A 72,089-nucleotide genomic window follows, 5' to 3' on the forward strand; every position below is an offset into this window, starting at 1 on the left:
CTAAATATATTATTCTGAAAGTTTTATAAGGTTTGGAATGATGACTTGAGTTGGGTACTGCCAAAAGTGTCTGACAGTTCCATTAAAGGACTCAAGAGACATGATCAACTCCGATCTTATGTTGCATATAGTGAATTCTATGAATACATATGATTTGTACTGTACATACATTTTATCAGGTGTTCTGTCAACTGTAATTTGTTTATTTATTGATGATAAAAATCATTAGCTTTTCATTGAAATATTATCCTTAAACTGCTTCAGACATTAGACCTGTTTCTTGTTAGGGGTATTATACAAGTTCTGGTATTTAAAACACAGGATGACATGTAATAACTTAATGATTTGTTCTACAGTCCTCTCACCCTTCTATGGATGTCACAGAAGGAGCATTGCTTATGTGTGTGGCAAATGTGTGTTCTGAAGATTGTAAAAATGAGTTTAGCTGCATACTAGACTATGGAGGACGGATATCAAAGCTTGGAGAGAGAGAGAGATACCATCGGAGAAAGATAACAGACCAACCAATCAGCTTCTAATTGTCATGTTACTTGCTATGAAAAATGTCTGGAGCTGGTTGGTTCAAACATAGGGTTACATTTAATAGGTTGAAAGATTCAGAAAGTGAGAGATTTGGTAAGAAATCTCCAGGTTTTTTTTAAAGCGGCAATCATTTACACAGCAAAATCATACTTGTTCAGCCAAGCAGCCTCCGATCTGATTGGCTGAGAGAATACCAACGTCCGGCCAGTAATTTAAATATATTCAGCAGCCGCATCTTCCACCCCACCACCCGCCAAAATGCGCCTACAAGCTCCCAGCAGTTGCCACTGCTCAGACGGACCCCGCTGCCCACCACTACGAGCTGCCTGCCACCACCACCAGCTGGCCAGACCTCACTGCCCACCCCCACCGCAGCAGCTCCCTGGGAGTATCACATGTAATAAAGCGCATGCGATTCATTGCATGTAAAAATGGCACATCAAGTGCCAGATCGCATGTGAGCCTCCCGGGGGAGCTGCCAGGGGACTCTCTAAGTTTTAGGAAATTGCACCCCACACACTCTCAGTGATGGTACCACTCACTGCGGAAAGTACAGTATTACTTTTTCATAAATTTTTCAACAAGACCAAGTACAGGGGGAAATTGATGGATTTTAAAGTAGTGTCAGTTGGATTTTCCAAAATTCTTTCAGCAACTTTTTGGATTATTAAATGGCTGACATTGTAGTTCCTGCTTGTTCCTGTACTATTCCTTGTTTATTGCTTTGTAGAAAAGTCAGTACTGCCTTTTACCTCAAAATAGGACAGACATACATGTACATTCACATCTGCGCTTTATGAAAAAACTTCCATATGCAACTGTGAACAGAAATCAGTGGCACTCAGAATCAGCCCTAAATCGGGCCTCTTATCTTTTGTTTATTATTATTATTATGATTTGTAACAACAGTTTCTTATATACAGTAGCGCACTCAAAGAGAATATTTGAACATCCCTGCCCCAGTGGAGTCTATTTTCCCTACCACATATACATGCACACACATTTGCTCTTGAGTTATTTTTTTTTTGTTGGGAGTCAATTAACCTACCTGTATATTTTGGATTGTGGAAGGAAACCGGAGTACCCAGTGGAAACCCACGCAACCAGTGGCAGAACTCCTGAAAGCAATGGAGTCACCTGTCTGCAGCGGAGGGCCTGCCCCCCACAAACTATATTGTATGTAGTTTGTGGGGGGCAGACCCTCCGCTGCATACAATATTTGTGCCCCCCCAATATTGTATGCAGCGGAGGGCCTGCCCTCCCACAAACTACATACAATATTGGGTGGGCACCAACATTTATCATGCCTCCAGGCAACTGGCGCAAACTTAAGCCACTGCATGCAAGAATATACAAACTCTGCACAGTTAGGGCCATGGTGGGAATGGAGCCCATGACCTCAGTGCTGTGAGGCATTAATGCTAACTATTACACCATCCATACTGCCCCATACAGTACCTAATCAATAAAAAAACGTGGCAATTAATACCCAGATACATTTTTGCTGCTTCATTACACTAATTAGACATTTAAAGTAATTATATTCTAAAAACACTATCTTAAATACTTTACATAGTTTAGTTTAATGACAAATACAGTATATTTCTACTGTACAGTATTCACTTCTCCAGTGTTCAATTCACTGTTAAAGGTTACACTGCATTTGTGATTAAGCAAAAAATATATACAGAGGCTAAAGTACTTTAATTTCTGTTTTCCTTTAACGTTATGTATATGTCACATAGCTTAATTTATCATTTCTCCCTTAAATACAAGTCACTTTTTGTTGCATTAGCTGTGGCAAACCATTTGCTAGTAGAACAGCAGCAGTCTTCATCTAGGAAAACGTGAACAACGATGAACAAACCACATCCGAGTTAGAATCTGACTTTGAGTTGCAATGACATCACTGACATCCTGTTTGGCAAACAAAAATGTCTGTTATAATGGAATCAAGAATCTCTTGGGGAACTGATGTCAATGTTACCTGTTTCATGCTGGATAATGTAGCCATGGCAATAATATTTGTACTGCAATACAAAGTTTATTAAATGTGAACCAATGAATTCAAGCTAGTTTTATTATCCATTATTATCCAGTTATTCTTACAAGCATATTAGACATAGTTTCTCCTCTCCCAGCTCCAATCTCCCATGGTCCATTCTTTTCATCTCCTCTGCATTATGCTTTGTTAAAAGGAATATAAGACATTGTATATGTACTTATAGGTCCAAAGCAGGGTAAAAAATGTAAGAGATTCGGGATGTTTTTCAACTGTCATTCTTTGAGCCTATTTTTGGCCAGATGTATAAATCTTTTAAAAGTGATAAAATGGAGAATGATATATGACCAATTTTTTTCTATGGTGAGGGCACTTTTTTAATATTTTAAATTAAATTAGTCTTTGTAGCACAGAAAAAAATCATAGTGGTAAATGGTGACATCATCAAAAACACTGTTCTATGTACAATACCATTGGTCACACTCTTCAAACTTGCATCAGCCCTGTGGAAGGTGCAGTTTCCCTGTCTTACCATGGCCTTCTATGCTTGTGGATGTACATATGTGAAAACACCTGCTAGCATTGACACTCCCACAACGCTACCAATGAATGGAACATTTTTTTTGCACCAAGTTAACACCCAGCAACTCCCATCACTTTTTCACAACATTTTTTATACTGGCCATCTTAATTGCACTTTGTTTAATGCATACACTCTTCAAGAATATAAATATTTGTGTGCATGTTCAGTTTATGTTAATGTCTCTAATGTTTTGGGTTTTGGATCCTTAGCCTCACATGACATCTAATACACCAAATATGTACCAGTCCTGTAATAGCCCAACTGTAAAAAAAAAAATCTAATTTATTGAAAATAAAAGCCTTAAGACAACAAAGGAAATCAGAGAACAATGTATTACAGTTTTGACCTTTCAATTAAATTCACTCACATTTCTGTTCTACAGTATGAATGAATGTGGAATCTCCAGAATATGTGTGTGCTTCAAATAATAAACATATGCAGTTAAGTTTCAATTTAATTAACTTTAAAATTAACTGTTATATTTTTTCTCCTAAACCTCTGCATTATCCATAATTAAATTAATTATTTGAGTGAAAAAGGGATCATAATACATTTGTGTTAGAACTGGCTAATCAAAACTTGAGGTTAGTGACCTCCTCTGGACTGGCTTCCATGTAAGGTGGATCTTCAGAGCAATGACCCTTGAGCACCCTGGGTGCCGAACACCCCAGTGGGTCTTCGTGCCTATAACAGTCACTTTTTCCCTTAAGACTAGGTGCACCTACTGGTACTGGATGCCACCAGGATTTACGCTGCTGATGCAACACAACCCAAGTGACCTGAATCAATGCCGGTTGGAGAAAGGTTCCTACTAGGAGACTAAATAACTACTACAAGGTAGAACCTAGGAAGTGTATAGGGAGATTAACAACAGAGAGGAGGCAGTGGCTGAGAGGCTGGAGAGTGAGATAAAGAATAGCGACAGACAATAAAAGCTAGACACAGGCTGATGGAGATGGATAGAGCAGAGAACACAGGAGGCAAAAAAATAGAGCCACTGGGACTAGTACCAGAACTGGAGAGAGAAAGACAATAAGGAAACAGGCTGGTAATAATGGGAGAATATTAACTACAATACAGGAGAACAGACAAGGTAACTGACTGAAACACAATAGAAGGTAAGATCTGGAGAAATACTGAGGACTGGCAGGTAATGCTAGAACAATACAGAGGCTGCCTAGAAACAGAGCTAACTGGTACTAAAGCAGAGAGCTGAGTGTCAAGGGCTCACGCCACAACTGACCAGCACTGGAACAGAGGCAGATCAGGAAGATATAGGGAGCATGGACCAATCAGGATGGCTGCAAAAAAACACAAGCCTCCTAAACACAGATTAACTCCAGGTGAGTAGCAAAGCTGCAGTTACACAGACGTGCCAGAGGTGTCTATAACTGTTGCCTGGCAACAGCCAGGACAGAACCTTGACACAAGATGTTACAATTTGTTACTTTGTATTTGAATCATTTTGTGACATTGTTTGATGTATGCCTATATGCATCTTATTAAAAGTATGAGCAAGAAGCAAGTAGGAGAATTCCAGTCAAATTGTAGAATATTTTTAGGCTAGGCACCTGTAAACCAGCCATTGCATAACTAACATTTGTAATTCATGTAAAATCCTCATTATGTAATGTTTATCCTGACAAGATTTCCCTTTATTTATTAATAGATATTTTATATTGAGCTGTGCCAGTATATGCTTTTAATGCTGTGCAGTCATTGTTTGACCAGGAATCAAGAATAAATGGTTCCAGCCTCCCGGATAAATCATTAAAATACAAACTGAAGTACAGTATGCCAGATGTAAATGTAGACAAAAAGACTGTAGATACATATATTTTAAAACTGCAAAAAACATTTTCATTCTATGAAAAACACTGACTATTCTGGGACCTCGTTTAAGAAATACTGAATGCAGAAAGCAAATACCCTTTGGATTTTCATATGTTTTAAGCACATCAAGATGAATAATACTTTTCAGTGCCTCTACAGTACAAACAGAAAGTTACCCTTAGTTGGCAGGAAACAGGAAGTTAGAAGAATTTTATGAGATGCACTATGCAATGGTGTTAATGCCTCATTTTAGCCTGTGTCCTACCAGCATAATATACCTTATTGGGGGAAGGAGAGGGTGTGAGATTGATCCAGGGACTTATACAAACCTCCCAAGTTTGGGTGCCCCTGGATCGGGACCCGTGCGCGGCTGACAAAGGGGTATGGTCTATGAAAAGGGGGCGTGGCCTCACGGGATGATGCGACCTAAGGCTGCGCCCCTGGTTTTCACTGCTCTCAGTCGCTGAATAGATGCTATTCTCTTCATGCTGGAGGGGGGGGGCTGACTCCGAACTGCCCACCCACCGCGGGACAATGGCGGCCCTGGGAACGTCCTCAAATACTGGAACGTTCCCCCGGTAAGTGGGACAGTTGGGAGGTATGATAATAATAATAATAATTATTATTATTATTATTATGAATATTATTATTATTATTATCATTGTACGCTCCTTGTTCTCCTGGAGCACAAAACTGGTTCAGAATTCAAGTGTTTTTGAGCTCCCTCCAGGAGCCAGCTCTTTTTTGTTTGATAGGTCTACTGTCCTCCCTCTCTGATCCTCACTCAGCATAACAACCCTCACTCTACCCTCACATCACAACACCCCTCTTCCATCACAGCACCCCTTTCTCATCACTGCACCCACCTCCCATTATAGCACAAGTCTCCCACCACAGCATCCATTTCCCTTCACAGAACCAACTCTGATCACAGCACTGCACCCCATCCTACCACAGCCCACAGATTCCCTCACAGCACAGCACTCCTCACCCATTTCAGCACTGCTCCATACACTCCCCTTACAGTACAACACCCCTTTTTGCACTCCTCACAACATACCTCCAATCATCCATACCCCAAGAACACCAAACGGCACGTACCCTAACTGCACGGTACACCTCTGCGACAGTGGGGCGGGCTGTGGTCTTCTTTCTGCATTTGATTTGCACAATTAAATAGCCATCACAGCCCGCACAGAATCTACAGTGACGCCTGTCACTGGGGGTATCAGGGCCGCAGATCGGATCCACAACAGAGATAGGACCCGTTCCCCTCGCCGCCATGCAACATCCCATCCGGCCCGCATCCACGCCACCGAATAAAAAGAAACCCGAAATGGAAGGGATGTGCCGCAGATGGCAGTGGGCCCTAAGAAGTTCTTGGGCCCGGTACACCACATCATCTTCACCGATGGTAGTTCCTCCCCTGGTGGAGTGAGCTTTCTCATCCACATTTTTAGTATATGGTAGCGTAAAAGTACATAGAATTAATGACAATAAGATGGTAAGAGAAAAAAAGAGAGAACGAAAGTGGAGTGTCAATCCTTGAAGAAAAGGAAAATACAATATTAAGAGGGGAGAGGAGAAAATATATGTGTGTGCCTTCAAAACACACAGAAGTTAACAGAGCTCTTCACCAAAACCGGATCATTTATAACACCAGGAGAACAAACCTTGTTTTCGAACTAGCAGCTGACTGAGACCAAGGGAGTTATTCTGGTTGATTCGCAAGGCTGTGGTTCGCCCGCACAGGTTGCGAATGGATGTTTAGCATAAACATCCATTCATATGCTGTGGGTAACCTCCCACAACTTACGATGGTCACCGACCATCAAAAGATGTGGAAGGTACACGCATATAAAAGTGACTTTCAAGTCACTTCCATATGCGTATACGCTGGTATGGATATGGGTGGCCAGGTGACATCCAGTGAGCGTTCCTATATGGGCGTTCCTATATGGTAATAGGGCAGCCCAGCCCCCTGCCCTTCTCCGCCCCCCCCTCCCCGCATGCCATGTAGGGTGCACGCACCCTACACCTGCGCATAAATGTGCCTGCGGAGATGCCCAAATCAGTCCTCCATGCAAATGCACGGAGGACCGAATGAACAAGAATAACCCCCCAAGTACGTTAGTTCTTAGTGCGCAGGTTACCCATCAAAATATCCTGGTACTTGTGTATTTTGGCGGCGCCCATCGCATCGCATACCATAACGCATACGATGGTATGCGATCCGACGCGATATCGTACGATAGTGCACGATGGCATACAATTTTGAAATTGTATGCCATTGTACATGGCATACGATGCCATACGATGCGATGCGATTAAACATTGTATAAGCACCCTAATGGGTGCTTATACAATGTTAAGCACCCAAATGGGTGCTTACAATGTTAAATGCACCCCCACGCCACCCCCCCACTATAAACGTGAACCCGAAGCATGGCGAGCGCAGCGAGCCCGCGAGGGGTGGCGGTACGCGTCCTACGACCTTTTCATACCCCCACTATCCACGTCGGCGTGGAGTTGAGAATAGAATAGTGTGGCGAGCGCAGCGAGCCACCGAGCCCGAAGCGTGGCGAGAGCAGCGAGCCCCGCGAGGGGACGCGGATACCTGTGAAGCCCGCGAAGGGACGCGTTTACCTGTGAAGGTATCCGCGTCCCCTCGCGGGGCTCGCTGCGCTCGCCACGCTTCGGGCTCGGTGGCTCGCTGCGCTCGCCACACTATTCTATTTTCAACTCCACGCCGACGTGGATAGTGGGGGTATGAAAAGGTCGTAGGACGCGTACCGCCGCCCCTCGCGGGCTCGCTGCGCTCGCCGCGCTTCGGGTTCACGTTTATAGTGGGGGGGTGGCGTGGGGGTGCATTTAACATTGTAAGCACCCATGAGGGTGCTCAAAAGCACCCTTTAGGGTGCTTATACGATTTTTGATCGTATAGGGGGTCAAAATCGCGTCGCATCGCATCGCATGCCATCGGGTGCATGGCATGCGATGCGATCCGTTCATCGTACGACGGACATCGGGGGCGCCGCCAAAATACACAAGTACCAATATCCTCATCAAAATAAGTACTGTATGATTAGACATTTAATATCAATCAATAAAAGAGTTAAAATTACTGGACTGAAACATTAATAATAACCAAATTAATATTATATAGATGAGGAATTTAAACAACCATGGGGGAAATTTAATAGGATGAGATATTTGGTAAGAAATCTCCAGGTTTTTTCAAGCAGCAATCATTTACACTGCAACTCCAGTTTGATTTTGAAGTGTAAATGATTGCCGCTTTAAAAAACTGCCGGTAGGGAAATGTAATATGTGCAGAGAGAGTTAGAGTTGAGTGAGTTATTTTGTTTTGGTGCAGGCTAAATACCGGCCGCATTATATTTAAACTGCAATTTAGATTTGTTTGAACACATCCCAAATTTAACTCTCTCTGCCCGTTACATTTGCTCCAACCTGCAGTTGGTAGAGATTTATTTATAGTTTCTTATATAGCGCAGCATATTCCGTTGCGCTTTACAATTGGAGATGAATGAGCACAGGTGAGTTGAAATGTGGGTATAGATGGCAGGTAAGTAAGAGAGATGTAATTGAAATGCAAGAAGAGGGCTGTAAGAACAGGATGGAAGAGGGCTCTGCTCCAAGAGCTTACAGTCTAGAGAGAGGAGGAGACAATCAGGCAACATGAAGTACAGGCATTGAGGCCTGAAGGCAAAAAGTGAGCATGGCAGGGATGGGCAGGACATGAGACAGCACATAGAGAGTGAGGTCTCAGTACTAGGTTATGCAGGAGGGTAGGCTTTGAGGAACTAGGCCCAGTGTTTGAAGTGGAAATTTAAAAGTGGGGGTATGGAAAAGTGAAGAAATTAATTATGCGCGCGCCGAAGGCGCATGCGCTCCGGGAAAGTGGGCGTGGCCTAGTGGAAAGTGGGTGTGGTGTCACAAAGGAGCAGGTCATTATACACCGTAATGCCCATTGCACATTTTAGGGAACTTCATAATTTTGGATTACACATAAAGCCACATGCTGTAATGCCAATTACACATAAGGCCACATGTAATGCCCATTACATAAAACCGTAATGCCCATTACATAGTATATAACAAACTGTAATGCCCATTACACATTGTGTCACACACCATAATGCCACTTACACATATTACCACATACCATAATGCCCATTACATATAATACCATAATGCCCATTACATACACCACACCGTAATGCCTATTAGATATTATGCCATGTAAGTGCCATTTACCTACATTATAATTGATAGTGGTTTCATGCTTGATGCCAGGGCCTTCATACTCGATGCCTCTTGGGAGTGCAAATGCATGTTGCCAAGGGGGAGAATAAATGCCTATTGCCAAGGGGGAATGTAATCAATGCTTGTTGCCAAGGGGAGCTTAATTAATGCTCGTTGCCAAGGGGGGATATTATTAATGCTCATTGCCAAGGGGGGAATATTATTAATCCTCATTGCCAAGGGGGGAATATTATTAATGCTTGTTGCCAAGGGGGAGTTTAAGCAGGTGGAAGGCAGGTAACATAATTGTAGTCTAAAGGCCCCCATACACTATGCGATTTTCGGCCGATTTCACCCGATGTCGGCACTTTGGGCCGATAAATCGGGTGAAATCGGCCCAAAATCGCATGTGTTTGACATCTGATCTGATCTGATGCGCGGTCCCGTGCGCATCGGATCGGATCAGGGCGTCGGACCTGCTGAAGATAAGATATATCGGAATCTGGGCACATCTTGGGTGCTTTATAGCACCCACGATGTTTCAGATCCGATATATCTGCGGGTACCTCCTTCCGGCGCTGTGGACCTCCTCCAGCCCCCAGTGTACTAGGACCAGCAGCCGGAACTAATGTCACAGGAAGTGACAGGCACCACGGGAGAGAAGAGGGCAGAGGGCGGCAGTGTGAGACTCGTCCCTGCTTATAGATGACAGCTCAGCACGCAGCAGAGCCCGGACCCCCCCCCCCCCCCCTTCCTCTGCTGCTATTATATAGGACTGCACGGGCAGCAGAGCCCGGACCCCCCCTCCTCTGCTGCTATTATATAGGACTGCACGGGCAGCAGAGCCCGGACCCCCCTTCACCTCTGCTGCTGATTGTCAGCTCGATCAGCAGAGCATAGACCCCCCCTCACCTCTGCTTCTATATGACAGAACGGGCAGCCGAGTCCGGACCCCCCCTCTCCCCTCCTGCTGATTGTCAGCTCGATCAGCAGAGCACGGACCCCCACTCACCTCTGCTGCTATATAACAGAATGGGCAGCAGAGCCTGGACCCCCCCTCACCTCACTGCTATATGACAGAACGGCAGCAGAGCCCCCCCCCCCCCTGCTGTATATATATATACAGTGGTCGAAGTGGAAATTTTGAAGTGGGGGTATGGAAATTTTGAAGTGGGGGTATGGAAAAGTAAAGAGTGAATATAGTGCGCACCTTCGGACACCCCCCTGTCCATCAACGTCCCCTGCCAGACTGCCCCGTTGTACAGGGGTATTACAAAAGCACAATATGCGCTGCTGAGTGATCAGAGTTCATCCTGAGGGGGAAAAAAAGTTTTTTTTTTTTATCTTCAGATTAAAGTGGCGGTATGGCATACCCCCGTATACCGCCCCACTTCGACCACTGTATATATATATATATATATATATATATATATATAATTGATTATATCCACACACCCCCCCCCCCCCCCTTAAGAGAGGTGGTGATCAGGGCATCTCAGTGGTTAGATATCCTGACACCTTTGACACCTTTTGGTCTAAATGACCAACTGGGAGTGAGTTGTTTTTGAGCCCATGAAAGTGTTTGATTTTTGCGTAAACTGTCATAACTATTACAATATATTATGCTGCTGCTGTTGTACTTTTAATATATTTGATGTTTTTGATATTATGTATGTATTGACGATGGTAATTATTGCTAATAGCATCATGGTTCCCTGACAATGGGAGCCGTGTTATGATGTAATGTGAGCGCATTCCGGGCGGAAGGTTGGTCCCAAGTTTTTTTTTTATGTTTTTTGTAAGCCTGATGACAATTAAATAAAGATCATTGAAACGTTGTTGCTGAGCCAGCGTCTTCTATTTTCACGTTTAGCCCGTGAGTGCAGTCGGATAGCAAATGTATGGTCCATGGTGTATTTGTTTGCGTCTCCCGCTGCGGCACTATGCTTGGTGTCTTTTTGTATGAGTGCTGACACCCCATACATATACCACCATTCTCATTTTGTCAGAACAGTAATACCTGCAAGGTATATCACTGTTCAGGCTACTCCCTAGAGCCATCCCATCAGATCAATCTCATGCCGCATCCAATTTGCGTCAGATAAATCACATGTGATTTATCTGACGCAAATTGTATGTAAAAAATGGCACATCAAGTGTAAAATTGTATGTAGGCCTCCTGGGAAGCTGCCAGGGAAGTTCAGGGGAAATCAGATGCAATTTTACAGGTCAGATAAATCTCATAGTGTATGGGGGCCTTAACACAGCGCTTATCCGTGATGCTATAGTGTGTTGTGGCACTGCTACTGTATACTTAAAGGGTGTCCCAACCCCTTTTACATTGTTGATAATGAAAAAATAATTTACAGTGCTGCCAATGTGTGCTATGTGAGAGGAAGGGGGTCTGGCGTCCCAGTTGCCCAAATATAGGAGTAGGTACCTGTCACACTGTTTGCTGGGGCTGGACTTGGTCCATCGCCATATGATCTGTCTCCCGACGTATCTCCAGTGCCGAGCTGCCGGTGGGCGGTCCTGTACACCGGCTCCACAGACCGCCTGCTATGCGAGGCGCAACTTCCGGGCAGACGCTCCTGCGACAGAGCGCTACCCGGGAGCACTCTCACTTGCCGGCTATGTGTGCCCAATTCTTCAGGCAGGTGACAGCCCGCTGAGCCCGGCTATATCAGAGCGCCACCCGGGACCTGGCTGCTATTTCAAATCTTGCGCCATCTCGTGGTCCAGCAGCCAATCAGGAGCTACCACTCCTGATTGGCTGCTGAACCGCGAGATTTGAAATAGCCCACAAGCAGCCAGGTCTTCGCAGCACCACAGCTATCTCCCCTTGTCCCTACTCAGAGTCAGGCCCGCCACCCGGCGCATCTCCTGGCTCACAACTAGTCACTAGTGGCAGCAATCCATAGCAGCGTCCTGCAGAAGGACGCTGCACAACATTTTCAGGACTGTGGAAGAAGTGCCGATATGCCATACCGCCGCATACTGGCCCACTTTGACCACTGACTAGGCCCAATGTATTTTTCTAGTGTTTTGTAGTATTATACCAGAGCAATCACTATGAAAAATGAGGGGACAGCATACAGACACAAGTAGGGCTCTTGTTTGAAATTTAGCTCATGCTGTAAGGAAGCAATGATAACCTGTGTGCCATTATACTGCCATATGTATACGTTTGGTATAAATACATGTGGCATGATATGCAATCTGACATTTTGAGTGTTTTTTAATTTAAGGTTTTTGTGAGCTATCCCAATGCAGATAAAGTTTTTATTTTTTTATCACAAAAATATAGTTTTTCATTGAACATTTTATTACTGTAGTTTAAATGAAAAATTACTTTTGAAATCTCAATTTTTTTTAAGTTTGATATAAACACTAAACAGATGTTGCAAACTTTGAAGTGACATCTAAAATATTAATTTCCATTTAAATGAATGGTACTTAATATGTTAAATGTGAATTTGCAGGAGTCTCTGCTGGTATTATTATTATTATTATTATTATTATTATTATTATTATTATTTTGTGGGCATTTGATGGATATTTTATATCTTAATACTATTGTTAAAGGGAAATTTACTAGTAATGTCTGTTGTTGAAGTAATTTGAATACCAGTATATGTACATGTATTAAGATAATTTATTGTTATTTAAAGATAATCAATGTTTATATTTTTATAAGGTCCAGCTCCAGGCAGATTTATTGGCAATACACTACTGCTTTCAATAGTTTACCGTTCATCATTTATCATTGTCATAGTTCCATAGAAAGTTTGTGTTTGCAAATCTAGGAGTGAACAAATGGTCTTCCCTGTCTTCACCCCAAGAACTAATTGGGAGTTGTTAAAAAAATCTGTATTTACGATATAAATCTAATCTAAAGTAAACTATGAGAGTCCTATAACAGTTGTAGAAGCAGATTAATTGAATCCTATGTTCACGAGTGTATCTTTCTCTCTGCAAATTAAATAGTTGCTTTTTAATTGGATTGTGATATGTAATTTCCATCTTAAGTTTAAAAAATGAACTGGCTGAAGTTTTCCCTTTAATCTATGGCCAAATGGAAACTCAAAACTATGCACATATTACATTGTACTTGTAGATGTCATTTTTATTTCTAAATTTCTGCTCTGTAAGAGTGTATATGGCCAAATACAATAAACTATGACAAGTGAAAAATGTTGGGAAAATATGGCTGTCTGGACTGCAAATAAATCACATCCATATACAGACAAGCAAAAATTATCGAAACCAACAGACCACCAAACCGCTAAAGGCTATAGCATACACATCTCAGTGAAAGGACTCAACTAGGTTACTGTTTAAAGGTACAAGGTAACATAAAAAGGCATATTTTATTATAGTGTGAAATTAAAATTTTACCTACTGTATTTAAACGTGCATATAGCCAAAATCCACCAATTGCAAACCTTCAGTTATCTTTTTTATGGCCAGACAATTACATTACCTAATGTTTTTACCAATTAGCAAAATCATTTGTGGAAGAACAATTTCCTATTTATGAAAGCGCAAACATTTTTGGGAGAATGAGGTTCTCCACAGGCCGTTCATTCTTCTAACCTGCGAACATCATTGAGAGCAACGTGGACATGACTGGTTAAGGAATATAATGGTAGCAGTGAAAATAATTTCCGTTCACAGAATTCTTTAGTCATTGCATGCTTTTATTACATTATGCCCATGTCTTTTTAAGAAATGCCCAACATTTCTTTTTGAGGGATTATTCTCTTTTTTTTAAGGCAAATAATCCATCCTCATTTTTGATTTTCAATATTGTTTTCAATGACGTACAGCCATGAGAACTAACTTTATACCATAAAAGTTTGTTAAGAGAGATAGCAATACCTTTGATAATAATTCAGATTATTTTTGAATATTGTTTGATAGCTTTAGGTTATGTAAACAGCATAATATTAGAAATTTAAAATACAATTCTCGTATAAAAAAGGTGTATATTAGTTAACATTTTAAAAAATTTAGATATATGTGTTTACACTGTATTTCCACTTAAATACATTAATTTTGACTATAAAATATGACCGATTTTTTTCTAATTATCATAAAATCTAACAAAAATATATTGAATAATCATATTTTTTAATCATATTTTTGTAACATATATCAGGGATTTGAATCCTTGTTCCTGCAACAATTCATATGAAAATGACAATTTAGTAATGCATAGGAGGGCCACTAATAAATTAATTAATTTAACCAATCATATTAAAAGTTTAAGCTGAACTACATTCAACAGTCAGTTAAAAGTGGCTGCTGATGCTAAAAATAATAACATACAACTGCAGGAATTGCTGAACCAGAAAATAAGAAGTTTGTAGTATAAAGGGTTGACAGTAAAAAGGTCGACTATGTTAGTGTCGGCCAGAAATGGTCAACCTGAACAAGGTCAACACCTGAAAAGATCGGAGACCATAGCACTCTCTTATGGCTAGTAGAGCCATAAAAAAAACGTTATCAGCAAAGGCGTTAATACATAGACCTGAGACTTTGGGTTGTAGGCTTCAATGTTTTCAGCAACATATTGAATATTACATGATTTTATATTGCGTGATGAGTGTTGATAGTCGGCCTGACTAGTTCTAAAAAGGAAAATTGCTAATAATAAATGTTGTTTTACAATAAGAGGTATATTTTTACCTCTATTTCCCCCCAAAAAGCAACACAGGCTTTTATATAGTTGTTAAAAAAAAGTGAATCATTTTTTGCTAGATCGTTTGATGGCAAAATCATAAAATGTTGTCTGGTCAAGGTGGCACAAGTAATATATAAATTATTTAGTAGAATCCTATTACATTTATAATTCCCTTTCCTAAACAAAATCCTCTAACAAATTTGTCTAATGTTAACGTGCAAAGACAAATTATATATATATCTAAAATTGTAAAAAAAAGACAAACACACAGAGACAAATAAAAATGCAGTAAATTAAAATATACCCTCTCACAGTTGCACCAGAGTTCAGTCAATGTGATTGCAAATTGTCCCTCCATGAGCTTGGAGGGGTTGACTCTAGAGCCTCTATGGATTCAAATCTGTTTAAGTATTGTATTTATCCCCTGGCAATGAATCCAGCAGTGAGACCGATCTGCAGTCGTCTTTGTCTTGCAAACTACCCTTTAAGCCTAATGTAGTGATTCTCTGTCTATTCACATTGCTGTAAGTGAAAAGAGGTTAAGGTGAAATGTTGCAATATGACAGGCTGTTAGTATAACAGGACAAGAAGGTACATGCATGAGATGAATAACCAATGAATGGCAGGAATAGAAATGCAGATAAACAGACATACTGAGAAAAAGAAGTAGGCAGATAAATGGTACACGTGGAAAGCTGTTACAATTGTTCTTTTTTGGACAACTCATACATTTATTCTGATGGGGAAGTACTGAGCATTTAAACTTTACATGATGTTTTGTACATAAGACTTTAGAAAAGGGCAACATCTTTTTTTATTGTTGTTGTTGTTGAGATTTTATCATATCTGTCTAGAGATCTGAGAAGTTTTGCAAGTGAGTTTGGAGCGCTAAATCTCCCATTTCAACTTTGAGTGAGGCACTGGGGGCAGGGATACTGACAGGGTGGTATGGGGGCAGGGCAGGCAGCAGATGGTCAGTGTGGATTGATTCTAATTTTCTTTTGCAGCAGTAGAATTTGTATAAAGTAATAATTTAGAGAAGCATTTTTTTTAGAAAAATCACATAGCGTGACTTTTGCAGAGTCCAAGGTGTGCCAAATTGTGCCATACATGGCACAATAAAACCAAAATGTATGTGGACACAAGTGTACAGGGCCGCGAAGAGGTATGCCGGGCCCTGGTAAAATTCTGGGGGTGTGGCCTAATCATGGGATGCATGGTCACCTCCTGTGATTAAGCCACGCCCCAAAATGTTTAGGGGGGGGGGGTGAAAAACCACTATAAAGTTGAGGGGGGATTGTTATTGTTGTCCACCTGACCCCCTCCCCTCCTCATCAGCAGCACACACCTACAGCATGTGCTGTGCTGACAGCAAGCTCAGCATGAGCTCTCACGCTGTTAGTGAGACGCTCATGCTGAGCCTGCTTTCAGCACAGCTAATGCTGCAGGTGTGTGCTGCTGCCCAGGAGGAAGAGGGGGAAGGGGGTTGGACTAGGGCCCCCTCTGGGCCCCTCCAGCAAGCCCGGGCCTGGGTAATTAGTAACCGCTGCCCCCCCCCCCTTTTGGCAGCCCTGCATGTGTATGTGTATGTATGTCGGTGTACATGTGGTAGCGAATATAGACTGTAAGCTCCCCTGGGGCAGGGACCGATGTGAATGTTCAAATATTCTATGTAAAGTGCTGCAGAATATGTGTGCACTGTATAAATAACTGTTTATAATAATATATTAAGCCCGGAGAAGTGATAACGTGGAAGGTGATAACACAAGAACAGCCACTCAGCTCATAATTGTAATTTTTAAACCCCGTGTCAGACTCTGTGGATTTTGTTAGTCCGTCTGCAGATCTGGAGGTAGCGGGCTAGCTGGGTAACGGAAGGAGGCAGGCCGTATGTAAGTCTTTTGCATAGACGGCTAGGCAGAGGATCTGAGGTGATGAGGCTAGGCCAAGGGCAGTTCAATAAGTCCAATGATGCACTGGTGCTGCACTTGGGGAGAATAAGTTTGGGTGATTTTGATAAAGGAAGCCCAGACGCTGGCAGCACAGGTACCGGGAGCACAACCGGGAGCACAGAGTGGATATAGCAGGAACACAGGTGCCAGTAGCGTGGGATGGATGCAGCAGGTACACAGGTGCCAGAAGCACGGAATGGATGCAGCAGGTACACAGGTGCAGAGAGCTGAAGCACAGAGGTACTGGTGATTGGAGCACAGTGGTGCAGGTGCAAGTGGTTACAGGAGCAGGGAGCTGAAGCACACAGATACTGGTGACAGGAGCACAGCGGTGCAGGTGGTCACAGGGGCAGGGATTGGAACATGCAGGTAGCAGAAGTCTCTAAAGCACAGAGGTCACAGTAAGTGGCTAAGATACTCTGGGACTTCTTGAGCACAGGTCACAGGATCTTCCAGAGGGAATACTGTAGGTAGCGAAGCACTGGTGCCAGCCTGTTCCCAGGTGAGGGGTTTTATCCCCTGGCCTTGATCCTGATTGGAGGAGTGGCTAAATCTGATTCAGCCATTGGATGGCTACAAAAAGATGACGGGGACAGCAGGGGACAGGAACTACTCCTTTATGGTGGCCGGGGACACATGCCGGCTGCCGCCGGGCAGGAGCGTCCGACCACGGCAAGACAGACGGAGCAGCAGCACTCCCCCGGCCGGTACAAGTGCGGAGGAAGTGGAGCCCCTGCAGCCGGACCCAGACTGGTAAGCAGTGCTGCCACCTGGTGGTCGTGACAGCACCCCCCCTTTTGAAATGGACTCCAGACACTTCTTTAGTTTGCCTGGACACTCAAGATGAAATTTGCTAATGAGTGCTGGAGCGTCAATGCTGGAAGAGTCGACCCATGACCGTTCCTCCAGGCCGTATCCTCTCCAATCCACAAGATTTTGCAATTTGCCAAAGCGATTCCTTGAATCCATGGTCTTCTTGATCTCAAAGGCTACATCACCGTGAGACCGCACAAGAGATGTCTAGTGCACTGTATTCTGAAACCGATTCAACACTAAAGGTTTCAATAACGAGATGTCCAGAGAATTAGGAATCCTCAAGTATCGAGGCAACTGTAATCTGTAGGCCACTGGAGAAAATTACAGACGTAATGGAATATAGTCCAATATAACGGGTGCAAATGTCATGGAGGGAACTAGTAATCTGATATTCTTTGTGGCTAACCAAACTCTATCACCCACTTTTAAGATTGGAACGGCTCGTCCGCGGCGATCAGTAAATTTCTTATACCGCTGGGAAGCTATACAGAGAGAAGCATGCACGTTTTTCCAAATATTTGAGAAATAACCGAGAGAAGAATTCACTGCCGGTAACTTGAGAACGGGAAGACTCTGGAACTCTGGAATATGTGGATTTTGTTCATAGACAATAAAAAATGGAGTCTGTCCTGTAGAAGAATGGTATGAATTATTATGCGCAAACTCAGCCCAGGGTAACAGTTCCTTCCAGTTGTCTTGAGAAGAAGATAAATATAAACGGAAGAAGGACTCCAAGTCTTGATTAATTCTTTCCGTTTGGCCACTGGTTTGCAGATGATAGGCTGTGGAAAAGTATAGTTTGATCCATAAAGCACTACACAATTATCTCCAGAATCTGGCCACAAACTGCACCCATCTATCGGAAATATTTATTTTGGAAGTCCAAGTAAGCAAAAGATTTCAGAAATGAAGAGCTGGGCCAGTTTAGGTAATCCTTTTAAACGGTCGATGACCACCCAGATGGTGTATCCCTGAGAGGCTGGCAGATCAGTTATAAAGTCTATTGACAAATGGGACCAGGGACGTTTCACACTTTGAAGATATAGCAAGTTTTTGTGGTCTGTGAGGATAGATACCGGGAATTTGCCCCCCTCCAGAAGGTATCTCCATTCTTCAAATGCCAGTTTGATAGAAAGTAGTTCTTGCTTCCCAATAGGATAGTTCCTCTTGGCTAGAAGGAATCTTCTGGAAAAGAACCCGCAAGGATGCATACTCCCATCATCTGATCTTTGGGACAAGACTGCCCCCACTCATACTGAAGACGCATCAACTTCAGCCCTTCTTCCCCAGTAACTAACTTCCTCTGTCGTTGCCCCCCCGCCTTCTCAGTCACTTACTACTGTTACTGTCCCCATCACCCATGCCTCCCCAGTCACTTACTACCTCTGTCACTGTCCCCCTGACCCACTTCCTATCCAGTCACATCAGGAAGACTGTTGCTTTAAGTGGTTAATTTGTGTCTAACAAACTAATTTTATTTACTGATTTAAAATGTTGTGGTTTTTTTCACTCTTTCCACCTAACCACTGGTTTGTGTGTATAGTATACAGTAGAATAAAATGACAGTTTTCACAGTATACGGTACTGTTAGGGGACTTGAATGAACACATAACTGTCCAGTAAGCCCAATTGAAAACAGCGTCTATAAATACAGCTGGTTAACGCTGGCTGGTTAAACAACCACCACCCCCTTCCCTGGGAGACTGCTCTTTTCACAGAGAAGAAGGCCGGTGTGAACATAAATGAAGCGCTAGGGGAAGACATTATAGAGAAAGCACTATAACTGTACGATAGTGTTCAATACTACCGTATGCTGTGGATTGTGCGTATTGAGAAACTCAAAAAGTTAGTTATGGAAACAGGTTTTTTTGTGTGTGCATAGGTATATTATTGCTGGCAAAGCAAGGCTGCAGATTTACATACTATTGTAATATATAGCAGAATACAGCAGCTGAGCGGGTCAGCTGTCAGTTAGTGCAGTGGGGAGCCCGGAGCCAGTGGGAGATGCCTGCACTCTTGGCTCCCCTCTGCACTCTGCACAGTTGAGCTGCCAAAAAGCAGAACAGGGCAGCCGAGGGCGGCTCAGCTGTCCAATATTATGTAAAGCATAAGCCTACCACTCAATCACTGGCTGAGTGCATGGCCTCTGAGTATGTGTGGGCCCCTTATTTGTAGGGGCCCCAGGATGGTCACCCCTATCGACCCTCCCTTAATCCAGCCCTGGTCTATTTTTATCTGGATGCCTGGAGCTCTGCCCATTGATAATCTGGCCCTGCCATGGGTTCATACCTCCCAACAGTCCCGATTTTAGCGGGACAGTCCCGATTATCAGGGCCTGTCCCGCTGTCCCTCCCGCAGCCGGCAGTGTCCCGCGGTGAGGGGGGGGCTATTGGGAGTCCCCCCTGTCGGCTGCTAAGGGGGCTGGGGGCATGGCTAGAGGCTCACAGAGCCTCTGGGTCATGCCCCCATATCGTAAAAATGGGGGCGTGGCCTCACGGGGAGCCGCGCGTATAGGCCACGCCCCCGAAATTAGGCCACCCTCCCCGAAATTTTCGTCGCGTCTGCGGCGCGCAGCAACTTGTTCCGTTTTCGCCTCCTCCAAAGTTGGGAGGTATGTGGGTTCATTATATAAAACTTGAATAACAGACCCCTTAACCTTGATGAAAAGGCCATTTGAATACATAACACTCTTTGTATATCAATTAAGACTTCTTGTATGATTGTGAATCATTGCTTTGCACTGTGAACAAAATAATACATTAAAATAATACAGCTATTTTTTGTGCTACTGTATGTCTCAAAAGAAATAGACATCTATAGTGTGAATTTAAAAAAAATACCATGAAGTGTTCTCACTAGATCCTTTAAAAAAAAAAAAAAAACTGGAGTCTAATACAGCATATATAGCACTTGCTTTGTATAGCATTCTATTTTCAGGTAAACGAAGCATTGAGAACACAATTCATATAAATTGAGAGGTCCAGCAGAGGGAGCCACAGATCACATTGTCTCATACAGTATATTACATTGTATGGTTTCCCTCACTATAATTAAGAAAAACTCCAGCAAGCCAAAGCTTTGATTAATTCCATTGCACTGTCTCTCACACTCATTCCTACCCTCAGATTGGCAAACTCCGGAGTGCAACCTAGAATCTGCTATTAATGTGTAATTGCAGTACGTCTGTGTTTATTCTCATGAAACGGCAAACTACATTCTGATATAATCAGAGATGGTTTGCTGTTAGGAAACTAATGGTGCATTTATTGGGAACTGTATGAAGATGACTTGTACTAGTTCCCTACCTTTAGGGATTGGGCTGTAAGATATTTCTGTGTCTGGCTTTAGGTTCCACATTTTGTTTATATAATCAGATCAATACAGTAGTGATTCACCCTTTGGCATCAACCTGTGCTTGAAAAGTTCTTGCAGCTTTCTTAGACGAATTGCACAAAATGCATAAAGTAAGCCAATAATTATATTAAGACCAGAAGGACAAAGAAATCAACTTTTCACACATCTCAAATGTAGATTTAGGTCAGCTAGTGTTTTCTCATATTGTGTTGTATAGTTTTGGATGTATTAATGAAGCTGATTTATAAAGGAATTATGAGGCAGTGACAACCAATATCACATGTTTTTCCTTATATCCCACAGAGATGCACAGGACAATTTGGAATCTCAGGATGTCATAATGGGCCTGGTTCTGGTTGACTCGGTAAGCTTCAACGATCGCAGCTTACTGAGTCCCAGAGAGCCCTCCCCGCCACCCTGGTGAAAATCCGCGCTCCCCACCAGCGCAGTATCACCTCGCAACCATACGAGTAGATGTGTTACAAAAACACATCCCCTAGCATGTGCCTGCAGCAGGAGAAATCATTCCATAGAAGCCAACCAGTGGTGGTCACTTATATTTCCGGGTGCCGGGACGAAGACAGAGCGGGCGGCTGTCGTGCAATGTCGGCCGCCCCCGGCAGACTTCCCATGGCCCAGCACCACCACCATAGGTAACTATAAATGTGCACTAAAAATGTTTTCTTCATAGAAAACATTAAATTATATTTAATGGAAATAATGGCTATGCTGTTGATGGGAATGCAAATATTTTATTAAATGGAGCCAAAAACTGAGATGAAGAAAAAAGAATGAATGAGGATAAGAAAGAAATCAGCTGTGAGATGCCCAATTCCTTCTGCCTATATAAGCACAAATTGGATGCATACACTTATGGTCTTGAAAAATTTTCTTGTTACTATAGAAACAAAGCGCATGACGTCACTTCCGCCTCACGTCTGCACTCTCCGTGGATCCAGCCTTCTCACCATCAGCTGATCTGCCGCGTCTCTCGATACATGAGATGCCTCTGCCTCGCAGCAGCCGTGTACTCCAACTTAGCGTTAACGGTAACCGTCCGCCTGCCCACACCCCCCACAGGCGCACCCACCCTGGGCTACTTTCTACAATCTAGCAGTCTGAGAAGTCTCCTGCAGTACTGCAATTCTGCAGAGCCCAGTGGCGTAACTATGGAGGCAGTGGCGTAACTATAGCTCCGCAGCCTCTGCGGTGGCGGGGAGGCGCAGAGAAAGTTTGGGCGCTGGGGGTCTGCGGGGCTATAGTTATCCGCTGCTGTCTCTGCCGGTACCTGCTGTCCCTCTGTCTCTTGCCATCACTCTCCCTGTTTTTCTGTCCCTGCCATCCCTCACTCTCACTGTCTCCCTGCCGTCCCTCTCTCTCCCTGTCCCTGCCGTCCCTCTCTCTCCCCGTCCCTGCTATTTCTCATGCTCCCTGTCTCTCTCTCCATGTCATCCCCTCTCTCTTGCTGTCCCTGCCGTCCCTCTCTCTTCCTTTCCCTGCCGTCCCTCTCTCTCCGTGTCTTGCTCTGCCTGCCATCCCTCACTGTCTCTGCCGTCCCTCACTCTCCCTGTCTCTCTATCACTCTCTCCGTCTCTGTCTCTGTCCCTGCTGTCATGCTCCCTCATCTGTCACTCTCCCTCACTTTATCGATATGTCCCTGCTGTCACTCTCTGTCCCTGAATTTTGGCTCATACTGTGTGGCATAATTAGAATTTTGGTTAATTTTGTGGGAATTATGCATCATTACACTTATAGACACGCCCCTGTTTGCATGACCACGCCCCTCTTTGTGTGGCCACGTCCCCTTTCCTGGAGCGCGTGCGTGCAGAAAAACCTTTCATTTTCTCCATACCCCCAAATTTCCACTCCGACCACTGGTTTAAACCCCAGAAAAACACTTTATTTCATAAAGATGTTTGACACCAACATATTTCTAAATTACCATATATACTCGAGTATAAGCCTACTTTTTCAGAACATTTTTTATGCTGAAAAAGCCCCCCCTCGGCTTATACTCGAGTGAGGGTCCCACTTGAGTCAATGAGTTTTCCCAGTTTTTTTGTTAGATGACTCGGCTTATATTTGGGTCGACTTATACTCGAGTATATACGGTACTTTGACAGAAGTAAAAACAGCAGATAGCAGCAAAGATTGGTTATACAAATAAAATTATAACTAATCTGATCTAACTAATCTATAATGTTGCATATCTCCAGTGTTACAGATGTCCCAATTGGGACTAGTATGCAAGATGAAGCCTTACAGGTCCTGAAAAGGAGCATGACCTTGACAAACCGGGTTTGGCTTCAAGAGAATGATGTGATTGTGATCGATGCAAAATCAAACTGAAAAACCAGTTTGATTTTGCAGTATAAATAATTGCCGCTTTAAAAATCTGCAGATTTCTTACCAAATCTCTCACTTTCTGATTCTCTCACCCGATTACATTTCACCCTTTCGTTCTTATATAAGTAAAACATTCCAGGTCATTATGATGAATAAAAATGTTTGCTTGACAATTTTTTACACCTCTTTTGACAAATTTACTTGGCACTCAAAGGGTTAAAAAATCGCCACTACCATTACTGTGGCAAAAATCTCAGAAAATCTGCAATTTTGACAAATCACACTTCATTGACTAATAATGCTAGCAGGTAATATGTCTTTGGAAAGTTACGTCACAATATTACAACTACCGTAGAGATGATCAGGTTTGTTTCCTAGAGAAAAGAACTCACCTGAAATTACTAGATCATCTGAGGCAGCTCGGGGGCGGCTTGAGCCTTGGTGCCATTTTCCGGGTACAAATCAAGGTTGAACCTGCTGTTTGATTCTCGTGAGATTCGAACTATATATAAGTCCCAGTGTACGGTGCCATCTTCATTCCAAATGTGTATGTCTTGTCCCCGTTAGAAATAAGTCAGTCTAGACTGATGTCATGTGACTTCAACTACCCGCCCCCGGCAGGCAGCAGCCCGCCTGCGTTCCCAGTGGAATGCCCAGCGTCCTCTTGGGGATGCCTATAAAACACTGGGTGTTCCATTAATCTGGCCCGATATTTGCCAACACCTGTCCTTCCTCTGGAGCAAACAGCTCAGCGAGTATTAAACTCGCCAAAGTCGTTCACTCCCAGGGTCTGCACATTTTGTTGCATGCACATGCGCAGACCCCCCCCCCCCGCCGAACTGGGCCAAATTCGCTCCGTTCCAAATTCTAAAGAACCAGACCCGCCTGGAACTAGGCTTCATTTTTCTAATTTTTTGGGGAAAATTTACTAAAATGGGAATAAGACTTCACATGTGATGTTGCTATGGGCAACCAATCAGAATCTACTTCTTATTTATTTAGCACTCTCTAGAAGATAGTAGACAGGATCTGATTGGTTGCTTGTAGCAACATCACATGTGAAGTCTAATTCCCATCTTATTTCCCCCTCAGTTTTTTATTTTATAGCTAAAGATATTTATGAAGAAATAACTAATACAGTCATTTTAACAGACGATATGAGCATTATAGACGATATAGAACATTTTCCCGTAATACTGTACTTACTTTTTATGTAATTTATATGTGTTTCTTGATTATACACTGTTGTATATTTTCAATTTACATTTACTTTTTTGGATCAATTTTTTGTTTTAATTATAATAATGGGAAAATTGTTTGTATAACATTGATCTATTATCTATCTGATTGCTTCATTTTCTCATGCGCAGTCTAATGCCGGGCAGCGTCTGAGCAGGTGCTTCTCCCGACCCCCACTTACTGCAGCGTAATGAGGTCAGAGGTCATTCTACACAGGCCACACAGAAGCACAGCCTGCCACACAGAAGCACAGCCTGCCCCTGGGCACACTGTCCTCCTGTCTCCATCAGCCCCCCTCCACCCACCCTGGCTGCATCGCCCACCCGACTTCATCGCCTGCCCGGCTCCCTGGCTCCATCAACCACCTGCCCGACTTTACCACCAACCCTCCTGGCCGCACCACATAGCTCTCGGCCGCACCGCACATCTAAGTAAATATGCGGGCGGCTGGGTTGGTTTTTTTTTATTATTATTAGGGGAGCCAATCCCCGGGATCCCCTAATAAAATTCACCGGCATTGTGCATTTTTCAATCCTGAATTCCGGGATTGAAAAAATGCCCCGGATTGGTATCCCAAAAAAACACTATTTATTTCTGTTGCAACTGATTTCCTATGGAAAAAAACATAATTTCATCACAATGCTGACTTTTTAAAATTAATTTTGTTGTGAATGTGCCCAATAAAAATGGCTATACAATACTGTAGAGCCACACGCATACATCATGGTAAACTCACAAACAAACACAATTTACCATACTGTACATGCAAAGCCACAAGCATTACAAAGCTCTTCAAATCACAACAAACATCATTAACAGTATAGGAAGTTATGAAAGGTTCATGGTTATTAGAGTTATTTTCCATCCATAAACAGGGCTTTTGGGAGATGTATTATACTATTTACTGGAAAACCAGAAAATATAGTGGTTTGTTACTTGGCAATGGAAGAATACATAATATTCTTGTCTCAAGGATAACTTTAGCTCAAACATTTCTGTAAATACTTTTGTAATTTATTATTTTGTTTGTCTTACTATGTGGATATCATAAAATTTATATCTTATTTGTTCTAATACACGTACTGTACCAGTGGCAGAACTTGTGAGTGGTGGACCCAGTTTCAAGAAATATAATTTGGGCCCCCTCCTCCACCCCAACCCAAGTTCACAATATGCAACAATGCAGGGGGTGACAGTGCTGTACTGCTGTGCTCCAGTCACTAAATGAATATCTGCGCATGTGCAGACTCACAGTCTAAATCATTGGTATGTGGCAAGCAGGGAGGAGCTCAGTGCCATCTTTCCCATTGCGCTTAATGGGAAAGTTGCCCAGGGGCCCACGGATTGTAGGGGCCCACCCCAATGGGGAAGACGGCACTGCCCTGGGGAGCGGTGGCAGGGATCTGGGCTGCTGCGTGCAGCGGCATCCGTCCATGCAGCGGCTACTCATAGCTTGTAGTAGCACTATTTGCCAGGCGGGAAGTGCTGCTGATTTTGTCCGGACTGTCCGGATGCTGATTGACCGGACGCTCAGCCAATCTGCGTCTGGCCAGTCTTTTCAAAATCAGCAGTGTTTCCTGCCCAGCACACAGCGTTACAAGTTCCCAGACGCCACTACCTGGACTGCGGGGCCTGGGCAGAGACGTCCTGGCAGCAGTGGCTGGGAGCTTGCCTTGTAGCGATATTTGACAGGCGGGAAGCACTGCTGATTTTGAGTGTCTGGCCTATCAGCGTCCGGTCAGTCTTTTAAAAATCAGCAGCGCTTCCCGCCTGGCGGCAAATAGCTCTACATCAAGCTCGCAGCCCCCTCTTCCTGGATTGCTGGAAGAGGGGGCTGCGAGGAGAGGAGCTGTCCTGAGGGAGCCAGCAGGCAGTGGGCACATGGAGGCATAACTAGGGAGAGGAGCATGCCACACAGTGGCGTAACTAGAAATTTTGCGCCCCCCTGCCAAAAAAATTCTAGCGCCCCCCCCGCCAAAAAAATTCTTGCGCCCCCCTCCCCCCCATAGATGATGCTGACACATAGACATATAGCCACTGGTGCACACATGAAAGCTGACACAAATGCTGGCACTAGCACACGGACGTTGATAAGCAAACAGATGTTGACACAGACACAGATGCTGACACTTGGACATTGCTACATGGACAGATGCTGATGACACACGTACAAACAGATACTAACACACTGGCAGACGCTGGTACAGAGTGAAACACGGTTTCTGACACACAGAATGACACAGACACATGGAAGCTGACACAAATGCTGACGCAGACAGATACTGATGTAGACAGATGGGTGCTGACACAAATGTGGACACAGACACAAAGACAGATGCTGACCCATAGACACTGACAGATGCTGATACATACAAACACACAGACAGTTGATGACACATGGAAAGATGTTGACACACTGATGCAGACATTCAGTGACACACAGACACATGGACAAACACTGCCACTTACCATTTTGCATGTACACAGGCTGGCCAAAGCTGACAGAAATATCATTGACAGATGAGAAGAATGCAGGGCCCAGGGGGTCCCTGCGCTTGTGGGAAGACAGTCGCCGGGTGCTTCAGCAAGGGGGGGGGGAATCACCACCGTCAGGTGCCAGAGCGGCGGGTGTTGGGCAGGGAGCGCAGGCACTGGATGTATGTGCGCGCGGGGGGCTGCCTGCAGCTTGGTATAAAAACAGCAGCCGGCAAACGGAGCAGGACGGACTCAGGGGAGGGTAATGACAGGCGGCAGCCTGAATGAGGCTGGAGAAGCACAGCCACGAATGGGTGGGAGTCGGGAGTTGAGGGAGCGGCATCTCAAGACTGCAGGTACACTAAGTGCAAAACAGCAGTACCTACAGTAGTAGTTATTAGCACGTGGCGCGTGGGAAGCAGTAGCAGCAGAGGTCCAGGACAGCACTAGGGACAGGCAAGTGGCCGGGCCCCTCCCACACTCCCAGTAATGCACTGCAGGCGGGCGGGCATCGGCATGTGGCATCAGGGGGTATGTGCAGGGGAACAATGCGGCAGCTTAAGAGCGGCCGGAGAGCAGGCACAGCCCCCACAGGTCACAGCACAAGGACCCTGCGCCCCCGTGGCACCGGCTCCCCCCCGCCACCGCTGGGGCTGCGGAGCGGTAGCTACGCCACTGATGCCACAACCACTGCAGTATGTGCTGTGTGCAGCAAGGGCCGCAAAAGAATAAAAGTAAGCCAGAAGCAAGTTCAATTATATTTTCAAATAAAATTAAATAATTAAATATTTCATGGAAAAAAGCAAAGAACCACCACTCACGTTTATGTAGCTTTTATTTTGAAAATGAACACTGAGTCCATGAAAAGTCCAGGGCACAGCGGCAACAGCCCAACAATTGTTTCAACTAACTTGCTGTTGGTTTTCCTCAGGGGCTTAGCAAGTTAGTTGAAATGCTACTGCATACTTATGTTCAGAATGCCAGCAGTTGACATTGATTCTGGCACTTTAGTAGTAGTTGAGATGTTGGAGCGCTATTGTGGATGACAGCATTCCATCCGGCGTGATTCTAAACGAAATTCTGTCAATATGTATAGATATGTTACAATTGAATGTAACTGTGGACTAGGGTTGTACACTTTTCATTTTCCGTGTTTTTGTTTTTGGGTCTGTATCTTTGGCTGTGTTCTGGACCTGTTCCAGAAAAACTCCTTCCGTGTTTCATTGTTTTTGTTCAATGTTTTTGATCTTTATTTTATTAAAAAAAAACATAAAAAACTGTAAAATCCCAGATTTTTTCTCTCCTATGCTATTAATTAACCTCAATAACATTAATTCCCACTCATTTCCAGTCTATTCTGAACACCTCACAATGTGGTTTTTTAGGCCAAAAGGTGGCATCGAGGTAGCTGGATGACTATGCTAAGCGGCATAAGTGGGTGGCACAAACACGTCTAGGAGTGGCAACAGTGGCGTAAGTTCATCCAAGTTGCCCGGAGGCAAGATAAGTATTGGTGCCCCCCCAAATAGCTCAATCAGTAAGGTGTCTGTCTCCAGTAAGGTCATGGGATCTAATACAGGGTGTGATACTTGCAAAAATGATGCTAGAAGGGGGAGTCAGCCACATTAGCAATATCAACTGCTTTCAATTTACTGATTTAAACTTGATGGGGAAGAGAGGTGCCCCCTTGGGAGCAGGAGCCCGGCGGCAGATGACTCCATTGCCTCCCAGAGTTCTGCCTCTGAGTGGCACTGCAGCAGCAGACAGGATGGCAGTTTTAAAAACTGTCCCAAAAAATGTTCCAAAAGATCACATAATCCTAAGAACATAGGTGCAAGATGGAATTGTCCTTGGGTCCTCCTGCCCATCTTTATGTTATATTAACAGGACATATACAGTTTAACAAACCAATCAACCAGACATGGTCTGCCATAAATTTGGCTAAAATAATTGGTTAATTTGGACCCCCACCAAAAAAAAGAGGTGCAAGATGAAATTGTCCTACATAAACAGGACATAGCTTAACAAACCATTTCAGCAACCAGGTCTACCATAACTGTGGCTGAAATATTTGGTTTGTTTGGGCCCCCACAAAAAAGAGAGTTGCTCTGTCTGATGTATAAGCCCAGGGGTGCTGCTACTGTATGTCTGTCGTATAAGCCCTCGGGTTCTGATAAATTTGCTGTATAAGCCCAGGGGTGCTTTGTATTGACGCAAATGGAGGACAAACAATAAAAGATCAGGAAAGTGACACAAGTGGCAGTACAAACACCTGGCACATCTAGCAGTGGCACTGCAGTGAAATACAGGTTTGGAAAATTAGGCCCTGCACAGCATGTGGTGGACCACAAGAGAAGCAGCGATGAGCTTGTGTGTGGAGAGCCGGAAGAACCGCATCAACATGCAATCAGCATCTGCAACATGGTATGATACTGTAGGAGGGATTATGTTTTAATTTAAAAAGATAAAGTAATTTTTAGTTGTCTAGGAGGACCTGATGGTCTTAAACACTAAAATGAAGTTGAGCTGTATCAGTCTACTGACCCCAATGAAACCAAACAAAAACAGTTAATAATGTAAAGTTTCCATCTTACACTTATGGGGTTATTCTGTTTGGTACGGTGAAACGTACGTACGGTCTGTCACACGTTTTCCGTACGCTCAAGGTGAGCGTAAGTCCGCCCACAGAACAGCCGCACACAGACGGTCACAGACACCCACAATGGGGAGTTGTGTTCACTTGAGCGTACACTGCCGTGCATGGTCAGAACTCCCTTTTAGCCACCGATACCTGGCATACATCTGAGCGTACGCCACATGCAAACATGTTCTAATATTTTTCAAAATAAGACTTTAGAGTGTGATGTTGGGATCCTTTGTTAGATATATGTGATTGCAATAATGTGCTTGGTGGCATCTTACATACAGAGTGTCCTACATAAAGTTCATAGCAGATATGAAAGTGCATAATGTATGTTCTTGGGAAAAAAATACAGATTGTGTGCAAAATAGTGGCCATGGCCTTAGGACATTGCTCCACCATTGCAAGTAGAAATTGAGTTCAAAAACATCATTGTTGCTCTTAGACGTGGTCTATGTGTCTTTTTCATAATAAAAAACTGGTATGTTTGTGTTACAGTGAAAAAGTTGACACATGTTGACTCCTGTGAATTGATTGTCCTGCTTTTTAAAGTATAAAAAAACACTTTCTGAATGGGTGTAGATGGTTATAAAATAACTACCTGGACATATATAACCAGGTATTAGAATGAATATTAGCTAAAATTAAACCAACCTTTACATGTTGATAAGTGTAGAAAGATATGCTTCCAATGTGTTTGAGGGCTGTGTGTGGCTTGCAGGTAGTGAAATAATGGTTTTCACTTAATAGGCTGCAGCATTGCTTATTACATTCAGGTGTATGTGTTTGACTAGTAATCAGCGTTGATTAGCAGACCCAGGCGTCCGCTCTCATGCGGTATCTCTAGGGGTGGTCATGAGCAATCTTTGGCGTCCGCCTGTTTTTGGGCCAAAATGCACAGTGCGTTCGCTGATCGAGGCGGTTGTGGCACTGTGCATTTTGTGTGCACACCCCCGTGTACTCCCATGTTTACGCCCAGTTTTCCTCATTATTCCGGCCGCTCCCATAAAAATGCCCACATGCTGCCCACAATGACCTTGCTCTTGCGGACAGGTTTTTTCACACAGAGAGACCCGTCCGTGAGCGGTGTGAGGTCGCCGCACATGCGCATTGCGAAAGATACGCATGCACAGATGAAAAAAAAGCCTGATCCGCCTGTATACGGTCCCACCGTACCAAACAGAATAACCCCCTTAGTGTAGTCATCTTAAAAAGATGTCTTCTGGACCTGAAGCTCCAGAAACTAGCATTACGACATTAATGCAGAGCTGATTTCCTGCAGTGCATAAGTGCACACAGCTTTGCGGATCTGATTTTGTCTCCATCCTGCCCATTAGAGTGTGGGGGAAAGGTGTCTAATTAAATTTTTTCTGTCACATTCACATTTCAGTATATAGAATGGAGGACAAACAATAAAAGGTCAGGAAACAATTCCTACTACTAGTGCTGAAGCTACTGGCACCAGTCATGACACTGACATGCAAGTCCATCAACATTGTCTGCTCATGCCAGTGCACAATGTCATACAGGTAATGTAAAAGGTACTTATTTCGTAGCACGGCACCCACGATTTTGATTGTATTGATCGGGTCAGAAAAATTGCGTCGATCGCATCGCATGCCAACCAAATCGCATGCGATGCGACCGACGCGATCGTCCCAATTTTTACATTGGAATCAATGTAAAATGGTACCTGAGACCCGATTTTACATTGATTTCAATGTAAAAAGCCCCGAAACCCCCCATTTTAATAGCAAACCCCCCCCCCTGATGGTTGAAATGGCCCTCCGGTATGCGTCCTCTGACCTTTTCATACCCCAACTATCAACGTCGGCGTGGAGTTGATTTTATATAGTGTGGTGAGCGCAGCGAGCCACCGAGCCCGAAGCATGGCGAGCGCAGCGAGCCCCGCGAGGGGATGCGCATACCTTCACAGGTATACGCGTCCGCTTGCCACGCTTTGGGCTCGGTGGCTCGCTGCGCTCGCCACACTATATATAATCAACTCCACGCCGACGTGGATAGTGGGGGTATGAAAAGGTCGGAGGACGCGTACAGCCGCCCCTCGCGGGCTCGCTGCGCTCGCCAGGCTTCGAGTTGGCGTCAATAGTGGGGTGCCGTTAACAATGGGGGGGCATTAACCATACTTTGTAACCATATACAATGAGAATTGTTCCCTATGTAAAATCGGGTTGATCAACCCAATTTTAACTTTAAGAATAATTTAACATCATTCTCTATGGGAAAATCGCGTTATAATGGGCCGCGATGGACCCGATCAACGCGATTTTGTATTTCACCGGCAAATACACTGGTGATTGACATAAAATCGGGTCCATCACGTCGATCGCATGCCTTAAGTACCTTAAACCAAGTACCATGTAAAATCCAACAACCTAAACATAATAATTAATAATAACCTCAACAGGAAGTAGCAAGGAAAGGCTTCACCTATGTTCATCATTGGTGGTTAAGCTTCTCATGTAGATGGAAGCCCTCCTACCTCTCTAATTAAAATAAAAAAAATAAAGCATATTAAAGCACAGGAACTAACTGTGCATTCAGATATCACAAATCCCCAAGCAGTTGAAATGTGTCCACGGTTTGCAATGTCTAGCCCTGACCCTACCAATACTGTATGGTCACTACACTTGGCAGACCACCACAGCCCACCACAGCCGTACACAGGCTCAGAACACGTCCACCCACTACCCTCTCCAATGCCTGAGTGAAGATGGTGGCGACAGTGTGGGATTTATATAGATATCTGACAGCAGGATGATGCCATTTTGGCGGGTCCTGAGACCCGAGCCTGGCGGGAAACCCCAAAGAGTGCTCAGGTTTGTACTCTGGTCTGGGGTGTCCGGCGATAACAAATATATCAAGAGATTTAACAAGGTCCAGGAGGGAAACATTCTTCAAAGGAAGAAAAATATTAGAACATGAGGACATGCCCTGAAACTGGATGGAGGTAGATTAAGCAGGGGAAATTTAAAGAAAAATTACTTCACAGAAAAGGTAGTGGACAATTGGACTAGCTTACCATCAGAGGTGGTAAAGGCTAAGACAGGCTAAGACCAATGAGCAATTTAAACATGTATGTGATAGACATAAGAGTATCCTTACAAAGACCTAAAAGACAAATAGGACTGATGTAATGATACCTTATGATGACTATCATGATGACAATGATGATTACACCTACAGGCAGGGCTGCCGATAGGGGGAGGGGGGTACAATTTACCTAGGCCCGGGCCTGTCAGGGGACACACACACACAGTTTTTTTTTTAATGGCAGCGGGTGCGTTGGGAGCTGTGTCAGCCTTGTAGTGGTGGTGGAGGTGGGATCACGGGCGGGGGAGGCTGGGCGCCGGGTATAAGGAGGAGTAGGGAGAGCAAGCCAGCTGTCACTGTGTTTGCAGTGGCAGTGGCAGCAGTCGCCCACCGCTGCGGAGCTCAGCACAGACACACTCGTGAGATGATGAAATCAAACTGGTTTTACGGTGTAAAAGACTGGAGATTTCTTACTAAATCTCTCACTTTCTGAATCTCTCATCCTATTAAATTTCTTCCACAGTGTCTAGGTCTACAACCAAAAGGTCCACAACTAATGGTCGACTGGATCAAAAGATCAACAGTCAAAAGGTCGAATGCACTTGCCATGCTTCGGGCACAGTGCCTCGCTGAACTCAACACACCATTATAATCTAAATTTTTAAAAAAAAACTCATGTCGACCTTTGTGAAATTTTAAAAGAAACTCATGTCAACCTTTTTTCATGTCAACCTTTAGACTGTGTACCTTTTGTTCCTGTTGACCAATAGTTGTCCACCTTTTGATTGTCTATCTAGACACTGTAGTTCTAAATCATGGATACCACCTTACACATACAGTATATATTACTATGTTTTGAGTTAAGGTGGCCATAAGCCACCACTATGGCGACTGTATGGCCAGCTGATCCTCATCGAGCCATCCCCAACAGATTGCATGTGGTCATTTTGCATGTTATACTGTACATCACATGTGACCTCGTTCCGCCATCTTCACCACGTCAGACATGCAGCAGGTCTGACCTCTGAATCAGATCTGATGCACACAATACCACGATTTGGCCTCTTTTTACTTGATTTATCTGCCTAATCCATCGGAATTGGGTGGAAAGTGGTCAAATCGGATTAATGTATGGGCACAATTACAATAATACATTTCATGCATCCATGTGAAGCACAAAATGCATCTGCCTTTAAATGAAGCCTTTTGTCCCAATCTCAGTAAAATAATGAATTTCCAAATGCATTTTCCATTATATACGATAATTCTTTTTCTTTTAGCACCACTTGATAGAATCAACCATGCCACTATGCCGGTCCATGTAGCTGGTCCTTGGTTGCTGGAGCGGCTACACCTTTTACCAGCTTGCATTATGCCTGTTGTGGTGATGTGCTGCTTTGATACACCCATCTCCAATCTTCCTGCTCCCAGTGCTTGTTGCATGACATCTTGACATCACATGCACTTGGGGTTATAGCACAGGGCACAGCTACAGCGCTGCTTGTTGACCAAGATTTGCCTGAACAAGATATATTGTAAGTATTGTACATTTCTCTCTGAGAAATATGAGCTCCCATTTTAATGTATTATTTATACCACCCTTATTCCATCTTTTTTAACTAGTCTCCAAATTGCAAGCAGATGATCACACTTAGAAAGTATAAAGTATTTCCGTGCATTAATGTTAAAAAAAAGGTATGAGTTTAATGACTTGGTGAGCATGACCTCCCGCAACAAAAATAGCACTGGGCTATAATAAAAAATGTGACATTCTATATATGATTATCTTTTTGAAGTTTATAGACATTGTTATCAGAAAGAAAACCCAACCAGACTGCAATCATAAGCTTTCCAAACAGGAAGAGAACGAAAATATTTATATATATTTTTGGTGTCTTTAAAGTTTAAATATGAGCAGCTCTGGAAATCTGCTGGTGTGGAGCTAGATTTTCCTCCAATAACATTCATGTAGTGCCTGGAAACATGAGATTTAGTACCTGAGGGATTGGAGTCTCAAATACCTAACACTTTTTATACACTGCCAAGAATTTAAATTGGGAAAAGCTGGGGACTGACAAAAGTGTTATCCCCAGGAGCCTTTTTGGCCCTGCTTTATCTGACTGTTTTTACTTTTTTTTTCTTAACAGACATCAAGAGAAGAGTTGACTATAACCCTTTTAGTGCAAGAGGATAGTGATTTCTATGAGTGCGATGCCAGCTGTTTTGAAAACTGAAAGGTCTTCCAAAATGTAGAAGAAATGAAGATGTGCTATAGTCAGACTTTCAGCATCAGGAGAGTCCATTGTTGAAAGAATTTACTCAAACCATTCTCCCCCCCTTAGTACAAAGTAATGTTTAGTTTCAGTAACTACAGTAGTGTTTGATCCCATCTTTAAGAAACAAGGTTTGTCAATGCAGAATTAAGCTATTCAAGAATGTGCAATTATCCATATTACCACTATAGTGCTTGACATGATTACCAGAACAATCTTGCACCCAGGATGGGTAGTTTGTAACAAGTTACCGACTGGCCCAAATAGATATGGGGTGCCTTGTCAAGCTGCGGTGAAAATAGGGGGTAGTCAGCACCCTTCTAGAGTAAAAGGGAATGGGGGGTACACCGTGCTAAAAAATACGGTTAACAAAGAAATAATGATGTTGTTAGTGCCAATTGGGTAAAGATTATACAGAATTATTTAATAAAAACATAAGACATGACATACCATATTAAAAAGGGGATTAGGCAATAAAATAGAGGAGTAATTCAATTTAGTCCAGTTCATACGGTACCGTATTTATAGAGTCCACTGATTAATGGGTCCGTTCCTATGATGTCTCCTTGTTATCATCGGTAGTTTATATCCATTATGTCCAGATACGCTCGCGGTAGGTATTTTGTGGAGTAGCGTTCTCTCATTTTGCGTATCACCTCCGTCCGGGTTAGGGCGTAGGTAAGCCCTGGATGGAAAAAAACAAGCGATGGCCACTGGTCACAAAAAGACTCTGGGTCTGGAGACTGGTCCGGATCCAATTGGTCGGGTAGTGGCAAGGTAGAGAACTGGATATGGATAGCCCTCTTGGTCCACCAATGCATTTCGCCAGGAGCCTGGCTTTATCAAGGTGTCGCAGTCTTGCACCCAGGAGGCTACATAAGGACAAATCAGTGGAATAAATAAAAAAAGCAATTCCTGGCAAAATTAGGGCTTTGATAAATGCCCCAAAAAACTGATCTCGCCATACCAATAGTACTACTGTAGTGCAATCAGCGTGCAATTTGCACAAACAGAAAACATAGGGCTATTCAATCCCCGCCACTATTTCCGACAGGGAAAACAGTGACAGGCACCTATTCAATGCTTGTCGACAGAACGGACTCGACTTTAAAACAAGTCGGGTCCGTTTTGCTGAAAACAGATGTGGATTGTCAAAATCACAGCCGAATCTTGACAATCCACAGGCGTTTTCACCGACATGCCCCCTTTATCCTGCCAGAAAAAATGACGAGCAGACCAAAAACAGGCCAGGGTTCCGACAGTCGAGTCGACCAAAATCGGCCAGGGTTCCATTCCATAGCCTTAAACAAGGTTTATATTCAATTTTTTCAGGCTGGCATTTAATATAAACATGCCCACAAAAGACATTGCATACAGAACATAGATGTGTTTGAAAAAAACGCAAGGGTGCCAAGGCGTGTTTGGGGTGGGTCTCTGACATCAGTGCTGACCATTTGCAGCCTGTCTCTGTCACACTTCTGGTGGCTCCTAGTGAGGACATACCTGCGGGTTAACTGAAACTATGGTTCCCCGCCTCCTGAATCTACTCCCTGTGCTATAAGATTGATCTCATAAGTAGTTGCTGCAGCCACACAGTAGTGTAAAGGAAGGGGCTCTGCACCTGCTGAGAGCCTCGCCATGTACTCTAGCAACAGGTGGCTCCCAGACACAGGCATATACATGGAGAGTGAGCACAGTACATTTTACAAGATGCCGCATTGCATCCCACCACTTGCCATCAGCTGCAATAAAAATAAAAGTAAACACAAAAAATGAACAAAAGGGGGTCTTGAGCCCCCCTCCTGAATCCTCCTGTGCATGCATTTAAATTGTACATTGCATGTATCTCGAAGGTTCTCATACAGAGATGCAGTACAGATTCAGACAACATATTATTAATCACAGACACAGAAGTAATGTAGTATGGGTGTGATGCTGATAGTGGCTGTATATACAGACTCTGAATTTTTCACATTGTACAGATACTCAGAATTATCTGTACCTAGCATAGGGCTAATTAAAGTTTCAACAATATGACCAATGTACAAAGCATGATTGCAGCAGCTGTAGACAGGCATCTCATTCCTGGCTAATTCATACAAATGGATGTACACCAGTGAAAGGGTATTGTAGCAGCATTAGCATAAAGATGCAGATGCAACTGCAGAAAAAGATGCAAGGAAGGCCGCAATTGCATCTAACTTAGAATTAGGCCCTATGAGGAGGGATCCTACATTCCTCCTCAATGCCCTGCCTTCATTAGGCTGCTTCCATATACTTCATGGGATAGTTTTCCATCCAATTCTGTCCCTGGACCCCACTATCTTATATTATTATTAACATCAATAACATTGATATCCTGTAATTTCCAGCCAATTGTGAACACCATGCACACTCCTGAGGGTAAAAGTACCTGATATCACAATATCATGGATTCTAAAACACAAGTGAAGTCCCAATTGGGGACTTTGTCCACTAGGATACCAAAAATTGTAACTCAATTGTACTCGGATTCCCAAAGTTCAGGTGTGTCTACTTTTCAACAAAATGTGACCACTCATGAACCAAGGAATTCCATTGATAAAATCCCAATTTTTGTAGTCTGCCTATGTGAGAAAACTCTCTCAATCCTGTGGAAAGTTGAAATGCAAATGCAGACAGTCCAAATTATTCCTCAATGGAGGCTTCATTCAATGTACCAAGATGGTCATTAATCTAAGTACTACATATGCGCAGTGTCATTTTGTCACTGTATTAGTGACAGTTGCCTTCCACGTAGCTGCAGTGACACCTGTGATTACCTGCAAGGTGTTACCTTCCAAGCTACTGTTGCAGGATCTATGCACTGCTAGACACACCTACATGACACACCTACATGAACACTTCTGAGTTGTAGGAGGCCACACTGCACAAGCTAGGCTTCATGACCAGTGTGTAACAGTAAGGATGGCTGTACACTGTAACAGCCAATAAACTAGTCCACTTCCACTGGTTAAGTACCTGGGCTGTCACTACCAAGCATGTACACACAAACCTCCTGCCAAGCCTGTGCATATACATACATATTTCCAGCAGCTCCCATTTTATTTATTCATACTTAAGGATTGATACAACCATAATGCATTGCACTATAAATTTGCATATTTACATGGTTTGTGCAGTGAAAAATTATTTGGGTTGCTGTGGCTGCATGTTAAATAGCCGCCGTACCACCCCCCCCCCCCCCCTCTCCCCCAATGGTCTTAAAAAAACCACTTGGTTGCCGCACCCACAATGCTTGGTTGCCGCCCTGTTCCAATTTATGAAATGAAATGTACTAAGCTTGAAATGTGATAAATAACCAGCTAATCAGCTCTTAAATTTCATGTTACAGGCTCTGTTTGTAAGGTGACAGTTGGGAGCTGATTAGTTGGTTGTTTATCACCACTCTCCACTTTATAACTTTTCAAGGCTTAGTACATCTTGCCCTGAATGAGGGGCAAATAACTTTTTTCTATTCACACTTAGTTTGTATTGTTTTCACTTCTGTGTATAAGAGCCCTAAAACAGAGGAAATCCATACAAAATTGTAACCATCAAGTAAACTGCAAATTAAATACTAACATAATAAACATATAATGGTTTTCCTTTTTTTTTTTTTAATTGCCTTGGTTGAATAGAATAATTGTCCATTTCCTTACGTTGGGAGCAGATGTTCTTCAAATTTCATTAGAATGATATCATACAATTCATGCAGAGACTTTTATTAAACATTGAATTCGTAAAACTGCTGTACAACAACTTGCAACATAGCAGAGGTCTATAAACAGTCGTCTAGATTGCATACATTTTCTCTTAAGGGCTGATTTATATATATTCTGGGCAGCCTGTGGTTCTACCAATAGATTCTAATGTACTTGTATCAAGAAATCTGATGTACAGTACCTTGTTCTAAGATTTCCAACATGGCATTACAATTTCAGAACGTAAAGCTGGGAAACACCAAAACTCATGCATACATAATTATGTAAAAAGTGGATGTACTGTACTGTGTGAACTCGCCATTAAACGTTAAAACATCTATGTTTATCATCTGCACTTACAGGGTCAAGTAGTCACAACCACTTAAAAATATTGTGTATTTCTTAAACGCACTGTGCTGATGCTGTCTATGCAGTGTTAGTGAAGGTGGGTGAATTAGCAGTCCATCGTGTTGACTAGACAGATCAATAAGCTTGCAGCAAATTAGTGTTATAGCAAGTGAGATGCGGGGAAGTGGCTCCAACACATAGTCAAAGGCAGACTGATGACCAACAGACAGATCGCTGCTACTAGAGAAGGCTACTAAATGACTCTTTGTAGGTGTTTGAATGATGTGTGGAGACGTGATACTCAATGTGCAGTAGCCTCTCTCAGTTTCCCTACAGTTCAACTCGCAGTGCTCTGCATTCCGACTCCTCCAAGAGTGCCTCTATCGACTCTCTGCTTCGGGCACTGGCTATGGGCTGGCTCTGCTTTGCTCATCCCTAGCTACTGTACCACACATCCCTGCCAATGCTATAGCTGTAGCAGGCCCCACATACGGTATCATGACTTCTTAATGTTGTCCCCTTCTGTTCTGCATGAGAGCTGTTCACTGCCATCAGCAACCAGCATCAGCATGGAGGATAACAGCAGTGCAATCTAGTTTCCGCGCCTGGCCATCAACTACTCTTATAAATGAACCAATAACATTTTTACTAAACTTTTTTTCCCTACAGGTGCCACCCAACACTAATACACATACACATACACACACACCTTTATTTATTAATAGTTTCTTATATAGCGCACACATATTCCGCAGCGCTTTACAGAGTATAGTTGAACATTCAAATCAGTCCCTGCCCCAGTGGAGCTTACAATCTATATTCCCTACACACAGTCATTCTAAGGTTATTTTTTTTTGTTTGGAGCCAATTAACATACCAGTATATTTTTGGATTGTGGGAGGAAACCGGAGTACCCAGAGGAAACCCATGCAAGCACAGGGAGAATATACAAACTCCGCACAGTTAGGGCCATGGTGGGTATCGAAGCCATGACCTCAGCGCTGTGAGGCAGTAATGCTAACCATTACACCATCCGTACTGCCTTTATAACGCTCATATGTTCATAAATTACCCTGACAAAGTCACAGTTAGTGATGAAATGCAAAGGATGGAGTCAGTAATGGAAAGCACCACAGTGATGGATATTCAGGGTTAAAATTTACTATGATGGGTATTCTATTGATGAAGGGGTGCTGCCCATAGCAACCAGTCAGATTCTATCTATTATCTTCTAGAGGCTGCTAAATAAATAATAAGAAGAATCTGATTGGTTTCCCTGGGCAACAATCCATTTCCAGTAGAAATTCCATCTTAGTAAATTTACCAATCAGAGAAAGGAATTGACTGCTGGATGTTCTCCCAGGAGATGACATTTGGTAATTCAGAAGGGAATCGGTATCAAAGCAACTATATACTATTACTACAGATTTATCATGTATAGTTTTAATCATTTATGTAATTATTTAAATACTGTAACACAACTGCACTAACTGTGCCACTGACCAGTTTCTTTAAATATACGAGGAAGAAAAAGCGGGAAAGAGAGAACTACAGACAGTATATAATGCTGGATGGACTGCGTGTATTTCAGTGAAGGTCTAATGTGCCTTACAAGGTTACTGTCAATACAATTCTTCTTTCACAGCGGCCTTTTGTCCTTGTTCCACATACTGAATTCCCAGACAACTTGTTTGACTGTATATTCTGTCAAAAGGACTTGTGATAAAATAGGGCACGTGTAAAATGAGCAAGCAAAGAGACAAGACATTATGTATACAGTATATGATATTCTTCTTGGTATTGATCAAACCCATTTGGTGGACTGAACATGAACCTAATCATCAGATCCTGCTTAAGCTTGCGCTTCCCCCGGTAATTGACTCTTGCATATTGATTAAGATGTTGATGTGTCCCAGCACTGATCGTCAGTAATGCAGCTGAAAATGGCCCTCTTCTCCCAGTAGTTCTTAGCACTCACTGCGCTGCTGTCACCATGCTAACTCTAATGGATAAAGCTGTCATTCCGCAGCTAGGATATCTTGCAGGCAGATGAAATTAGCAGTTCAATAATTTATAGGACATGGAAAAAAACTTTACCCAACAACTCCCATTGATTACTGTAAGTGTTTTGACTGCATTTGCCTACTTTGCATATAGTGAGCTCTTGTAAAGTGCTATTTCCTTCAATCAGCATTTTCCGTATGCATGAAATAAAAGAACAAGGTGGGATTTGATGCTCTCCTGGTATCATATTGAAATTTCCTGTTAAACAAGTACAATAAAAGTACAATTAGGATCCCTGGCTACTCACATCACATATATAGAATTGTAATTTTATTTAAATTCAGAAATCAAAAAGTTTGTTCTGTCTTACAAATCCAAAACGGCAGTTGAAGTGTATAATACAACGAAACTATAGAAAAACCGGTACCCATTAGTCCTCGTATTTTAAGTTGTTAAGTAAATTTATTGTTTATAAATTAAGTATTGCAAGTTAAATATTGACACTGACAATATTAAGTGAATTAGCTTTACTGGTAGAATCCTAGGAAATAAAAGGTTTGGTATATTTTACAGTATTAAATAAATGGAGCCTTCTAATCTCTTGTTTTCTTGTACTTGAAAGGTGGTATCCGGATGGCTAACAGACAATGTTTAAGTCGACAGTCAACACGTTGACATCAAAAGGTCGATATGTGAAAAGGTTGATATGATATTTTGTGGATGTTTTCCATTTTATTAACTTTTTCTAAGGTTTTTCAAAAGTGGCATGCTGCATGCAAGGGGATGTGGTAAACTGAACGGTGGTCCGCATGCTTACAGGTCAACATTGACACCAAAAAGGTAAAAAAATTTAAGTATATTTTTTCACCTGTGAACATTTTTTACCTTTTTGTTTGCGTCACTCTTTTACCAATGTTGACCTTCTTTTTGTCGACCTTTTGCTGTCAATCTAATGACTGTTCACCTAGAAATTGTCTGTGAGTAATACCACACCCATGAAAGGTATATAGAAACATAGAATTTGATTATAGATAAGAACTATTTGGCCCTTTTTTCCTCATATTGTTACCTCAAACCCTATTTGATCCATATTTCTCTGTAGGGATAGCCTTATGTCTATCCCATCCATGTTTAAATGCTGTACTCTCTTAACTTACCACCGCTGAAGGGAGGCTATTCCACTTGTCCACTTTTTTTTTCTTTCTTAGATTTCCCTGAATGTTTCTCTCCTGGACCTTAAAGCCCTTGATAATTGTTTCTATCATGTCCCCCCCTTTCCCTTCTCTATTCCAAACTATACATATTGAGATTTTTAGTCTTTCCGTTAACTTTTGTGATGTAGGCCATTTACCATTTTAGTTGCCCTTTTTTGTACCATCTCTAATGTATTTGTATCCTGGAGATAGGGTCTCCAAAACTGGACACAGTATTCTAGATGAGGCCGAACCAATGACCTGTACAATGGTCGTATTATTACTTCATTCTATCTGCTGCCAATTCCTCTCCCCATACAACCAAGCATCTGACTTGCCTACCTCATTGCTTTGTTGCATTAAATAGTGGCTCCTAGATCCCTTTCCTCCTCAGTAGTTTCCAGTATAGTGCCAATAATGCCATATTTTTGAGACCCAAGTGCATGATTTTGCATTTTTCGTATTAAATTGTAATTGCCAAGCTCTTGACCATTCCTCTAATCATTTGTTTTACCCCTCCTGGTGTGTTTACCCTGTTACATACTTTCCCTTCAATACCAGTTGCAATGTCACCAATAAAGATATTACAAAGTACTGGCACAAGTAGAGATCCCTGGGGTACTCCACTGGTAGCATTATCCTATTGTGAATGCACTCCATTTACTTAAACTCTCTGTTTTGCATGTGGACTAAGGAGATCAGAATGTGTCATAACTGATGATAATGGTTATGATGATGATGATGATGGTGGTGGTAGTAGTGGTGGTGGTGGTGGTGGTGTTGGTGATAATGAGGATAGCAACTAGTTTCAAAGTAAATTCAATGTTTTTGGGGGGTTTTGATTAGTAAAAATATTCAGTATGATATTAATAACTGTATTAACTTTTATACATTGATTGAGCAGTTTGCATTTATGAGATCAATAGCCGGTGGCAGTGCTGTAACAAGGGTGTGCGAGCCAGTGGATTCTCTGCGCAGGCATCGTGCAACCTGTGGAGCTGCATGCATTGCTCTACTTCCCAGATCAGACAGCACTGCTAGTGTGACATCATGATCTCACATATTATGGGATGGGTGCAGTACAGAGCACAATGCTCTCCTCTTATGGCATTGACTGGAGGAAATTCTGATAATTGTAGTACCACATTGGAGGATTTTGTGGGTACCTTCTGGTAAGCTAGCTGGGATTTCCCAAACACATAAATTTATGGCCAAAGTGGGCGCTTGTATTGTTAGGACCGCATTTGCAGACCTGCTAAATCACAGCAAAAGTTTTTACCCCTTCAGTTACTTTCATAATGATCTATTAAACCATGCAATTATCCATTGTAATAGATGCAAGTCTTACAGCATCAGTCTCAAAGAAATGGCATCTACTATACAATACAGTTGTACATTCATTCCCATACTTTAGCAAACTGTGTTCTGTTTGCAATTCCATTTAGCACAAATAATCTACAATATGTGTGTTTATCAGGATTCAGCTGATTGAGTACTGTCCCACTAAGGCCCACTCACAGACACAGAATATTAGCCTTGCTTACTTTGAATATAGTCCAGGGTTTGAGGCCTATAACACACATTGGTTGATCAGCTGAGGACTCTGTGAAAAGTAAGCCAGCGGTTCATATAGCCGAATAATGGTGGTCGGATAAAATGTTACTGTAGACCACAGTTTATTAAAATCCCATTTTCAAGATGTTTTTCACCACTTTACAAAAAAAAATCATTTAACAAAAACTTTGCATTTGCTGACCCAAAAGTTGTGGGGTGAAAGTGGAAAAGGGTCAATGATCTCCTAATTCAATAATAACATGCTAATCAAGCCTTTTAAGAAGCCTCAAAATTTTAATTAAAGGTTAGGATTTCAATGATGTGAGTTCAAAGTCCAAATGAATTATTTTGGTTGGAGTATAACAAAGTATACTGACTACAGAAGGTTTGAAAGATAAGCTTATATAATCTTTATCATTCTGGTAATTAATTTTATACAGGGCCTTGAGAAAAGTAAGATTTATGTTTTTGCTGTTTTATTAATACATGAAATCATTTTCTTTTATAAAATTATTGTGTTGTGTTGAAATCATTAATAATATATGTAATTTTAAGGCTAAAGCTACATATTGAACTGTGCCTTAGTCACTTGTCTCTTTGTCCTATTACTACAAGTCTAATACGCAATCAGGTACTGTAGGTGAACCAATGATTATGGACCTTATTACGGGGGCGATGATTTTTGATTGTGCATGCTCATTTCTGTGCATATGCATGCACTGGGTGCATGCAACCACGGCGAACAGAATGCACGCAACCAACCTTGAGGCTACTGGGCGGGGGGCGGTGGGGTGCATATGGGAATGCCCCAGTGACGTGCGGTGGTGGCTGTGAATGGAGAGGCACTGTCACAGCCATCACCGCACCCCCCCCCCCCCGGGCCTGGCGGCAGGGGAAGGTTGCTGCCTGGCTGCAGCCGACACCTGCTGCCCCCCCCTCCAGCAGCAGCCAGCAACCTTCCCCCGCCGCCATCTCCGTCCTCCCCGCCAACCCCCCATTCCGCACCTGGCCGCCACCGACACCAGCGCCACAGCAGCCGTCCCCCGCCACCACCTCTGTCCCCCGTCATAAAATTGTGTACTTACCAGGCAGGGGAGAGGGACACAGCACGCGGCAGGGAACCGGGACTCGGGAGCCAGGGCACAGGGGAGCAGGGGAGGGGAGAACAAAAGTGACACTGTCATGCTTAAATGACAGGGGCTGGTGTGATTGGACAGCAGCTGGATCTGCTGTCCAATCACACCAGCCCTTGTCAATTAGGCACTTCTAGAAGTGTCGCTTTTGGCGTTATTTTTAATGGGCTTTTTTAGCCAACTGCTTAGCCCCGCCCCCCGCTTCATCCCATTGCCGTTCTTTATGGGAGGCATGCTTATCGGTGCCTCCCAAACTAGACTAAATAATTCAATCTAGTAAAATAATCTAAAGAAAATACTTATGACACAGAATATGTGTCATAGGTATATTCTTTGTATTATTTTGAAACAAAATGACAGGGGAAGCACTGCCTTCCCTGCCTCCCCTGGCTGCACATCCCTGGAATGCCCAGCGTTTCATGGGCATTCCCATGAGAATGCTGGGCATTCTCATGCTAATACAGCCATGACAGACATGTGGGGAGCGGCCAGCTGACATCACCGGATGTCAGCTGTCCGCTCACTTCCCCCCAAGCATACACGCATATGTAAGGTTGCTCAGAGCGTGCACCTTTCACATCTTTCGATGGTTGGTGACCATCAAAAGATGTGGGTGGGTCCCAGTGGCATGTATGCGCCTTTGCGAATGGCGGGCCGGCATACACCATTTGCAAGGTGGGACCTGGTTCATGCCCAAGGATGCAAATTTGCATCTGAGCGAATGAACAAGAATAACCCCCGTTATCTAAGGTGGTACATGTTGTGACACTAGCAGATCCCATAGGAGTGAAATGGTTGTAAGCAGAGAGGCAACAACTTTATGGCTACACAATATGGAGAACAGTTGGGTTTTTGTTTGGTATACTATTATTAGTGCATCTGCTAGTTATTATTTGAAATTCATCTTGACCTGGAGCATAGAATGCAATTTACATAAAAAGGTCAGTCTGGTGCTAGTTTGCATTAGGAGTAGAGACAAGCTAAATTGTGGGAAAATATTGCATGTTCTAATTTCTAATTTCACAGAGGACATACCATCTTTCAGTAACACAAACATCATAATCTGCTTTTCTTTCACCAATCAGCAGAATTTTATGCTATACTGTATTTATAATGCGTACTCATAACATGTTGCTTTGTGGATGGGATATGACTATAGCTTTGATCCTGTTCTACACTTGTTTGTATTTATTTATTTACTTACAGTTTCTATAGCGCAACATATTCCATTGCGCTTTACAATTGGAAACAACAGTGATTAAACAAACTTGGTAGAAATAAACCGACATAGAGGTAGGAGGGCCCTGCTAACAAACTTACAATCTATAGGGATAATAGGAGGGATACATAAGCATAGCATTCCATAGCATGGCAGTCCCATCAGATTACAAGACAGTCCTGATGGGATGCAATTAGATGTGAATGTTAGATGTGGAGGTTGTGTGGGGTTCTGGAATATGATAAGCTTGCCTGACGAGGTGAGTTTTCAGGGAACGCTAGATGAGGTCTTAGTATGCCCGGAAGGGCATTCCATAAGGTGGGTGCTGCCCAACAAAAAGTGTAAGTGGGAGCAAGTGTGGATGAGAGACACAGATCTTGTGCAGAGCGTAGAGGTCGGGTGGGGATATATTTTGAGATAAACAAAGAGATATAAGTCGGTGTAGTCAGAGTAATGGCTTTGTTGGTAAGTAGAAGTATTTTATATTGAATTCGGTTATATACAGGCTGCCAATGGAGTGACTGACAGAGCAGATTAGCAGACGAGGAACGTCTAGCCAGGAAGATCAGTTTGTATCAATGTGTATGAAAGTGGTACAGAATGTGGATGTTCCAGACAAAGTAGCTCAATTTATTTTTCTGCATCATTTTAATATGTTATGGGAGGTAGGTCATTTTTATATATTTTACTGTATTTTATCAAGATAATTAACAATTACTGTAAAAAAAAACATTACTAATGTTTGCACATGCTTTAACAGCAATGCCTTTGCCTAATCATTTCCTGTACCTGCTAATATAGCCCTTACTCTGATGGATATTTATACCCTCTGGTCCATTTACAGAATTATTTAAACTTATTGTTTTACGTGATCTCTTTATGAATTCAGTATCATGCCACAAAATTGAATTTGGGATAAGATCAGAACTTTGCCTTGGCCATTCTGATACGTAACGTCCTCATAAAGCAAAAGGGTATCCTAACATTTGCCCTGTTCAATTTGCTGGCACAATCCAGAAACAAAAAACATGTTCTTTTGTCCTCAGATAAAAAAAAAAACAACAACATAAAAGCAAAAATGGACATGCACTGAATACTGTATACTGTATATTTGTTTGTAAAATGCTCAAATATAAGGTACAGTACATGAGAAGTAATGTTGCTGCTCATACATACAACCAACTGTAGTAGTCATCCTTATATTTTAATTTTATTTACATACTACATATGTTCTGGTGCCCAAATATGTACAAGGTCACTATAGACTGCAGAACCTTTGCTGCTTAAGTCTCATATTGGACTTCTCCACACAGGGCCGCCGACAGGGGGGTGCCCTGGGTACAGCTGTCTCAGGCCCCGGCCTCCGGAGGGTCCCGGGCAGCTGCCCACAGCGGTGCCCCCCGGCACCCTCACACCGCCTACCCCTCCCGGCGCCGGTGGCCCCCCACTGCCAGCCAGGCACGCACAATGCAGCCTGCAGAGTGCCGAGCCTAGCTAGAACACAGAGCGGCTCGACGCTCTGCAGGCAGTGTGCGCTCAGGACCTGACCAACGGTGAAGGCCGAAGGAGCCGAAGGGCGTTGCGACCTGAAGGTAAGTAATGCTTATAGGGAGGCAGGGTGCTGGCAGGCGGGGGAGGAGTGCGCACACGGGGGGGGGGGGTGGGGGTGGGGGTGTAGCGCTGTGCCGCTAGGGGGCCCAGACTGTAGGTCAGTCCCGGGCCCCAACAGTTTTTGTGGCAGCCCTGGCTCCACACCCCAGAGAGACCTTGATCACTTTTAGGATGAGCTTATTTTGTTGCTCTTCCCATGTCCCATAAGTTTTTTCTACATGGTTTTAGGCCAGTTCTTTACAAGCTTTCAGCATAGAACTGAAATGTCAGTCCCTTAGCACCCTGCTTAATTTACCAGTCAGTAAATTAATCTTATATATACATAGTCGGACTGGCCCGCAGGGCTTCTGCTTGAGGGCCAATCCCTTCTTTATAGATCAGGTTCCGACCTGTGCTTATTAATTATACATGTGTTACAGTATATTAAAGTGCACATAACTATGGTGCATGTTTGACAATGTGTTGTTACCAGGGCTAAAAGTGGTCATGCAGAGGTGGGGGAACTCATTTCTCTATGCCACCTAATTACCCTCCCTTCCTCCAATTAGGCAGAGGTCGGCATACATTTTTCATGTTTTTTTGGTGTCTATGTTGAAATAGATTGGTATGGACAGCGTATAAGTGTACGGCGTCCCCTCGCATGGCTCGCTGTGATTCTGGTATGGTCCCTCACTGCCCTCTGCACACTATTATAATCTAGCTCTATGCCCACATGGATAATAAAGTATGAACAAATCATTTTTTTTTACCAAAAAATCATGAAAAACTCATATAGACCTTTGTCAACTTTTAAAAAACTCATACCCTAACTTATTGTTGACATGAACATTGAAGGTGCAGGAATTTTACCCTTGATGCACGCTTCAAAAATGAATGTCGGTCTTTTTCATGTCGATCTTTTGACTGTCAACCTGTTCACCATGTTGTAATTTTGACTGTCAATCTTTTCACCATGTCAACCCTTTAACCATGTTGACCTGTTGACTGTCGACCTTGTCGATATTTTGACTGTCGACCAATAGTTGTCGACATTTTGATTGTCTGCCTAAACACTGTGCATCTAAAGCTAAAGCCTGGATACCCCCTAATCATAGGCCTAACAACTTTATTCACCAAGGGGGCTCTTCACGTCACCCAATCCAACACTGTTTAAGTTGGCTCAGCCCTCTTTAATGGCTCCTAAAAATGCAGTGGACATAAATCATTTTGTTTCTCTTTTAGTTGCCATTTGAGTATATCATATTCATGCTTTTGTATTTTATCTAATGTTTTCATTTGGCAGTAGGGACATGTTTTTGTTACACGTGTGCTGGATAACATGTTGCACAGCATTGTTCTCTAAGGTAGAGTTGCCGAATCATGTTCCACAAATGCTTGTGAGCAATGTCTGATCTAGCTATTTCCATTTATTAAATTCCCACCACCACTTCTCACAGTTAGGGTGTTACTCTGTTATTTTAATCATTTTTTCTATTTGCTTGAATCGAAATGTACTTTTTTTTAGATTATGAGACAGATGTTTGACATTTTAGAGTGTTGGTTCACAAAATTGCAAAATGGGGAATTTTAAACCTGTGGCCTGTTTAATTGAGGTTGTCTGTTAGGCTCCGTTCAGTTGGGATGGCTATCTTCAGTTATTACAGGACCTTTAAGAGCATCTGGGTGTTACTGGAGGAAAGGAGAGAAGAGAGGAAATGTGTCTCTGTTTTGGCCAGAGTTGAGCAGAGCTAGACTGCTGATGGTGAGCCTTATACATGTTTGTGCGCACATGACTACGCAGCTGTGAATATTTAGGCTGTGGAATTATTAATTATTGCAAGTGAAAAGAAAACAGATACCAACTAGAACCATTGCAAAGTCATTCTTACCTGTGTACACATACAGTATGCAGCCTTTTCTCCATAGCAATGAACATTGACTGCTAGGGTAGGTTTACAGTATGGCTATGTAGACTGCACGTGACAGTGGCAATTCTGACACCATGTTTTTGTACATACATGAATGTAACTGAAGGCAGATACACCCTCCGATAATAGACATGACACATCAGCATTTTTGCCGCCACACCCCATTAACCCCCTCTAAACGATCCCTTCCTTTCAATTAATCAGTGTTAAAAAATGTCATTGCGAATATGATTGCAAAGATTCTTGGGAGCACATGCAATGCAAGGAGGCGTGCTGGGGGCGTTTGCATGAATTTCCTTAGCGTACTCACAAAAATGCTGGGTGTGCCCAGGGAAATGCTGGGCGTCCCCATGTGAACGGGGGTGGGAAGCTGACATCATCGGTGTTCTCGGAGCAGTGCGCCACTAATCTAAGTCACCAGAGACTGACTTAGATTAGCAAGCACGTGAAAAATCATTCAATGGTCAGAGACCATCGAATGATTTCGGGCCCGCGCGCAAGGCTGTGAATGGGTGTTTAGGCAAAACATCCATTTGCAGGCCTGCCGGGACATTTGGTGTTCAGAGGGGATGGACATTCGAAATACTGCTGCTTTGTGAATGAACCAGAATCAGGGCCACAGTCCAGGCAGACAAAGCCAACCTAAGATGGAATGGAGCTGTTGGAGCTATGATTTAAATCTACAGTACCCTGAAATACATACGGGACTGCCCATGTTTGACAGCAAGCTCAGAGTATTTTCTACCTTCATCTGTTGCATGTACTGTACCTGTCAGTTAAACCTAACTCTGATTAAATTGATTGAGGCTCCCACAGCCATACAGGGTAAGTATATTGAATGGATGTGCAGTGTGGGCTCTACTAGGGCCAGAGGCCCAAGTGCATGGCATACCCTACACCAGGCATTCCCAACCACGGTCCTCAAAGCACACCAACAGTGCAGGTTTTAGTGATATCCAGGCTTGAGCACAGGTGACTTAATTAGTACCTGAGTGATTCTGATTAAACCATATGTGCTGAAGCCTGGATATCACTAAAACCTGCACTGTTGGTGTGCTTTGAGGACCGTGTTTGGGAATGCCTGCCCTACACTCATATGGATACGCTACTGTATGGCCATCCTTCAATATTATACACCATGGGGGAAATTTAGTCAGCTGTGAGTTGCAGGCTGTGTGCAACTATGTACCAGCCTTTACCAAAAGGGACTGTCATTTACACAGCAAAACCAGGTTTGTTTTGCAGTAAAATGATTGCCCCTTTTAAAAATATGAGTATACTTGCACAAAGTCCTTCACAGCCTGCAACTCAGTGGTGTAACTATGGTGTGGCAGCCCCAGCTGTGGCTTGGGGGAGCCAGCCGTCTTGGGGTAAACTGAAAAATCCCTGCTGTCCTGTACAAGTACACAGTTTTCTGTCACTTAGTAGTAGTGGGCGACGGTGGCTGTGTACTGCATCCACCCCCCTCCCCAGTCTCCTTGCCTCCTCTGCGCCTGGGGGCGGCTGGTGTCATTTCCTGCACACACTTCTGCTAGTATCCCTAGTCAGAGACCTCGGAAGCTGAGGCTGGTGACGTAAGGCTACAGTATGTCAGCGGATGGGATGTCCTCCCTGTTAAGCTGCATGGGCGTACATCACTCCTGGGGAGCTACAGCCCTACACATGTTGGCGCACAGTGGCCCAGGTAACCAGTCTGCACAATTGTCATGTTTTACTAAAGAAGGGGGAGGGGGCCACCACAAATTCTTTGGCAGGGGGAGCTAAATTTATAGATACGCCACTGCTGCAACTCACACGCTATTAACTTTCATACTAACTATTTAAGTAAGGCTCAAGTACTCACATATAGACAGAGCAGCACTTTATTGCTTACAATTTAAATATGCAAATTTCCATGGAGGAAAATGTTTGTTAATGTGAATTGTGGTGGTAGGGCTGTAACTAGGGTTGGGTAGATGGTGCGTTGCACACTGCACATTTTCTGCGCAGGAGCACTTTCTCCACCCACCCTTAGTTTTGAGGTCAATCATCTGCATCACCAGCCACTGTAACAGTATTATAGCAGGCAGTGCTGGGACTTCTGGTTCCCAGGATCAGTTGCTGGTCAGCTGAAGCACAGGTAATGAAAGCGAGACACAGCTGCTAGGGAAAGGGAGTATGGGCAACAGAAACACACACTTAATCCACCCCATGTTCACAGTTTAAGGGGCTCTACCTGACGTAAGGACTATAAAGTTCTCTACCTTGCAAAATGTGTGTAAGGGGTACTACCTGGCATAATGTGTATAGTGGGCTCTACATGGCATTACATGTTAATATGTATAATGTGCCCTTCCCCATGAAGACACCCCCCTCCCTATATTTTTGGCGTGCATATTCAACACACACTTTTTAAATGTGGGGAAGACGGGTAATAAATCATTGGTGTGGCTGCTACAGGTATGTAGCTTTCAGACAACCACTGTACTCGCATTACTCAACTGATATTTACATTCGGACTGCAATAGTTAAGGGTGTTCCTATTTGATTTTTAATAGGAAAGACAATGGATGGCTGTATGTAATTACATTTAATTAGTAATTCTCTATTTGTGTCTGTATTTATTAACAACTCTACCCAGACACTTCATTACAGTAATATATTGTAGAAAACTGGTTTATATGGGTTTGTTACTGACCTGCCAAGCCGCATTACTTTTCTTCTGTTATTCCTTGTGCTACTGTCTGCTCCTGCCATTAACCTTATGCATATGCTACTATTCTACTCGCAGAGTTGTTGGATACATCTGAAAATGTATCTGGCTTAGTATACACACAAAACTTCATTTTTTTTTTTTACAACATTTTACACGCCCAAATTTTATGGAGACACCAATTCTATGTGAGCCTCTAAGTTTTCTTCAAACTTGAACAGTATAAAAATATTTAATATATATTGGCTACAGTATAAGGATTACTTCATGAAAAAACAGTGAACGTCGTAAAACTATTGTAATTATCCATAACTGAACACTATTAGTAAACAAAGCTGTTCGTTGTCTGCGTTCATTCTTTTACTTGTCTTCGCTCTCTGTCTCTCTTCCAGAGGGCATGTAAAGAGAGGCTTTAGTGTAACTATAGGCAATAAAAATGTTCTCCCAAATGAAATTTTACAGAAAAGAAATGGCACAGTTTCATTTAATATTGCATGCACTGCAGTAACTGAAAGCAAACGACTCTCCATCCTCATTTAAGATTCTGGTTTCCTCTTTATGATGCCTGGTTTCTTGTCAGGATACCCATCATCTGCTGTCCTCTCCTGGGCATGTGCGATCGTATCACACCTTTACACCATGTCTTCCCAGACCATTAAAAGCTGGAAATGTGTTAACAATACATCTATCCTCCAACTACAGTTTTTCAAAATCAAACCTGAATTGGTGTACTGCATACCTTAATTTATGGCATTTGCTATGCTACACAATGGTGCAATGCCACAATCCCCAACAATTGTTCTAGATCATCATTATTATTAAATATTCTCTATATAGCGCTGTGCTGTATAGTATCATTTTATGTAACAAAACAGTAACTAAACCTCTAGTATTATGAAAAACTTTTTCTTCTTGTATTAAGGGAATTGAAATTTAAAACAGTATAGTATAAATTTATGCTTTCTTTGACTTTGTCTTATTGTCCATTTTATGTTTTGCTCCTTTAATCTTTACAAATCTTGATTGTGCTTAAATAGCTGGTATGCCATTCAGATTATTGCTGTGTACTGGGCATGAAATAAAAAGCACATAAATACGTGATGCTTACAATTTTAATACACATGTGGATGGATGACAGATGACAGATCAACTGTTAAGTTGGCAGGCTCAATAAATAGGTTGCAAGGGACATATGAATCCATAGATGTATCAAATTGACCCACTCTATAGGGTAACATTCGGTAGAACAGTTTGGGTGGATGATGAGCTGTATGAGCACACAGGTGTGCCTATTTGTACACCCTCATTAAAAAGAGGATTTGATTCTGTAGCTTTAGAACAGGCATGTCCAACGTTGGCCCGCCAGATGTTTTGAAACTACACATCCCAGCATGCTTTGCAATAGTTTTAGCATTCTCTAATAGCAAAACCGTGGCAAAGCATGCTGGGATGTGTAGTTTCACAACATCTGGAGGGCCAACGTTGGACATGTCTGCTTTAGAACATTAAAAAGTGTGGAGGGTTGCATTTAGAGGCAGTGGTGGTTTTCCCAACAGGCACATCAGGCATGTGCCTAGGGGAACCATGTTCCATGTCATACAGCAAGATCCACATTTTTCTGTTGTGAGGCAGGAATAATTTACCTGGCTCCCTGGGACCCCTCTACAGACTACTGAGGTATGTACTATGACCTGGGTCACTGTTATCGCTCATCCAAAGCTCCTGATGGTAGCAGGAGTAGCTGGGCACCCCCTGGCTCTGGTTGTGGACTTCACTGTGCCTAGCTCAGTGATCCTGGTGCCCGACTGCTCTTCCCAACACACCAAAGCTTTTCACTCTGTAACAGGGGGTGACATTTAATGAGATGCGAAAATTAGATTTGTGCGATTTTTTTTCGCCCAAAAAAAATAGCATTTTTTTCCGAAATCGCAGATTTTGGCACAAAATCGCACATTCTGTAGGTGCGATTTTTAGTACCTTTCGGAACTTGCATCCAGATGTTTTCCCATTATAAGGTATACAAATCGCGAAAATGGGAAAATGTTACTAAAAATCACCACACATGCAGACCAGGTTCTGACAGGCGAATTTTACAGAACCATGCACAGATCATTGCGATCTGTGCATGGTCCTGTCTTACAAAATGTGTAAAAGTTAATTAAAAAAATAATGGTGTGAGGTCCCCCTCCTGGGCATAACCAGCCCCGGGCTCATTGAGCCGGACCTGGTTTTAAAATACGGGGACCCACAGACTTTTTGTCCCCCGCATTTTTGTAACAGGTCCAGCTAAATGAGCACGAGGCTGGTTATGCTCCTCACACCATTTTTTATTCTTTTTTTTTTACACACATTCGCACATTTCCTCAAATTCGCACATTTTCACGACCAAAAATCGCACATTTTCATGGCTAAAAACCGCACATTTTCACGACTAAATTTCACCATATCGCACTTTTTTGCCCATAACACGCAACTCATGAAATATGCGAATTCACGGCAAAAAAAAAATATTTTAAAAAGTGCGATAATGGGCAATTTCGAAAAGTGACTAAAACTCTCATCCCATTAAATGTAACCCAGGGTGTCATCAGGACTTTAGAGGATGCTGTCCTTAGATAGAAGCAAGCATAATGGAGAAGGGGGTGGTTTGTGTGCAGGGGTCAAGGAGCTAGCAAGTAAACATGAGTGTGTTCAGTGTGAGCAGTAGAAGGTCAGTGTCTGGGAGTTTGCAGTGTGTGTGAGGCTGCCATCCTCAGGGCCGCCTCTTGAGGGGCCCGGGTAGCTGCCCACAGCAACAACGGCACGGTGCCACCTCCCCCCCCACCTGCACACCGCCTCCCCCACCCGTCGCCCCCCCCCCCCCCCCCAGCCAGGCACGCACAATACACAGTGCAACCTGCAGAGCACCAAGCCTAGGACACAGAGGGGCTCGGCGCTCTGCAGGCTGCCCTGTGCAGTGTGCGCTCCTGAGGAGATGCGCCGCCGATGAGATGCACCACCACAGCTAGGTAAGTAATGGTACTGGAAGGGTGGCTGTAATGGTACGGCGGCAGAGGGCAGCGGCCGTAATGGTACCTGGGTGGGGGGCCCGGACTGAAGGTCAGTCCCGGGCCCTGTGATTCCTAGTGACGGCCCTGGCCATCCTGATACCAAAAGAGGGTAGGGTACAGGCAATGTAAATCAACCTCTGGCTACTGGGTGACAGTGGCACGGCAAATTCGTTTGCTTTGCTGTCACTAGTGTGAGTGCCCAATTCCAGTGCCAATCTTTTATTGGAGGTAATTATGATGGGAGCAATGGGAGCAGTAGGGCATAGTGAGAAGGTTGGTGCAGTTGAGTGAGCATGGGGCATTAAGCTGTGAGGGTGAACAGTGAGGGGGAATGTGTGAGCTGTGGAGGGTAGTGATGTGTGCTCTGGAAGAGGGGGAAGTGAAATAATTTTTTGGAGGTGGGGCAGCCAATAATTTTGTGCCTAAGGGCAGCCTGACCCCTTAATCCACCTCTGTTAAGGGGAGGTTCTCTGAAGGTACATAATCTATTTCTATCTGCAAAGGGACATGGCTGTACTTCCACTGTGAGGTGGCACAAATTATAATTTGCAGATATTATCATTTTGAAGTGCACTTCAACCAGCTAGATGGAAATATTAAAAAAAAAGTGTCATATGAAACAAAAATAATGGCAAGGATGCTTTATTTTATGGTCAGATTTATGTTCTAAAATGTGGGTGTGTACTTTATTGGCAGTCATGTAAACTACTGTAAGCATGGTGACCGATGATACCACTTAGGGTAGGTTTAGGAAATAAGAACCATTTCAATAGCTGATGAGATTTTACCATCAAATAATAATTTAATAAGCTTTATGGCTTGTTCCTTTGGAAGTGTATATACTGTATATACTGTATATACTGTATTCCGAAGTCATTACAGCGATGTCAGAATCCTGAATGATCGGACTCCGACAGGGGGGCAAGAGCGCAACAAAGCCCAATGTATTCGCCACGCTGCAGGCTTGCCACCTATTTTACTCACCCTCTTTGTGGGTTGTGGACCCACATGAGGGAGAATAACCTGTGTAATTGGGGATCCAGAAATGTTGGGCTTTTATCAGTCGGGATTCCGACATCAGTGTAATGACCATAGGAATTCTGACTGTTGGGAGGCCATCTGCCACCCGTTTTCCCATAGTATAGCTTACTATGTTGACTTTTGTGTGTATTCCATGGTATAGCTTTGTATGTTTAGCTTTACCTGTTGTCCACATGTTGTATCTGGCTACAATTACATTCCATAAAATATGGGTGTCATAATAGTTATGTCATATGTCATATGGGTTATCATAAAGTTATTTAGCTGTTTCCCTTTCAGTGCAAGAACATAGGGAAATTGGCGTCAGGAGTGACTTATGAAAGTGGCCATCATAAACCTGACAACGATACTGGAATTTAATGTAAGCAAGATGGAGCATGACCATTATTAATGCTTAGCAAGAGGAATATCACCCGTTCTGTAGAACGGTGTGTTACAGCTTGGAATGCCTATTATGTGGGGGTTTTTTTTGTATTGTTTGCTTCACTGAACTAGGCAACTATTTATATTTTTGTATCGTGTAACAAATGCCCAACATGAACCCTACTCTAAGTGACCACACAAGGTAGCAAGCTTATGTACGGTATCAGGGATACGGTTGTTAGAATGGCAATGTCTAGGTCAACACTCAAAAGGTATTGGTCGACGGTCAAAAGGTCAACAGATGAAAAGGGTTGACATGCATTAGGTCGACATGGTCAAAAGGTCGACATGTGTTTTCTTTTTCTTTAAATGTGTTTTCTTTTTCTTTAAAAAAAAGGGGGATATAATAGTGTGCTGAGCGCAGCGAGGCACCATGCCTGAAGCATGGAGAGCATAAGTGGTACACTTGTAGTGTCCATGTCGACCTATGTCAACATAGACTGCCCCGCACAAAAATGTTAAAAACCCTTAAGTCTATATTTTTCATGTCAACCTTTTCAATGTCGGTCAATAGTGGTCAACCTTTTGACTGTTGACCGAGACACTGTCGACCTAACAACCCATACCCCTGTATAATTGTGGGTAAAATTTACTGTAAAACAGAAAATAAAACTTTGGTAATTTTCATCTATACTTAGTGGCAAACCTGTAGATCATAGGACTATGTTAAATTTGAAAATGTAAATCTGACACGACAGTTAAGGTCCATACACTCTGGGCGATTATGCCCAGTGTGTATAGACAGCGATGATCGCTATTATTGCTGGGGGGGGGGAAAGCCGCTCAGTGCATACACACTGAGCATCTTTCCCCCTGCACAGTGCCGGCAGCGGGGGGCGGATGGCTTTGCATAGCGCAGAGCTATGCAAAGCTGTCCTCAAAGCCGCTCATCTGCTGGTGTTACCAGCAGATGAGCGGCTTTCCCGGCAATGATGCGGGAGCAAGCAGCAGCGCTCACCGCTCATTGCCGGGCCATACACACTGGGCAGCTTTGAGCTGAAAGCAGCTCAAACTTGCTGTTTTGAGCGGCTTTCAGCTCAAAGTCGCCAAGTGTGTATGGGCCTTTAATCAAATGAATCAAATAAATTTGTGTTCATATTTCCCTGTGGATTAGAATCAAGTAAAGGTTGTTACTGGGGCACAAAAAGGCATATGACCATTATCATAAGCCAGGTCTCCAATGAGTCTGTAATTCACAATGCTGATTTTGCCTTCAATTGTGGTATATTCCAGATAACCTGAAGTTTACAAATGCCTGAGAACAGTTTTCAACTATTTACGTTATGGGCAACTTAATTTAGCACCCAAAGGTCTGGATTTTAGGAACTCTGCATGTTACATGAGCGTCCTGTTTCTATGTGATTTCTAAATTACCAGCCAACAATTATTTTACCAGGGAAAGTAACTTGCACAACTACCAAATTGTCTGCAATGGTGTAGCATCAATGTAATAATATATGTGCACAATGATAATCCAAAGCTAAACCTAGAGAACAATAAAACTATCAAAAGAGCTTAAATTGTGTCTAACTGACACACACTGACATGTCTGCCTATCTGCCTAAAATAACTAGGACCGCAGTAATATTTAGATGTTCCATGAAGCAAACTGTTTTCTAATTTTCTGACGACTTAACCTAATTATCTCCTCGCAAAAAGCAAAAAGATATTGCAGTAAAAGACAAAACGGTGTAACATATAAGTAAAAGCCTAAGGTAAGCACAATATGTCTGTTCCTAGCCTCTTGGTAACCGTTTGAATTGCTAATTGATTTGCGTGATAAAACGTTATTTACTAGCAGATGTTATGAGACAATGCTGATCTTGGAATTGAAAAGCTATGTTGCTATAAAGCAGCGGCATAGTGATATACTACTATACGCATTACATCAGATCACTTAGATGTCCACCTAGAAACAGCATACCCTTTTTTTGGCACTGAAAAGAATGATAGCCACTTGTGTGCTTCATGGTACCTATTTAACACTGCTACAGAATTTTTTACATCAAGAAAAAAATTGGCAGAAAGACAGATCTGTTTTATTTTATACAATCCAGCTGTTTTTTTTTTTTCTCTCTCGATTCTTGGTCCCCTTTTCTTTTCAAAGACAGCATCTTCATCTCGTGTGATTTCCAACAGATGTGTGCAGGATGGAAAAGCAGATGACCCAAGCCTAGAACAAAACATACTATTTCTTTTTTGAAATGGAGCAACATGATCATAGTTTCAAAAAATTCTGCATGTTAAATGGAGTATGGAGAATACAGTGTTTGTATAACTGGGCTGCTGTATCTGGATTGTGACTTACTTTCTATGTAATAAAAAGTCAAACAGATTCTGATTTCTTTCTACAGATCTTATACATTGTAATTGAGCTGTGCTGTCCTGGGATGTTATGCACTTCAGTATAATTCCCTGGGGACTAAAACTCTGTTCATATACTCTGGGCCTGATTCTTAGTCAAATGGATCACTGTGAGAGGATGCAAATAAATGACGAGATTTAGCATACAGTAAATGTGTCCGATTCTGAGTCAGACCGAACTTTGAAGCTGGGTTCAAACGAAACTGTTCTGACTTGTCCAGAAAGGGGGTTAAGCATTACTACTCCACTACCCCTTCTCTGTTAAACAGTATAGCAGCATAATTGCTATGACAGACTATAGTGCCCCCAGTCAGCAATGTGCTGGAGTGCCCTCAGTTCTCATTAGGCTACACAGTGCCCTGGTTCACCTTCTATATTTTTAATGCTACTCAACTCTTTGAGTGTAAATGACCTCTGATAACTTGGCTGGTTCATGCTCCATGAACTCAAATCTTGCAACCTACAGTACAAGCTGCAATCTGATCTGTTTTCTGTGCCATCCACCAGGAACTTCTTGTTCCCCCTCCTTGCTCCTCCTGCTTGCCTCATGCCTACAAAGACAATTTTGCCTGGTTTGGTCTGTATCCCTCCACATATTCTAAGACTCCTGATATCTTTGATTAACGTAATGCCAGCAATAGGCGTGGAGTGGGTTAAACATCCAAGGCTGTGTGTGACCCGTGGGTAGCATGTGACTCGATGATCCAATAAGGTTTACAGGAATGGCAGAGTTAGCTGAGATATTAGGGCAGGAAAGAGAGGAGTTTTCCTCTCTTTCCTGTGGAGTTTTAGGTGAGTGGCTGCTGATCCCTGAGCTCCCCTTGCTAGTTTTCCTTTTGCCCCATTTTGTAATATTTAGTTGAAAAATTTGCTGCCTGACATGCCCGGGTCCCAGGTCACCCCCTCCCCACACCCACGGCGCTCTGCCCAGATGCCCGCCAGATTCACAGCCAGCGGCTTCCAGAACAGCATGCTGGATCCCGCTTACCCGCTGCCCGCTCCTGCCCGTCACTCGAGAGGGGCTGCTGCTGCGGGTCCCGGCTCCAGAGCCTTGGCTGCGGTCGCAAATGTCTCCAGAGTGGCATGCGGCCGGCGGGGTGCTGCGATGCGGGTGACATCATCAGGCCGCGTCAGGTCTGGCGCCGCATCACAAGCCCCACCGCAAGCCCCACCACCAGTCCCCACATGTAGGAGACCGGGCAGGGGGGAGGGGAGCCTCTGCGTTCAGTGGGGGCTCCTGTGCCTCTGGATGCCCCAGGCCGAGGTCCCCGTGTGGCCGGGCCTAGGAGACAGGTGGGTGTTGGGGGTGTGGCCTTGTCGGGTGCACAGAGGGGGGCCGGGGACCGGGTGGACCATGGCAGGCGGGGGGATGCTCACCCACAGTGTGCCCAGCGGGGCCGTGCAGACTTTCGCCAGCGGGAGGGAGTAGTGGTGGTGGGGAATGGTGGGGGTACCCGTCATGGGAGTCTGAGGGCCTTTAGCCGTGGGGTCGCTCTGGGTCCAGTACTGGATCTGGGAGGGGCTCTACGGCAAGGGTTACTGCTCCTGCCTTTGACCCCTCAGTTCTCTCTGCCGAGCTCTCCTCTGTCGCGGGGGCTCTTGCGCCCCTGGTGCAGGCGATGCCTATAGATGTGGGGGGTTCCGGGACTAGGTGGCGTCAGTCCACAAGTGCCACTGGAAACACTGCACCCAGTTGCTCCCAGTTTCTGAGGGCCTTCTGGGATATGGATGCCGCGGTGGCGGTTATGGAGGGGAGGACCGATGCCGATGTTAGCAGTCCCAATCCCACAATTTCCAAAATTCCAAATTCCATCTAGATTCCACTTCACTAGGCAGGTGATACCCAGTATGTACAGAGATAACCGGAAAAGTGTCCTGGAAAATGCGGTTGTACCAACTCTCTACTCTTATCCATATACATGTGAACAGGGTACAGGGTAAACTAAGGAATATATGACTGTGATAGCCCACTGGGTAGATGCATTGCCCGCCGCAGCAACAGCAGCAGCAGCTTCTCCAAAATGTCAGCTCGTTCCAAGGCAGTCTATGCTGTGTATCACTGATTTCACTAAGAGGCACAACACTGACAACCTCTTAGAGAAACTGAAGGAAATCATTGCGCAATTGCTTACCCCACTTAGACTTTCCAGGGAATTTGTGGTATCAGACAATGCTAGTAATATTGTGTGGGCTTTACATATGGCCAAATTCCAATGTGTGCCATGTTTTGCCCACAGAATAATTTTGGTAGTGCAGCATTTCCTAAAAAGTGACTGGGGTGTGCAGGAGATACTTGGGGTGGCCCGCGAAATTGCAGGCCGCTTTCACCATTCGGCTACTGCCTGACAAAGACTGGAGCTCCATCAAAACGTCCTGAACCTGCCCTGCCATCACCTCAAACAAGAGATTGTGATGCGCTAGAACTCGACCCTCTATATGCTGCAGAGGATGGAGGAGCAGCAAAATGCCATGATATAGGAAAAGGAGCAGGAATTCATCTGACTCATGCGCAGTGGAGACTGCAAGGTTCTCCAGCTGTTTGAACTTGCCACAGGAGATGTCAGTTCTGACACTGCCAGCTTGAGTCAGGTCATTCCCCTGATCAGGCTGTTGCAGAAGCAGCTGGACAAAGTAAAGGAGGAGCTAAAGTTTGGTGATTCCAGAAGTATGTAGGAGTTGTGGATGAAGCCCTTCATACACTTTGCCAGGATATGAGGGTGGTCAGTCTATTAAAGTCAGAGGAATACATTTTGGCCACCTTGCCTGATCCTCAGTTCAAAGCATATGTTGTGTCTCTGTTTCTGGTGGACACAAGTCTACAGTGTTGCAAAGACCTAATGGTAGGGAGATTGTCATCTGAAGTGGACCGTGACATGGCAACAGCTCCTTCTTCATTTTCTCCCACACCTGGCTGTGAGGAAACAACTAAGATTTCCTACCAAACCCACTGGTAATGATGCAGGTAGGCAGAAGCGAGTTTGGACAATTGGTCTGGACTGAAGGACCTTCCAAAAATTGCTGATATGCCTACTGTCGCTGCATACGATGCTGTCACCATGGAAAAAATGGTGGAGAATTACATTGGTGACAGCATCCAAGTAGGCATGTCAGACAGTCCGTACCTGCACTGGCAAGAAAAAGCGGCAATTTTGAAGCCCCTGTACAAACTGACTCTATTTAGTCTATTTAGTGTGTACTCCAAAAGAGTTTTACTGTAGCTGGGAACCTATTCAGCGAGCGGCGTAGGAGGTTGCTTCCACAAAATGTGGAGAAGATGATGTTCATCCAAATGAATTATCAATTCTACATCGAAGACCAGCAATTGCCTCCAGAGACTACAGGAGGACCTGTGATTGTTTAGCCCAGCAGTGACGAATCTGAGTTTTTCAAACTGCCATCCTGTCTGCCGCTGCAGTGACACTTGTGTCGCTTAGCACAGTCATACAGCTACCTCGGTGCAACCTTTTTGGCCTAAAAACAACATTGTGAGGTGTGAGATGTTCAGGATACACTGGAAATGAATGGCAATTAATGTTATTGATTTTAAAATAGGAGAAATAAACAAACAAATACGGCAATGTTAGTTGTGTTTATGTTTAAAAAAAAAAAATCAGATCCGAAACACTAAACCCAAAAAGGGTGGTGTTTTGGAACAGATCCAGATCCAAAACATGGCGGGAGGTTCAGACACAAAATACAAAAAGTGGACGGTGCATACACCTATTTCACAGCCAGTGACGGTATACTGAACACCAGCATCCTGACCGTGGATATTAGTCCTCCTCCAACAAACCTCCTGAGCCTTCCTACCCAATTCCCCTAGCTACTGTCAGGTCTGGGTTTAGTGATGTTCCCGGTGTTGGTGCTTGTGGGTCAGTGGTGGAAGGAAGGATTAGTCGTGGAGGCGAGATGAAGTTTCTGCGCATGTGCGCTGGTATTTATTATTGATGGTGCAGACAGGCAATATGGCAATTGAAACAATGCAGTGAATATAGTAGGAGCAATGGAAATAATCAGCGTGGAAGCTGAGAGTCCGAGCAGTAAGGTGAGTAATATAAGTCCAGTAAATAACACAGAGAATGCAAGTAGTGCTGCAGAAATATAAAGCAACCGGGTTTGCTTGACAGGAGACTTACACTGTCAGTGTAAGTCTTACAATCTTCAGCACCAGATGGGTTAACAGGCTGGATTGCTCAGGTGCTTGCTGGTGATTACACCTGCTGGAAGTCTCTGCTGCACTTGGAAGTGGTAGCTTGTACTGCAGCTTGGAAACTGGAGACTGGTTGCTGGGAGCAGTAGTTCCACGGATGATAACTGGAGTAGAGACTCAGGGACTTGGAAAGGAACACGAGAAATAGCCAGCAGGGGATTATTGACTGGAGGAATCACACTGGGAGACGAGCAGGAACATCTAACTGTGTCAGAACTAGAGAACTGAACTGAAGGTGCGTACACACGTACAGATTTTCTGCCTGATCTATCTGGTGGGAACAAAAACCTGGAAATGTATGGGAGCATATGACAATCAAAAAATTGTTCCCAAACACTTGAAAACAGACAGTGATCAGTCAGACAAATTGTTTAATCATTCTGATATAACAAATTTATCAAAGCATATCTTTTTTTTTGTTTTCCTGCATTTGGGTGGAAATTTTTGATTGCCATATGCTCCCACACATTTCCAGATTTTTGTTCCCACCAGATAGATCAGACAGAAAATCTGTACATGTGTACGCACCTTAAGACAGAGCCAGGATACTTGTAGCTGGTAGCGACTTGTAGTCCAAGGCAAGGCTAGCTGGGAATAGCTGATCTTTGTATCAGAGGGTTTGCAGTAATTGGTGGAGCGTACCAAGGAAGGCGTGGCCATCAGTGGTGTAGTTAGGTGCCACGGTGCCCGGAGCAAGGGCATGTTTTGCGCCCCCCCCCCAATATGTCATAGGTGAGGCTCCTGCGCAGTGAAAAGTTGGCACGGACAAACATTATACCACACACCGTAATGCCCATTGCACATTTTAGTGAACTTTGTAATTCCAATTACACATAAGCCCACACATGATGCCCATGACATACTATATAACACACCGCAATGCCCATGACATACTAGATAACACTCCGCAATGCCCATGACATACTATATAACACTCCGCAATGCCCATGACATACTATATAACACTCCGCAATGCCCATGACATACTAGATAACACTCCGCAATGCCCATGACATACTAGATAACACTCCGCAATGCCCATGACATACTATATAACACTCCGCAATGCCCATGACATACTATATAACACACCGCAATGCCCATGACATACTATATAACACACCGCAATGCCCATGACATACTATATAACACTCCGCAATGCCCATGACATACTATATAACACTCCGCAATGCCCATGACATACTATATAACACTACGCAATGCCCATGACATACTAGATAACACTCCGCAATGCCCATGACATACAATATAACACTCCGTAATGCCCATGACATACTATATAACACACCATAATGCCCTTTACACATTTGACAAATAAGTGCAACTTACCTAAATGCTCAATGCCAGGGGCTTCATGCTCAATGCCAAGGGGCTTCATGCTCAATGCCAAGGGGGACTGAATTTGCTCATTGCCCAGGGGTGCAGAACTGTGCAGCGGCCCGCTCCCGGCCGCTGTGCAGCAAGGTGGGAGGATGGGTGCAGCAGGGTGGTAGGGTCGGTGGGTGGGTGCAGCAGGCTGGGAGGGTTGGTTGGTGCCGCAGGGTGAGTGGGTGCAGCAGGGTGGGATGGTTGGTGGGTGCAGCAGGGTGGGTGGGTTTGTGCAGCAGGGTGGGTTTGTGCAGCAGGGTGGGTGGGTGGGTTTGTGCAGCAGGGTGGGTGGGTGGCTGCTTGCAGCAGGGTGGGTAGGTTTGTGCAGCAGGGTGGGTGGGTGGCTGCTTGCAGCAGGGTGGGTGGGTTTGTGCAGCAGGGTGGGTGGGTTTGTGCAGCAGGGTGGGTGGGTGCGCGGGTGATGCAGGGTGGATGCAGCAGGGTGGATGCAGCAGGGTGGGAGGGTGCACCTTACCTCACCCCTCCCCCTGCTGTGCTGTGCTGGGCTGCGTCTACCCCTGCCTCCCCCCCTGCTGTGCTGCGCTGCGTCGCGTGAACCCCTCCCTCCCCTCCTCCTGGCTCCCCGCTGTGTCCGGGAGAGAGACACTGCTGCTATGTAAAATTTATATCTCCCGCTGGACCGCTAGCCAATAGGCGCTCGCGGTCCAGCAGCCACCAGTTGATTGGCTTCTGGACCGCAAGCGCCCATTGGCTAGCGGTCCAGCGTGCGGGAGACGTGTTGTGATAGCAGCAGCAGCAGCACATCTCTCGCGGGGGAGCGGGCAGGGCAACGGCGGAGGCGGGCAAGCGAGCTGGCGGTGCTGGCACAGCTCCGGCGCCAGGCTAGCATCCTGCGCCCGGAGCGTGTGCTCCGCCGGCTCCGGGCTCGCTATGCCTCTGGTGGCCATGCTCAGCACCTAAGCAGCAGGGACACTAGGAAGCCGGCGAACTGCAGTGCTCCAGCGTGAGAGTGGTAACAGTGCTGTATGCCAGTTCATGACAGCTACAACCACTACAGTTTGTAGCTAATCACTCAACGCTCATTTTCCTCATCTCCCTTTTCTTATGTACATTTCTCCCCTTTTCCACCCTTAGCTTCCCCATTCATCCCATCTCTCTCTCCACACCCCAAATGACCAACTCATGGCACTACTGATGCAATCACTTTACTTTATACATCACAGGACATATGTAACATATGTAAGAATATATATACTATCAGAGCACATGTCCCTGGATGTGATCTTTAATGCAATATATGTGACAATGCCCCTGTAACAGTGGGATGGGATGGCGTACCTGGATCTGGATCGGATGACAGCAGCAGATTCTGGATTCTTTATGGCCCTTTCTGATGATGGGGAAGCACCTATGGCAGTGGATGGAACGCCCCGGGAGAAACCCACAAAAGAGCAACCACAACTAGCAGCAATAAATATTTATTCAAAAAGGAAAAGAACGTAGAGTGGTTGCTGCAATATATTCAAGTACATGTGCAAACATCCATGGAAAGTGTGACGTGTAAATATTCCCTTAAAGTATTAAATAGTAATTGACCACCTCAGTGTGAATCAATGGGCAAGCTGCAGCGGTCATTACCAACTCTACCCAAAAGACATTAAAAGAGAACATTTGCATATAAAATGACGTCACAACAATGACAACACGAAAGACATTGAAAGAGAATGATATTGAAAGAGAATAATTTTAAAGAGAATAACATTGATAGGAATGATATTATGTCACTTAAACACTTCACTGCACCTGTAATGCTATAACACAAAATGTCCTCCAGGTGACCCTACACACCCGAGATATACTGAAGATTAGTTCCTGGTGCAAACAACACAGTTCCTGAATTTGAATACAGGTCCCACGACGGAAAATGCTTACTAGAAAGATTAGGCCCTAGCTTAGTGTGCATGCTAAATTTATATAGACCAGAAAAGGATAACGGTCCTCTCTCAAGAGGGACAGGTGAGCTCCCATTCCCTGGGGTAACTCCCTGTTGGAAATGGCGCAAAACAGGCTGTAGGGCTAGTCATTACAACAATAAACCTGGCGATGGGGTCAGTGGCCCTGCAGGTGGTAGGTTGAGCATTAGGGGCACATACTGGCTTCTCCTTTACTTCGCATATAAAGCACCTGTAGGTGGGAGGCCCCAGTTGGTAATGTGGCTGGAATGGCAGTCCTCCACTATGTTGGTTACCCCCAGAGAGCACGGTTAATAGGGGAGAAGGCACAGGTGGCTGCTGGACCAACTGGGAGGTCAGGTAGCCAATAGGGGTTCGCAGTGCTTCTGGGCACCAAGGCCTTAAAGCAATTGTGGCTGTGGGCAGCAAGGAAACAGGGTAGGCAAAGGAGACAGTGTCTCTGGAGCGGGGTCTCAGCGGGGGTTCTAGTCGAGTCTGCACATAAGCGGGTCAGCCCAGGGGGCTGGGTACCTGTGTCTATTGTTGCCAATGCTGGCTGCAGCCAGGAAGGATTCCCTCTGTTTCTCCGGGTCCCGGCTCTTGCCCCTAAGGTCAGCGGGGTCACGGGGTCACCGCTCTGCTCCGGTGCTCCAACGGTGCCGTGTCTCTCCTCTTCCCTCCAGCCGTGGGCCATCTGGCTCCTCTGCTGGCCGGGGATGCCGGCTGTCAGTAACCACCGGGCTCCCCTGCACACTGGCTTGCTCCTGCGCCTGGTCTCCTCTCTCCCGCTGGCTGGGACACACGCCGTTCGGCTGCTACAGTCTTCAGTGTTCAGTCAGCGGCTTCTCCTCCAGCACTCACGCTCATCGCTGCCCTGCAAAACGGGGGAAGCAGGCTCTCCTCTCCTCGGCTGCTCAAACATCATCTCCGGCTGACCCCTCCTCTTCACGCTGCGGGGCAACCAATCAGCAGGGTTGCATGCTCTTCTCACGTGCAGGTGAGCTGGGACACTTGCTGGGCAGATTAACCCTTCACTCCTCCTGTTAACCTCTTCTGCCCTAGTCAATGAGCAAAAAGGGTTGGCTTAGGCCGTGCTGGCTGGCCATTGAGGGGCTGTAAACAAGGGGCACCACTGCAGTGCGGTGCCACATATATATGTGTGTTATGCTCACCATCTCAGGAAAACAATCTCTGGGCCAAGCAGTGAATGCGACCAGCACACTTTATTACTTGACAAACATTTAATATCAATGTGTCATAAATTCAAACATACAGTTTGCCAACAGCTGTTTTGTCACCTTCCTCAGGGGACTGCTTGTGCAACTAGTTTTGTTTTGCTGTTTGTCTAATCTCGCTTTTAGGCCATAAAGGCACAGCTGTTCACCTTTACCACTACCACCATTAATTCATCCTCATGGTTGTACATCTAGTTGGAAAAATCTATTCTGCAAATGTTAGGTCTCAAGAAAACTTATGTAAAAATTGTACAGTTTAAAGATAAAAAACCTCAAGGGCGAGATTTAATTGGAGGAGATTTTTAGACTTTTGAGACTTTTAGTTAAAAAACCACAGAATTTGCATGTTTTGTATAATTCACACATGTAATAGGGTGCGAAATCGCACTTTTTGCCGTGGAATTTGCACATTTTGACCTGTTGTTTTTATTTTTTCACACTTCAATTCGCATACAGATGTTTTCCCATTATAAAATATACAACTGGCAAATGTAATAGTTTGCGATATATGGTAAACATTACCAAAAATAACAAAACAAATAAACCCGGTTCAGACTGACGAATTTCAATGAACCATGCACAGATCAGTGAGATTCATAGGACAAAAATCATAGGGGATCCCCAGAATTTCTAAAACCAGCACCAGGGTCAAGGGCCAGTTGTGGTTCCCAAAATACGGGGGACAAAATAAGTGGGGGTTATCCCTGTAGCTGGTCAGCCCGGGCAAGGACCCAGGAGGAGTGGGGACCCCCCAATAAAGGGTGCCCCAGGGTGATGGGCACCAAATGGGTAATAATAGAGATAAACTATTGTGTAATGTTGTGGAACTATAAGACCCAGCAAGCTTGAACCTCAAGCAGAGACCTGGAGAACCACAAGTTTCAGCATGCGGGGCTTTAAAGGGCCAACTGGTACTTGTAGCTCTACAACATTACAAATAGTTAAAAAAATATTTTATTTCATTCTACATTCACTCACTCATACTCACCTATGGATTCCACTGAGGGGTCATCCACTTCCCTATGTAGAATCCAATTGGTGGTACCTTTGGAAGGAATTATACTCACCTGACGCCTCCTGTAGTACATCTTGCCGCTTCACCCCTGGGACAGGAGCAAGATGTTTGTTGACATTCTTGGCTCCTTCCCCAAAACCCGAGGTTTAGACCCACTCCCCAGCAAATCAGCAGGGGAGATTTCCCAAAAATTGCAATTTAATATGTCTAAAAAAATTGCACATGTGTATTCATTCACAAATTTTCATGACTAGAAATCGCACCAAATCGCATGCATATTCCATTTCTGCCCTTAGACTCACATTACATTCTATTTGCAATTTTGTAAAAAAAATTATCATTTCAAAACATGCGATTTAGTGCGATTTCGGAACATGACTAAAAATCACAGGCTATTGCTGTACATCTTGCCCCAAATCTCAGAATTAAACAATTAATTGTAATGACCTTGAATCCACTTTCAAATTAAGTAACATTGTGACAGTATTGTGATTTTTCAAGCTCTCTATTTAAAATCTTTTAACTTAAGTTTCATACATTGAAATGTTAGTAAACAATGACATAGACAGATGGAGCAGGCCTCTTCACTGCAGGGGCTGGCAATACGTTCGGCAGCCCCAGGCTCCCGCCAGGGTGCGTGTGCGCACGTGACGCTTGCACGCCCTGTGGCAACGGAGCTTTCCCCGGGTCCCCGCCGCCTCCCCACCGCCGCCGCCAGTCCCCCTCGCCACTCCGACCCCCCCCCTAACCCTGCCCATCTCCCTGAAGCGGAAACGGGCAGGGAACCGCAGCGCCTCTGTCGAGAGACTAGGACGCGCGTGCGTGTGAGACGCAAGCACGTCCCAATTCAGTGTAGCCCCTGTCCCCTGGGGCTCGCCAGAGGGGAGGGTCTGGTGAGCCCTGGTCAAGGATGACAGGGGCTACATCTGTAAGTTGCAGATGTATTTGGTATGTATTTTCACTGGCATATTAACTTAGCACAAATCAAACATCATTGGGTTTAATAGTGGAAAGAAATTGAAAAGTTCCTTTAGGCGCAAAGGTGTTTATTAGAATAAAAACAATCAATCACAAAAAACATCAAAAGGATAAAAGATACAAAAAATCCCTCTCACCCAGTGTCGGTGGTGGAGCCACAGATGGCAAAGGCAGAGTGTCCTAAAAATAGATCCACCCTGCAGGCTCCACGGGCTTAGCACTGGGCTGGGTCCTGGATAGTAGCAGCAGTCCTGGGCCAACGCGTTTCGATTCTCTGGGAATCTTTGTCAAGGCTAATGTGGTTCTGTAGGAGGCTGCTATTTATGTAGAAAAAGTGCGGGAAAAAAGGTGGGCGTGATCTAGGACCGAGCCCCGGAACTAGATATCCATTGGTGGTTCATTGTGTCTCTCAAAATGAATGTATACCTCCTATGGGTTGGAGACACACACGGTCACATTCATTGGTGGTTCTGTGTGGTGCACTCCTTCATTTGCGGAAGTTGCGGACTTCCGGTTTCAGACCTCCGATTTCCGGAAGTGCGGACGGCGGAAGTGTGCGTCTATAACTTCCTGTCCCGCCGGCTAGATGATCCTGGTCATCTTGGTTCCGGCGCGCATTCAGATGTTATTGTTCTGCTGACTTCCGGATTTCACAGCGTCAGGGAGTGATGGAAACATCGGTGGCCATCTTTGATGTGGGAACCACGAATTTCCATATTCAATATGCCGATAGACCCTCATGGAAGAAAAATATTGTGTTAGGAATTGTTTTGATAAGAATTATTATGATAAAAGATGCAAAGTTCATAAAGTGATAACAAGTATTAAAAATGGTAAAGGAACAAATGGGTTAAAAGGCAAATGGATAAAAATCATAAAAATTTATAAAAATTTATAAAAACCACTTTAACTCAAAGTCCTTGTTGAGACCATGTGGCACTAAAGTTTTTAATCTAAAAATCCACTCCATCTCTCTTTTTGCCAACATAGTCTCAGAGTCTCGGTGTTTCCAAGTGGTTTTAATATTTTCTATTGCCATAAAGTCCCGTATGTGAGCACTGGAGCAATTGTGTATGGTGCTGAAATGCTCCGCCAAGGAATGAGTTTGTACTCCTTTTTTGATATTGCGGAGATGTTCCATCATCCGAGTTTTCAGCGCTCTACTGGTACGTCCAATATAAAATAAACCGCAGGAGCATTCAATTAAATAAATAACATTGGGTGTGTGGCAAGTAATAAATTGTGAAATTTTATAGTCTTTGTCCTTGATGGTAAAGGTGTCTCTTTTGGATTTCTTTGACTTTACTGTTTTACACATGCCACATGTGCCACACCTATGAAAACCTTTCGTGCGTATCCGAGATGTATCGGTATTCGGTAACGCACTTGTCACTAGTCTGGTTTGTAAATTATCTGCTCTGCGGTAGATGAATTGCGGTTGTGCCGGTAAGATACTATCCAAGATTGGATCTTTCTTCAAAAGTGGCCAGTGCTTTTTTAGAATTGTTTCCAATTTCTTTTGATGGGGACCATATTTGGTTATAAACGCCAATTCAGAGGTACGTTTTGGCTTCTTCTCCTTTCTTTCTTTGGTAATTATTCTTAAGAGGTTTCCATCGATTTTAGACACATCTTCTCTAACGGCAGTAATCTGTTCAGAGTCATACCCTCTTGCTCTGAAATTCAGTGCCATTTCATCCAGTTGGTCTCTGCAAACTTCTTCCTCGGTGCAGTTTCTTTTCACCCGAAGGAACTGACTCTTGGGTACTCCGTTGAGCCATCTTGGGAGGTGTAGGCTTTCTTTGTGAATATAGGAATTGGTGTCTGTGGGTTTTTTGTAGGTTTTTGTTTCTATTTTATTGTTTTTTATGTAAATAGTGAGGTCTAAAAAATGAATCTCCTGTTTGCTCCTGGTGAAGGTAAGTTGGATGTTTAAAAGGTTATTGTTCAGGTGATTACAGAAAGCCTCCAGATCTTCTTCAGTTCCTCTCCAAAAGAACAGTACGTCATCGATGTACCGATGCC

The sequence above is a fragment of the Crinia signifera genome, chromosome 1, assembly GCF_055691185.1.
Source record: "Crinia signifera chromosome 1, ASM5569118v1, whole genome shotgun sequence".
Lineage (NCBI taxonomy): Eukaryota > Metazoa > Chordata > Amphibia > Anura > Myobatrachidae > Crinia > Crinia signifera.